Below are 59,546 nucleotides of genomic sequence, written 5' to 3'. Positions count from 1 at the left end.
ATCAGAAAATAAATGTTGTGAGGGTTACACCAGCCCCTCAAGGTAGACATGTTTTTAAACACCGCTAAGATTTTGTAAATATCCTTTGTCTGTTTTTCTTTGTAAACCAGCTGTTAGCAGATTGGTAAAAGTATTGATCTAAGCTCCTATTATTGGAGAGTGTGGGATTCCCTAATTCCTGAGAGACTGAAAAATTTCACAGTAACAGCCTTTAGGTTGCTAAGTATGGAAACAACCACTAAAGATATATGTAGAAAGTGTTTGCAGTCCCCAACCCCAGTATATTTACTGTATACATAGGGGAAATATACTGTTGTAGCCCTTAACAAGAATTTTGTAAAAGTACACTTGTAGTTTCCAGTGGTACTTAAAATAGGGTTCTTAACAGTTTTTAACTATAGAAGCCACCACATAGATCATCAAAGTTATATTATCGAAAGTGTATCAGATTTTATTTTCCATGGGGAAAAGTATGCATTTCATAAAAAAGTATAGAACAAAGATTGCAAGGGTCAGCAACGTTTCAGGTCTGAAGCAAAAGACATCCTTTACAGCAAACCTGTAAGGTAGATATACACTTCATTTATTTTGTAAAACACAAAGAACACAGAACTGAGAGTATGCATAAAGCTAGTTTTGGGCCCCTGAAACACATGTGCTTGGAAATGGCCAAGGAAGAGGAAGGTGTGGTGGTAATTAAGCTCTTGCCTAATTTCCCTGCAAGTGGATAACGCAAAACATTTAAGAAGGATGCAGACAAGCTGGAGAGGGTTCAAAGGAGGGCAACAAAGATGATCAGGGGACTGGAAACAAAGCCCTATGAAGAGAGACTGAAAGAACTGGGCATGTTTAGCCTTGAGAAGAGAAGACTGAGGGGAGATATGATAGCGCTCTTCAAGTCCTTGAAAGGTTGTCACAGAGAAGAAGGCCAGGATCTCTTCTTGATCATCCCAGAGTGCAGGACACGGAATAATGGGCTCAAGTTACAGGAAGCCAGATTCCGGCTGAACATCAGGAAAAACTTCCTGAGTGTCAGAGCAATACGGCAATGGAACCAATTACCTGGGGAGGTGGTGGGCTCTCCCACACTGGAGGCCTTCAAGACGAGGCTGGACAGCCATTTGTCAGGGATGCTCTGACTTGGATTCCTGCATTGAGCAGGGGGTTGGACTCGATGGCCTTGTAGGCCCCTTCCAACCCTACTATTCTATGATTCTATGATTCTAGGTGGAGATTCCCTGGCTGTATCCAATCGCAGCTCCAGAGCTCATGCAATAGGATTTGGAGGTATAAAAGAAAAGTACAAAGGCAGGTACTTCCTTTTTCCCCTGCTTACTTTCCCCACTTCAACTTTACCACCATATCCACCCCCCAGGCACCCATGAATACAGTTGATAGGCTTAAGGCATAGCTACTGGAGATACCTTTGCTTACTGAATGTAGCAAGATCTTCTCTATTTTACATGTATATATAAAAGCCTGCAAACCCTGCCCAACCCTGACTTGCTAATCGGAGTCTCCAAGCACCAGTTGCATTGTTCTACACAATACAATTTCCCCCTACATATAAATAGATGGGCTGCATGCCATCTATTTTTTAATTAAAATGTCACTTTTGTTTCCTATGTACATAACAGCTATTGCAAAATCTTCTGTCTATTGGGAATTAGGGAACTCCACAATCGGATGCTTGGATTACTAAATTTACCATACTGCTAACAGCTAGCTTACAAGCAAAACAGGCAAAGCACATTTAAAATGAGAATTTATTTACATTTTAAAGTCTCCCTACCCCAACTCTTGCTAAGCAGCACCTCTTGATTCTGATTTATTATTATTATTATTATTATTATTATTATTATTAACTTTACAAAATCTTAGCGGTGTTTAAAGCATGTCTACCTTGGGGGGCTGTTGTAATACCCATGACTTTTATTTTTATGGATTTTACAAAATGCTTAATTTTGTCTTCCTTACAGAGTTGTTGTAAAAGGATCCTTTTGCTTCAGATCTGAAATGCTGCAACTTTTGTTTTTCTGCTTTTTATAAAATGTTTACTTTTTCCCAGTGGGAAAATAAAAGGCTGCTACACTTTGAATAATATAACCCTGATGATCTGCGGGGTGGCTTCTACGTCTAAAAATTGGAATTAATGATACAAAGTCACTTTACAGGGGTGAGCGTAGTTTTTTGGGGGCCCTAGCCTCATTTTAAATGTGCATAAAAAGTATGTCTAACATAAAACTTTCTAACAACGCAGGGGAATGTAGTGACTGGATCCTGATATGCTGTGGACTCCTTTGTTTATCTGTGTCTGACTTCTACATCTCAATGTGGGGAGTAATGATACAAAGTCACTTCACAGGGGTGAGCATCGTTTTTGGGAAACCCTAGCACCATTTTAAATGTGTCTAGGGTGAAGGACCAGATTGAGGTAAGCTTATAGTAGGTTTTAAATATAAAAATAAGTGCTCTGCAGAAAGAAGGAAAGGAAGGAAGGAAGGAAGGAAGGAAGGAAGGAAGGAAGGAAGGAGTGCTGCTAAGCAAGACTAATACAAAACTCTCTACCAAAAGTGTGTGTGTGGGGGGGGGAATAGTAGTTGGATCCTGACAGTTCTGTGTAGTCCCTTGCTTGATCTGTGTCTTCTCCATCTCAAAAGTCACTTTAGGGGCTGAGCATAGTTTTTTGGGGAAACCTTAACAGCTTTCGAAATATGTCCAGGGTGATTAGGGGTGTACGAACCTCACTCAATGATCCGCCTGGGGGGTCCGTGGGGGGGGCGATCCATTCCTCCCCCCGGAATCCTCCCTGGCCGGCTCCGCTCTGCAGCGAGTCTGTGGAGCCGCTGGCCGGGCCCATCCGCAGCCGGACTTCCGTCCACTACCCTGCTGGTGTGCAGACGCAAGTGGTGTCCTTTCGTGATAGGCTACGTAAAGATTTACATAGCCTATCATGGCAAAGAGCAGAGACGCAAATGGCATCTGCTACGATGGATGCCATTTGCATCTGCACACCAGCAGCGGATGCAAGGACTCAGCGGACAGACATGGACCGGCCGGCGCCAGGTAGTGTCCGTCCAGGATGAAGTTCACAGGGTGGCAGGGGAGAATGGTCCATTCTGCCACGGACTCCGGGGAGCCAGATTCTAAAGAATCGGGCCTCATTGGAGTCTGTGGCGGAATTCTCCGCCATCCCTAAGGGTGATGGGGCAAGATCGCAGGTAAGCTTGTAGTAAGTTTTAAACATAAAAACAAGTGTTCTGCAGGAAGAAAGAGGGGGAAAGGGTGGGGCGCTGCTAGGCAGTTTCATAGAAAATGCTTTTTTGACTGGGAAACCTCTTTTTCTGTCTCTGTAAGGCTTGCCCCCTAGTAGCTCTGTGAAAACTGCAATTATAACTTTTGTGGCAGTACATCTATATAGATGTAAAGTTCCTTTCTTCTGTAAAGTTTTATTGAACTGCTTATCGCAGATGATCTTCATTGTTTTAACAGGCTGCTTACAGCTTCCTCACATTTTCCAGGAATTCTGTAAAAATGTCTGCAGGTATGTTCTCTGCCACAGCTGCATCTGTTCTTCTTACATTTGCAGGAGCTATAGCAGGCTCTCCCTTTCTAGTTCTTTTTAAAAGTATGAAGGCATTACTTGGCTTACAGCCTTTCTGGGGTTCAATATTCAAGGGTGCCTGGCATCTCCACATTCTCTATGCAGGAAACATGTCTGGACAAGCTAAATGGCTACATTGATAGAATTTGGCTGCACCTCTTCAAACCTCTTCCTACTGGTTCATTGTAATGGGGCGAGTTCTTAGAGGGGTCACATGACCCCTCTGGGCCAATCCAGTGAGGGTTTGGAAATGGCCTTTGGGCCGTTTCTGCACCCATACCTGTTAGGGCTCTAAAACCACATCCAATTGGTCCACAGTGGCATGACAAGTTTATAGAGGGGTCACTTGACCCCACAGGACCCCAGTCCTGACCAGCTGATCGCTCCTTCCGGGGCAAGACGTCTGAAGGTGGGACTTCCGGCTAGAATGGGACATCTGGTCTCCAAAGGGGGCGGGGCACCTGTCACTTTTGAAAAGGGGGCATGGTTTAGAGTTTGATGTGGGGTACCGACTTTCACTACTCATTTTTCCCTCCATTGAGACTAGAGATGTACGAAAGTCTTACCTGGCTCTGCGCCAAGCAATCCGCGCAGGGGAGGAGGTGCTCCGTCCCTCCCCTCAGAGTCCTCCCTGGCCGGCTCCGCTCCATGGAGGCTCCACGGAGCCACCGGCCAGGGCCGGCCGCAGCCGGAGTTCCGGCCACGGCCGGGCTGCTGCAGCCACAAATGGCAGCCATCGTAGCAGCCACCATTTGCGTCCTTGCAGTCAGCCCTGATAGGCTATGTAAGTATTCACGTAGCCTATCACGGCAAAGACAAGGAGCGCAAATGGCAGCCGCTATGTAAATACTTACGTAGCCTATCAGGGCTGACTGCAAGGACACAAATGGTGGCCGCAGCAGCCTGGCAGCGGCCGGCCAGGAGACCAGCCGGAGCCGCCGCCGCATCTGCCATCGGAGCTGCCAGAGCTGCCGCCAGGTAAGCTCCGTCCCGGGGGGATTCCGCAGGGTTGCGGGGGGGGGGAGGCCGTTCCGCCATGGATTCCGGGGGGCGGATTCTAAAGAATCCAGCCTCAGTGGAATCTGTGGCAGAATTCTCTGACATCCCTAATTGAGACCAATGGGAAAGAAAATATCTAAAAAGGAGAAATCGGTGGGTAAAAGTGGGAAGGGAAAATACCAGCTCCCTTCCAACCTGGCTGGCACAACCCAGAAAGGATTAAGTTAGTGGTGGGGAAATCACAACCCCTGGGCCAAATTAGGTTCGCAAGGACTCCTGACTTGGCCCACAGAGGCTGCTGCCAACACCTCAAAGAAGCTGTGTGTGCCCCTTCCCCCTGTTGGGAATGGTGAGCGGTGTGCCCAGCCTGCTTCCTCAGGAGCAGGTGCCTTGAAGTGGCGGTTACTGAAGGCTTTGCACACCCCTCACTTTTCCCAACAGGAAAAGTTAGGGGCGCATGGAGCTGGCTGCCTTGGGAGCTGCTGTTTCGAGGTGTCTAAAGAGCCCTGAAGAGGAAGTTCCTGAAGGAGTTACTTGCTGCAGCAGCAGCAAAGAGGGAGTTGCTCTGTGTGTGTGTGTGGTTGTGTGCACGCGTATGCATGTGGCACATGGTATGAATGGGATGTGTTGTGTGTGTGTGTGAATGGTGTGTACGGGGGGATGTGTGCGCACGCATGCATGTAGTGTATAGTGTATAGAGTAGAATGTATAGTGTGTGTGAATGGTGTGCATGTGAATGGTGTGCATGTGTGTGAGAGTGAGAAGGGGGGAGAGTGGGGCTAGCCATGGCCTTGTCCATTTTGGGCTGTACCCCCCACTTTACATACAGCTCCCCAAATTCCTCCCTGGTGTGCATGTGGCCCTTGAGCCAAAAAAGCTCCCTGCCCTGGCAGTTCTTCCACCACAGACTCTCCTGCTCCCCATATGTTTATCCCCATAGGCTTCAATCCTATACATACTTATGGGAGTAAGACCATGGAACTAAAAGGTCATCTGAGTAGACATGCATAAGATTTCAGTATTCTTGTTTTTGCAACACTAACATTGTGGGAACTGCGTTGCTAGGCCACTGCCCTACAGCAAAACGTGGGTCTTCAGAACTTGACAGACAGGTCTAGATGGACCAATGGGCTGACTCAGTATAAGGAAGCTTCAAATATTCAGTGCAGATCAAAAAATCTGCTTTTGAGAGTGAATTCAAAAGCTTAATAACACACAATTGATGCTTACTACGGCCAGCTTCCTCTCTTTCTAGTGTCTTGAGTGAGTTCAGTTGTATATTTAGCCTTAAAAGAACACATCTACTTTCTCAGGGTTTATGTCAGTGCAAAACAGAAAGCATCGTCCGTGTCCATGCCAGAAAGAAATGCTAATTGGTTGTGGAATTAAATTTGCATGGATTATAAGTGCCAGGGCTTTCGTGATTAGGAGAAGGACGCTTTCAGCATGCTCATCGTGGCCAAAGGTTATTCAAGCAGCAAAAAGAAGAAAGAAAACAAAAGCTGGATTAAAAAAAAAAAACAACTCTTCAGTTGCTGGACAAAAGATCTTTTTCTCTATACCTGTGCTCTCTCCAGAGAGCTTAGCACACTTGATGGCGCTGTGGAATTAATAAATAAAATCCTTGCGTGGAAAGTCCCCATATCCCTCAATCCAGCAAACATATAGCATGCATTGACAGGTAGGAAGATGACCCATTATGGTGCATAAGGGATTTTTTTTTTAAGTGGATGTTTTCCTTCCAGGATGTACCTCGGTTGCAGAGAACTCCAAGTGTACTTTGATAGTGCTCCTGAAATACATGTAAAAGAAAGAAAGAAAGAAAGAAAGGAAGAAAGAAAGAAAGAAAGAAAGGAAGAAAGAAAGACAGACAGACTTCCCCCACCCCACCCCAGCATCACTGTTGCTACTGAACATGCCATGCCGTTAATGTCATTGATTCTATGGGTTGCACTCCCGATAGACAGAGTTCAGAGCTTCGCATCTATTCTATACCCTGCCAGCAAGTCCAAGGCAGAGCAAGAGGAGGATAGAAGCCATTTCATCTCTGTTCTGCCATTTAAAATACAAAAGCATCTAGATGGGCATCTGAGCTCATCTAGCTGACTTACCTTTTGGTGGGTGGGGAGAGGACTGGAGAGGCCGTAAGATATTGTGCAACCCGGCCTCTCCTTTCCCATCCCCCTCCCTGCCCTCCATCATACCCCCTTTTCTCCCTCTCTGACTTCTCTTGTGAAGTCACAGTTTCATGATTGGATCCACAAGAATGGATCTCATCCTCTGTGCTCGAAACTCTGTCTGCGGGTGTGGAAGAGGAGATCCACACCATCCTATAGTGCCCCAGGTGCAGCCTAGGGGCCATAGGATTGCTCTCTCAGGCTCTGTAACATATGCATAGCCATGTAAATGTTTTGTGTTTGGGGTTGTGGGATTTTATCCAGGCAAGTTAGGGTTAATGGCATGTTGGAGTGTGGGTGACAGGTGTGAGGGGTGTGCGGGAGGAGGATTCTAAGGGGTTCAAAGTGGAGAGTCTTGACAGTTTAAGGATCAGAGAGAGTTCAGGAATTCAGCTGATAAACATCTACTGATAGGAGATCAGGTAGTGGTTTTCGAAGGGGTAGGTAGGTAGGATAAGACTAAGAATAATTAAATTATAACCTCTATGTACCTTCTTGTATATAATAACATTGTATTTGTTTTATTGTTTATATAAATTCCACATGTCCGCTTGGTTTGTTAATGCAAATAACAAAATCTATTTTCCTGCTACTATCCCTACGTCAGTTGAAGGAAACCAGTTAACCCAGTGGGTGTTTCCTTGACACAAAGTAAAAGGGTTGAATTTTTGGGCTTCGTTGTGGATAACTGGCCAAAGCTGAGGGAGATGCCCTAGGGGTATCCAGTTTCAAGCATGTGGAAACTGGGGAAAGAATAACCCAGAGATAGGAACGTTACACCACCTTGGTTGTTTTGTTTTACTGAAAGGCAAAACATTGTAAAAAGAAAAAGGGGTTAATAAAGAAAGAATGGTTTGTACATCCCTTCTTAAGCACATATTTCAGAGCAGGATTATCCAACAGGCACAAGGCCTAAGAGAACTCTTCAGTTATGCACTTATGCACACAAAATAGGGGAAAGAATGAGAACTAACTGATTCTATCAGCTTCTAAACATACCCCTGCTTAGGCCAATCCCGATGCAACATTTGGTATTCACAGGATCCTTTTCTGAAGTGCTCCTATGACAGCTTTCATGAATCTGTCCATACCTATGAAAATGCAATCCCAACATTGTTTATTCAAAGGCAAATCTGTGAATTGAACCTAGCAGCAATTCAGTATGTCCTAAAGCTCTATCACAGAAGAGTTTTATGCATGCCCTGTTTTGATGTTATGTCTGAACTGAAATGGTTTTCCGGATCTTTTCAGAAAATGGCCCTTTCTGTTTGCATCCACCATTACTTTATGGGTCATTGTTGTAACTCACCCTGATGATGACAATGACAACAACATTTATATAGCACTTACAGTGTGTGTGGCACTTTACAGAGTCCAAGAAGTCAGGTCCCTGCCTCGAGGAGCTTACAGTCTAAAATTCAACATAGATGTCCATCAGCCTCCAAACTCAGAGAGTGACAGGCATCCTAGGGAGAGCCAGCGGAGCGTGGAGGCGATCTTTGCCTCTGTGTTCCTCCTACTGCATTTTTGCTAGACAGGCTTTTTCACCTGTCTAGCTGGGGATCTGCAGAGTGGGAGGGAAGTATTCTTCATAAGCTGCCCCCCCACTCCCCTATCCCCCTCCACAGAACTGCCCCCTTTCCCTCCTCTCTGAAGTTTCCTTTGCAACCTCGGAGAGGCAGCTGGCATGGTTCTCTCCATGCTGGCTTCAAGGGGGGGGGCTCGGACTCCCGGGTCTGGGGTCGTAGCACTGTCTCTTGCCTCAGATCCAGGAATCTGAAGTATCCTAGGCACCTCGCCCCCCGGTGCTGTCTAGGGGTCATAGAATTGTTCTCTCTGTTAGGCTTCATTTCAGGCCACGTTGCAGTAAGAACAGGGCTTGGGAACTAGGGGGTTATGCCAAAGGCTTCATGTAGAAAGTAGGTTTCATGGAAGGATTTGAATGAAGTAAGAGTGGGGGTACCAGGCAAGTGTTCTTGGAAGGAGTACCAAGCATATGGGGGCAGCAACAGCAGAGTCATTTGAGGGGAGATGACAGGCGGGAGGGTTGTTTTTGCAGCATTTTGGCAGAAACTTTTATTTTATAGCAAGTCTCCTGAAAGCCCATCCCTGAAGTGTGTGTATAAAATTAACTTGGAGCCTGTCCATCCGATGCTGCTCATTTTCAAAATTTTAGCAGGGATAAGGTCATCCTGAAGTAGGGATGCCTTGTATAATCCACTCCATTTGTGTTTTGCGGATGTTCAGGCAGCATTCACTCCGTCATCTGCTCATTAATGGATGTGGATTCCCCCTGCCTCCCGGAAAAGCATGCCAAAAAATCTGTCAGAATTTACAGAACTTTCATTAGTATATAACATTTTGTGTACTTTTCTTAAATCAGTGTAAAATCAATGAGCAGAGCACTGCCACTGCCCCCCAAATTGCTATACTGCAGAGCCTGAAGAGATCAGAGATATATAAAACATTGTTTGTTTGTTTGTTTGTTTGTTTTAAAAAATGGTGCGTATATTGCTGCATTTTTACGCAACTTCCTTAGTTTTGCATCACCAAAATTGCATACAGTTCCAGAACATTTAAAAAACAGCCTGCAAGTGCATGAAACCTGCCTGACTCTGAAAAGCTGGTCCTCTGTTGATTCCACAGGGCAGATTCATAGAAATCCAGTGTCATTTTGATCCTTTGTGGATTTCTCTGACATCCCTATCCTGAAGTGTTTGTTCTGAGGCCCATAAATCCTTCCAGCAGCCCAGTTCTAACTAGATCCCAGCTGAGCATGCAGAGGGCTGTGAATGCTGTGATAGCAAACAGAGGATTCCAGGCTCTGAAAGCCACAGAATGAAATCCTTCAGGAGTTTATAGATGCAGCCATATAATATAAAGCACATCATGTTTTCACTTCCTTAAAGGAAATAGGGGCCCCTTACTTACAACCATACCAAGGCAGCTTTGTATCATCTGGTATTGATTGCTGAGTTTCGCTTCTCCCCCTTCTGGGCTATGACTTCCCTTTTCCTCGAACGCTGACTCTTACCATTTTACCATGTTGCACAGCTGCCACTGCATCAGATCATTGTGTTGTTTTTCCATGAAGCAAAACCCATGTTTGAATTGGCTCCTAAGTTCTCTGGAAATCAGTGGGTGTTAATTACTTCTGAATAAAGTATCGTTTATGATCAGGGTATCCACCTCCCTCTAGCTCAGGGTATGGGGGAAACCTGAGACTTTCCATATGTTGTTGGACTCCATCTCCCATCCACCCTAGCTGTTACAAAAATTGTGTTCTTTTCCCTGGTAGACTTTTCAATTTGTTTACCAAGAATGAGAGGAGGCAGAGATCTGGTCCAACACGATTTTATTCTGCAGAATAAGGCAACCCTTGGGGCTAACGCTCCAACAAAGGTCACAATCAAGTGATGTGATCCAAAAGTTTATATAGGCAAGACCCTTGGGGGCTGTCTTACGCTTGCACCGCACTAATCTCTTTGTCTAGTTGAGAGGGAAACAGAAGACAGGCAGCACCTTTGACATATCTAGGCATGCACAGAGAGGTAGCCTTGTACTCTAGTAAACACATTCTTGGCATTCCTGAGTCTCTGATAAGGCGCTGTGTCTTTGTTTAGCATGGCAGTCTCACACTGAGGTAAAATAGACATAGCCTAGCTTATAAAATCATGGGATAACAGACATTCTACAACTGAAATTTCTATAACACTGCCACCATGGGCAATGGGCAGGGATGATGGGAATTGTAGTCCAATGGCATCAGGAGGACCATATGTTCACCACACCTGTTCTAGCTATGCACTACACCAGTAACATACACATCAACTGTCTGTACTTTCCAGGGAGAACCCTCATTTTCAGGTCCCTCCCTATAGTAGATCACTAGCCATATTTTTGCATTTGAGGTTGGCATCTTGTTTGTATGATTCAATAGCACTGTTGTTCTCTAAGGTTCAGTCCCATTCTTGGGAGTCTCTAGGAATTAAATCTCTGCATGGGAATGCATGCCTCTTGTCTCTAGTTATCGCATGCCTAGCACCCTTGACATGTGGCTCAGAATTTTGCCTTACCAGAGAGGCCAAGGAGCTGTCTGGCTGGTCAAGGATCAAGATACTCAGGATAGCAGGGTGGGTATCCAGCAAGAAATCACAGGGAATACATCAGGACATAGTGGCTGGGTTCACACAACATGACAACTGACAGTCAAGGTTGAGTGCGGGTTGTCGTTGAGCCATGGGTTGTTGCTGAAATGTGGGTTGTTGTGTTGTGTGAACCCAGCAGCGTTAACAATCCAGGGTTTAATCATGAATAATCCACGAAGAGAACCCATGGTTTGTTGTTGGGTTATGAACTGTGGGTTGTTTGTGGTAACAAACCATGGCTTCTTAGTGTGGCTGGGTTCACACAACACAACACATGGCCCAGCAACAACTCACAGTTCAACAACAACCCACACTCAACCTTGACTGTGGGTTGTCATGTTGTGTGAACCCAGTCAGTGACTTCGTCATCATAGAATAGTAGGGTTGGAAGGGGCCTACAAGGCCATCGAGTCCAACCCCCTACTCAATGCAGGAATCCAAGTCAGAGCATCCCTGACAGATGGCTGTCCAGACTCATCTTGAATGCCTCCAGTGTGGGAGAGCCTACCCTAGGTAATTGGTTCCATTGTTGTATTGCTGTAACAGTCAGGAAGTTTTTCCTGATGTTTAGCCGGAATCTGGCTTCCTGTAATTTGAGCCCATTATTCCATGTCCTGCACTCTAGGATGATTGAGAAGAGATCCTGGCCTTCTCTGTGACAGCCTTTCAAGTACTTGAAGAGCGCTATCATATCTCCCCTCAGTCTTCTCTTCTCAAGGCTAAACATGCCCAGTTCTTTCAGTCTCTCTTCGTAGGGTTTTGTTTCCAGTCCCCTGATCATCTTTGTTGCTGTCAGGAGCGCCCTAGTGGCCTCTTTCAGTAGACTCTAATAGCCAACTCAAGACACAGATGAAAGGATTCTTTTCAAGGCTTTAATCCTTTTACAACTTAATGACTCTTTCAGATGCTAATCACCAGCGACTAAGCAAGGAACAGCAGAGTAGCCTATGCTCTGAGTAGGCAGTTGATCCCCGTTTGAAGGAGAGTCACTTGAAGACCCTGAACTTATGGGCTAGGGAGAGATCCTCCCTCTTTCCCTTGGGTCCACAGGACGCGGCCGTTGCTTGTGCACCAAACAGGCGCTACGCCTCCTTTCCATGCCCTCCATCGCTCGTCGCTCCCTGCGTCTGCGTCGAGCAAGCCCCGTTCCCGCACTTTCTCACTGCTAGGATCACTATCTATCTCAGGAATGCTGGCAGGAGGAATCTCTGCCAGCTGCTGTGCCTGTGAGGGATGAGCGGGCTCCTCTCCCATGGATTGCTGATCCTCCTCAGAATCAGAACTGCTCTGGGGTTCTATCGGCTCAGTTTCCACCCTGACATTTGCCCTCCTTTGAACCCTTTCCAGTTTGTCTGCATCCTTCTTAAAGTGTGGTGCCCAGAATTGGACACAGTACTCCAGATGAGGCCCAAGCAGTGCTGAGTAGAGAGGAACTAGTACTTCCCTGGATTTGGAAGCTATGCTTCTATTAATGCAGCCCAAAATGGCATTTGCCCTTTTTGCAGCCACATCACATGGTTGGCTCATATTCAGCTAGTGATCAACAACAATTCCAAAGTCCTTCTTGCTTGTAGTGTTGCTGAGCCACATATCCCCCATCTTGTAACTGTGCATTTGGTTTCTTTTTCCTAGGTGCAGAACTGGGCATTTATCCCTATTAAATGTCATTCTGTTGTTTTCTGCCCAGCGCTCCAGTCTATCAAGATCACTTTGAATTTTGTTTCTGTCTTCCAGGTTATTAGCTATCCCGCCCAATTTTGTGTCATCTGAAAATTTGATCAGCATTCCCTGCACCTCCTCCTCCAAGTCATTAAAAAAAATGTCAAAGAGCACTGGGCCCAGGACTGAGCCCTGCAGTATCCCACTCGTTACCTCTCCCCAGTTTGAGAAGGTCCCACTGATAAGCACTCTTTGAGTCCAATTCTGTAGCCAACTGTGGATCCACCGGATCGTTGTTTCATCTAGCCTACTTTAAGCTAGTTTGCTCATCAGGATATCATGGGGCACTTTGTCGAAAGCTTTGCTGAAGTCGAGGTATATGATTCCCACGGTCCACAAGGGAGATTACTTGATCAAAAAATGAGATCAGATTTTTCTGGCAGGATTTGTTCTTGACAAATCCATGTTGGTTTCGAGTAATCACTGCATTGTTTTCAAGGTGCTTACAGATAGATTGCTTTATCATCTGCTCCAGGATTTTCCCAGGGATTGATGTCAGACTAATTGGTCTATAGTTCCCAGGTTCCTCCTTTTTGCACTTTTTGAAGATAGGGACAACATTAGCCCTCCTCCAGTCATCTGGCACTTCCCCCGTCCTCCATGATTTCTCAAAGAGAATAGACAGCAGTTCTGAGAGTTCTTCTGCCAGTTCCTTTCTTACTCTAGGATGCACTTCATCTGGCCCTGGAGATTTGAACTCATTCAAAGTAATTAGGTGTTCCTTGACCATATGCCTATCGATCTCAAGCTGCAATCCTGCCCCTTCAGCCTGTACTTCGCCTTTGCCAGGGGGGTCATAGACCCTCTTTCGGGGGAAGACTGAGCCAAAGTAGGAATTGAGCACCTCTGCCTTTTCCTTGTCATCTATCATTTTGCCATCCTTATTTAATAGCTGAACAACCACTTCTTTCTTCTGTCTTTTACTATGCAAGTAGCTGAAGAAAGCCTTTTTGTTGCTTTTAGCATCCCTCACTAACCTCAGCTTGTTCTCAGCTTTAGCCTTCCTGACGCCATCCCTGCAATTCTGTGCTACCTGCCTGTACTCTTCCTTTGTTACTTGGCCTTCTTTCCACTTCCTATATGTGTCCTTTTTTGTTTTCAGGTCATCTCTTAAGTTTTTTGTGAAGCTCCATTGGCTTCTTCTGTTGTCTTCCGCCTTCTTCTTGTTGGAATTGTTTGTGATTGTGCCTTGAGAATTTCCTTTTTTAAAAGCTCCCACCCATCTTGGACTCCTTTTCTTGTTGCTTGCCATGGGACCTTACTGATCATTGTTCTGAGTTTATTAAAATCAGCTTTCCTAAAATCTAGGGTGTGCGTTTGACTACACTCGGCTTTTGCTTCCCTTAGAACCAAGAACTCAAGTACAACATGGTCGCATTCCCCCAGAGTTCCTGTAACTGCTACTTTATCCACTAAGTCATCTCTGTTGGTTAGGATCAAGTCAAGAATAGCCGATCCTCTAGTTCCTTGCTCTACCTTCTGTAGGAGGAAGTTATCCGCCACACAAGTCAGGAATTTCCTGGAGGGGCCATGTTTTGCAGAATTTGTCTCCCAACAAATACTGGGGAAATTGAAGTCCCCCATTACTACTACATCATGCTTCCTTGAAACATGGGCTATTTGCTTTTCAAAAGTTTCATCCTTGTCTTCTCCTTGATTGGGTGGCCAGTAGTAGACTCCGACCACCAGGTTCCTTTTATTCTTTGCTCCATTTATTTTGATCCAGATGCTCTCGATGGGGCTACCAAGCTCATCCTCCTGCATTTCTGTGCAGAGATATGTATTTTTCACATACAGTGCAACCCCACCTCCCTTTCTGTTCCTCCTGTTCTTTTTGAACAAGTTATATCCTTCAATTTCTGTATTCCAGTCATGGGAGTCATCCCACCAAGTCTCAGTTATACCTATCAAGTCATAATTTCCCTCTTGTATTAAGAGTTCAAGTTCATTCTGTTTGTTTCCCATACTCTGGGCATTAGTATATAGATATCGAAGACCATGTGCTTCATAGTCTGGCTTTCTTCCTACATGTATCTGAAGACTATTACTGGGTGCTATTAGAGCTGTTGTCTCTGTTTTGGTGCATGAGCCTTCATCCATTGTTACCCCCAACTTTACATCTCCATTCCCCATAGGATTCAGTTTAAAGCCCTCCTGATGAAGTTCTCCATGCTGTGGCCAAACACATTCTTCCCATCCTTTGTGAGGTGCAACCCGTCCCTTGCCAACAGCCCATCTTCCAGGAAGTATAGCGCGTGGTCCCAGAATCCAAATCTCTTGCGTCGGCACCACCTTCGCAGCCAGTCATTCACCCAGAGTATTTTTCTTTCCCTTTCTAACCCTCTTCTAACTACTGGAATGATGGATGAGAAAACTATCTGGGCCTCAAAGTTCTTGAGTTTCCTTCCCAAAGCTTCAAAGTCTGATGTGATTTCTTCGTAGCTCCGCTTGGTGGTATCATTTGTTCCCACATGGATGAGAAGAAAGGGATACCTGTCAGTGGGCTTTATGAGTGCAGGCAACCTTTCAGTCATGTCTCTAATCCGTCCTCCTGGGAGACAACATACCTGGTGAGTCCATGGGTCTTCATGACATATTTGGGTTTCGTGCATGCAGCAAGGAGTCTCCCACTACTACTACTCTTCTCTTCTTGTTGTTGTAAGCCTGGGTTTCATCACCTCTGCTTGACTGATGCTTGCTCTCCTGCGGGGTCCCCTGTAATTCTTCCTCTGCAGGCTGTCCTCCAGTCTCATCCTCAAGTACCTGGAATCGGTTCCACAGCTCCACTGCTTCCACTGGTGCAGAGTGACGTCTGGTTCTTCTTCTCCTAACTGTCACCCTTTTCCAAGGAGTATCCTCTACTCCATTTTTCCTCATGTCAGCATTTCCCACTTCTGCCTCAGCTTGCTGTTGCTCTTCAAGCTTCTGGTCTTTACTTTGCTGCTGTAGATCCCCCATTCTGTCCAAGAATTCTTCGTGTTCTCTTATTCCCCGGAGGGTCGACAGTCACCGCTCCAGTCCTCTTACTTTTTCTTCCAGCAGCATGATCAACTTGCACTTGTTGCAGGTGTAGCCCATGTTGTTCTCAGGCAAGAAAACAAACATTGCACACACCTTGCAGGTCACCACCACTGGAGAGCCTTGTCCTTCCAAAGCCTCTATTCCCTTTTTGAGTCTAGCTTTCTGATTGTTCTAGACTACCCTGTGCCTGCTCCTCTACTCAGTAGAGGTTAAAAGCAGAGTCCCACTGGTGTGGAAGTGTGTGTTACAAGACAAATAAATGAAAAAAAATGTTTGTTAAAAAAGAAGAAAAAATGTTAGGGGCCTCTCCCTTGACCTCCCCTGCTGAACTCCCTTGGCCAACTCCTGTTTGCTCCCCCTGTTCACTCGCTCTGGTCACTCGCTGTCTGGGAGCTTGCTTGCTTCTGTAGTCCCTGGACCAACTGGAGCAGCTTGCTGTGCTGTGCTCTGCTCTGCTCTGCTCTGCTCTGCTCAGCTGGGAGGCGGGAAACAGACTGAAGCTTCCCGCCCAGTCAGCTGCTGGGAGTACTCAGGCCACACACCCCAATTCAGTTGGAGTTCTCAGGAGCACCTGGTGAGCTCACAGCCACTCAGAAGGATAAAGGGCAGCCCCCTGGGCTTCCTGCAGCCCACTTACCTCTTAGCCTCTGTCTCCTTTGTCTCTTCTACCACTGCCACTCCCCTGGCCAACTCCTGTTTGCTCCCCCTGTTTGCTCGCTCTCTGGGAGCTTGCTTGCTTCTGTAGTCCCTGGACCAGCTTGCTCTGAGCTAGGCTTCAGCTGAGCAGCTTTATAGCTGACTCTGCTGTCCCATCCTTTCCTGGGGCCTGATTCGGAACATGTGAGAAGTCTTGCCTGCTCCTCATGAGTAGGGGTCACGAATGGTCAAATTCTGGGTGCCAGATGAGCACTGTCTCCCTGGTTCTGGGTTTCCACTTGGACACACTGCCACCTCTGCTCCTGCAGGAGATTTTGGTGCATCTGGAGTGGGGGAATGAAGCCAGTTGGTATGCATTGTTCCCCTAAAACTGCAGCCTCCTTGAGTAGGGTATCACCCAGGGTGGTGGTCTTGCAGGGAGGTAATTGGTGTCTACTGACTACCCTTGAACTTTGTATGTACTAGAGGTAGCCATAGGGTCCTCCTTTTTCCTCTTCATCCAGTTCTGGGCTGGTCCTGCCAGCAAGGTGGTGGGACATGACACTAGCGCACATGTATCCAAATGCATGCACATGGGCATTAAGGCATCATGAAGTGCACAGTTCGCCATTCCACACACGCACGCTACAGCTGCTGCTACAGTATAACTTGAAGTGCTATTAACATCTTGTAGGACAGACTGGGGCAGACTCCAGGCTTGTGGCTCTATTTCACTTTTTTTTAATAGAACCCCAAGGTCCATCAACCAGAGCCAAGTGCAAAATGGTGGCCCAGAGGGGCAGACTTAGGATGAAGGAACAGGGTGCCTTTGAGAACACGCTCAGCCCAGGAATTTCTTTTCAATAGCAGAACTGAACTCAAAGTCTTTTCACACAAACATCACTCCTGGTTTCTCCTCACCTCCCAAAATCTTTCTTTGTTTCAACATCCTAAGTTGTGCGTAGGGATGTCAGTAGGGATGGCGGAGAATTTCTCCCCGAAACTTCGGGGGGCCGAGCGCCAACGTGTTCGGCCCCCCGAACAAGTTTCGGGGAGAAATCCTCCGCCCCCCCCCGCCCCCCCCCCGGGACGGGACTTACCTTCCCTGAATGTCCCTCCCGGCGGCGGGTCCGGCTGGCGGTTCATCCGGTGTTCGAGTGGGGCGGGAGCGGCAGCCGGTCTTTCGACCGGCTGCCGCCCCCGCCATTGCAATGAAAGAAAAAAAAAAAAACATCCCCTGATAGGCTACGTGACGATTCACGTAGCCTATCACGGCAAGATTTGCAAAGTCAGCCGTGATAGGCTACGTGAATCGTCACGTAGCCTATCACGGGTGACTTTAAAAAAAAAAACGCGTACGCGAATGGCGGCCACCATAGGGAGCCGCCATTCGCGTTCCTTATTTAGTTGCTGTAGTCTACGTCAATGTTTACATAGACTACGGCGAAAATAAGGGCAACGCTATTTGCGTTGCCCTTATTTTCGCCATAGTCTACGTAAACATTGACGTAGACTACAGCAACTAAATAAGGAACGCGAATGGCGGCTCCCTATGGGGGCTGCCATTCGCGTACACGCTTTTTTTTTTTTAAAGTCACCCGTGATAGGCTACGTGACGATTCACGTAGCCTATCACGGCTGACTTTCCAGATCTAGCCGTGATAGGCTACGTGAATCGTCACGTAGCCTATCAGGGGACGTTTTTTTTGTTTTTGTTTTACTTTCGTGTTCGCGGCCGGGCGAGGCAGGAAGCCTCCCCCCCCGGCCTGAACTTCGCGGGGGGAGCAGCGAAGCGCTCCCCCCCACCGCGAAAAAGCTGCGAGAAAAGGTAAGTGACTTTCGTTCACCCCTAGATGTCAGAGAAATCCACAATGGAACCAAATCAGTTCAGATTTTTATGAATCCAGCCCACGGATTCCTCAGTGGACTGGCTTTTCCCCTGTTGGGCAGATTCTGCAGACTTGCAGACCGTTTTTCTAACCTTGAGAATGTTGCACAAAAGTTGTCATAGAAAAATACGCAAAAATAAAAATAAAAAGCTGGTCAAAAATGTGCATTTCCCCCATAGGCTAAATCATGAAAATGTGCATGGGGGGGATTTACACATTTTGTGTGAATTTGCACATTTCCGCACGTGCAAATTTGCATAAATTCAGAAACTTTAAAAAACCATTCCATCAATGGGCGGATGACAGAATGAAAGGCACCTGACAATCTGTGAAATACAGACAGAATTGAGTTTACACAATCCATACATCCCCAGTTGTGAGGAGGAGCTTTTATGTTGTTTGCTATTGTTAAAAAAGGGAGTCAGAAACACCTGCTGATCTACTGCAAAGCACCCAGAGATCTACCAGTACATCCTATCCAGATCTATCTTCTCCCCACCCCTGTTGTAGGACAATTGTGTTTTTTCCTAGTATATTTTTAACCAAAAGAACCAATATCCTCTTGGCTTTAAATGAGTACACGACAAACTATTGTAAATAAGTATAGCACTCAAGAGGCAGAGTAGAGACATCAGCAGTTTGTAACAGGTGGGCGGCAGCTCTTAGGCAGTGAGAAAAGGGACGTTACATGCACATCATATTTTCATGGATCATGGATGAGAAGAAAGGGATACCTGTCAGTGGGCTTTATGAGTGCAGGCAACCTTTCAGTCATGTCTCTAATCCATCCTCCTGGGAGACAACATACCTGGCGAGTCCATGGGTCTTCGCAACATACTTGGGTTTCGATCCCACGCAGCAAGAAGTCCCCCACTACTACTACTCTTATCTTCTTGTTGTTGTAGGCCTTGGTTTCATCACCTCTGCTTGACTCACCTTCAGCCTCTTGCTCGCTCTCATGCAGGTTCCCCTGTAATTCTTCCTCTGCAGGCTGTCCTCCAGTGTCATCCTCAAGTATCTGGAAACAGTTCCATAGTTCCAACGCTTCCACTGGTGTAGAGTGGCTTCTAGTTCTGATCCATAGGAGGACCTCTCCTCTTATTCCATGACTTCTAAGTTTGGTCAGTCTTTGGTGAGGGACTTTGTCAAAAGCCTTTTGGAAGTCCAAGTAGACAATGTCTACTGGATCAATGATCCAACTGCCTCCCTAGCTGGTTTCCTGCTTCTGATATATTTAAAGAATTCTTTATTGTTGGCCTTGATATTGTTAGCAATATGCTCTTCAAAATCCTTTTGGGGGCATCTTTTATTGTCTGCTTGCATTGCCTTTGTGCAAGTTTACGCTCCCTTTTGTTTTCCTCTCTTAGGCATGACTTCCATTTTTCAAAGGAAGCTCTTTTTTCTCTAATAGCTCCCTTAACACTGCTCATTAACCATGTTGGCAACCTCTTGGACTTGGTGCTACCTTTCCCAATCTGTGGTATGCATTTCAGCTGAGCTTCTATTATTGTGGTTTTGAGTAACCTGTAAGCATATTGAAGGGATTTAAATCTCTTGACTCCCCCTTTCAACCAGTTCCCTCATTTTAGAGACATTTCCTCTTTTGAAGTCAAATGTGACTGTGTTGGACTTCCTAGGCAATTTTCCACTCAAATATACAGTTAGGGCCAGAAATATTGGAACAAGGATAACTGTTTTGGCAGTTGGCCTCTGTACACCATCACATTGAAGTTGAAAGGAAACACACCCAGATGGGAGCAAAGTCAGGACTTTCAGCTGTAATTCAAGGGGTTTGACAAAAGCGGGGCACTAACCATTCAGAAAGGACAGTCAGTGGCATACACACACACCCATCGTTGGTGGCTTATAAGTAATGGAACAAACCAACATCATTTCAAACTGAAGGATCACCTTTAATACCTGGATGAAAATCCTTTGCAGTCAATGATTACCTGAAGTCTGGAACCCATGGACATGACCAAATGCTGAGTTTCCTCCCTCAAGATGCTTTGCCAGGCCTTTACTGCAGCTGCCTTCAGCTGCTGCTTGTTTGTGGGTCTTTCTGCCTTCAGTCTTGTCTTCAGTAAGTGAAAAGTATGCTTGATTGGGTTGAGATCAGGTGACTGACTTGGCCATTGAAGACATCCCACTTCTTTGCCTGGAGAAACTCTTGGGTAGCTCTTGCTGTATGTTTTGGGTCATTATCCATCTGCAATATGAAGCGGCGTCCTATCAGTTTGGCAGCATTTGGCTGAATCTGAGCAGAAAGTATAGCCCTATACACTTCAGAACTCATCCTGCTGCTTTTATCAGCAGTCAGGTCATCAATAAACACCAGTGACCCGGCTCCATTGGCAGCCATACATGCCCATGCCATAACACTGGCTCCACCATGTTTGACAGATGATGTGGTATGCTTTGGATCATGAGCTGTTCCTTTCCTTCTCCAAACTTCTCTCCTCCCATCATTCTGGTACAAGTTAATCTTGGTTTCATCAGTCCAAAGAATCTTATTCCAGAACTGGGCAGGCTTTTTTAGGTGTTTGCTGGCAAAGGCTAATCTGGCCTTTCTGTTCTTGAGTGTTCCCAGTGGTTTGCACCTTGTTGTGAAGCCTCTGTATTTACATTCATAAAGCCATCTCTTGACTGTAGATGTTGACAATGACATGCCTACCTCCTCAAGAGTGTTCTTGACCTGGCTAGATGTTGTGAAAGGGTTCTTCTTCACCATGAGCAGAATTCTGCGTTCATCCACTTTAGTTGTCTTCCGTGGTCTTCCAGGCCTTTTGCAGTTGCTGAGCTTGCCAGTTAATTCCTTCTTTTTCAGAATGTTCCAAACTGTTGTGTTGGCTGCTCCTACTGTTTTTGCTATCTCTCTGATGGGTTTATTTTGTTTCCTCAGCCTAATGTTGACCTCCTTCACTCGCATGGACACCTCTTTGGACGTCATGTTGGAAGTTCCAGTGAACAGAAACCAAATGCAAATCAATGTAACACTCAGAACCACCCAGGCCTTTTATCTGCTTGATTGGTCATGGGGTACCCAGGAAACAGGCCACACCTGACCATGCAGCTGCTTGTCAGCCATTCATTCCATTACTTATGAGCCACCAAAGATGGGTATGTGTGTATGCCACTGGCTGTCTTGAGCAGACTAGAACACCCCTTTTAGGTGTTCTAGTCTGCTCAACCCTATGCCCTCTTTGATGTACTGAGCAACACCTCCCTCAATATGCCCTTCCCTCTCCTTCCTGTAGAGTTTATATCCAGAGATGACGGTATCCCACTGGTTCTCTATGTTCCACCAGTTTTCTGTAATGCCTGCTATGTCCAGGTTCTCCTTTGAAACCAAGCACTCAAACTCTCCCATTTGGGCTTGGAGGCTTCTAGCATTTGTATAGAAACACCTATACACAGTGTCCCTCCCCATACGTCTCTGGTGTGTGCATCTTTTGCTATGGCACTCAGACCTCTTTGATTGTAGAATATGATAGCCAATGTACTCATGGCCTATTTCCTCCCCTTCTACATTTGGGCAATCAAAAAGATTTTCATCTTCATCCCCTTGGGATGATTTAACCCAAACCAGATGCTTCTCAGAACTGGATGCTTCCCAGCTCCTGTCAGCTTTCCTGAGGGTTTAATTTAAAAGCTGCTGCGCCACCTTTTTTATGTTTAGCACCAGCAGTCTGGTTGCTTTTTGGTTCAAGTACTGCCCATCCCTCTTGTACAGGCCTGGCTTGTCCCAAAATGTTCCTCAGTGCCTAACAAATCTGAACCCCTCCTCTTGCACCACCATCTCATCCATACATTGAGATTCCTGAGCTTCGCCTGTCTAGCTGGATCTGCACATGAAACAGGTAGCATTTCAGAGGAAGCCACCTGGGTGGTCCTGGATTTCAACCTGCTACCTAGCAACCTAACTTTGGCTTCTAGGACCTCCTGACTACAATTCCCCACATTGTTGGTACCAACAGTGTGGGTGTATTCTGAGAAACTGTATACTCCATATACATTTTTGTATGCATTTCTCCAGCTGTATGCAGTTTTGTACTCATTTCCCTGATTGTACGCATTGTTTAAAACCCCTGTTTGATAAGTCTTTCTGCATTTCAAAAGTGGACACCCGAATAAAGAAATGTGTTTACAGGTTTGCATAATAATAAAAAGGGTGCCTGGTGAAGTTATTCAACAGCATGTTTAAAATGAACAAAAGTAAACTGTTGTTGTTGCTAACAATACTAAAATTACATTGTTGGAAGCTAAAAGTGATTCACAGGACCTGGAATGTTCTTATAGCATCTTGTTACTGCAATATTGTATAATGGAATAATACAATATTCTATTGCCATAATCATAAAAATGAAAAAGAAGTATACACTTCTATCAAATCAAGAACTTAGAATCAAATAATCAATTCAAGAGTTAGGCGGGTATGTACAATCTAATCCAGGGGTGAGCAAATGTGGGGGCTCCTGGGGCAATTTCAGCTCCCTGAAACTGCCCAGGTGCCGCACCCCTGCTGTCATCCTGCATGCACTCATACACACACACACACACACACACTTCCTCTTTCTCCACCTGCACCCCCCCATACACACACACTTATGCACACACACTCATAACTTGAATTACAATTGCTGGACGGAAGGAGAGTCTCTTCCTCCTCCCAGCGATTCTGATCCAAGTTGCTGGGATTGGGGTTTTAACACCATCCCACCTCAACTAAGCAATCTGGATCATGCTGGGAGGAGGAAGAGGCTTTAATGTCCCCCTCCTCCAAGCAATCATGTTCTGCTCCTTCCAGCCCATCCATCAGATGCTTGGTGGGCTGGTGGAGGGCTTGATTCTCCTGGGAAATAAGCATGTGAGGAAGCAAAACCTCCCCAGCAAAACTGGTCTCCTCCCAGCCTGCCAAACAGCTGATTAACAGGCTGGCAGGAGCCCAATTTTGCTACTACACAGGGCCATGGGGAAGAAGCTCCTTGCATGCCCTGTGTTAGCAGGTGGTTGCAAGTGCAGGGGGGTGGGAATGGGGAGGGCAGGGCACCCATGGTGGGCTGCACTGGCGGCCTCTGTGGGCTGCATGTGGCCCATGGGCCATGTGTTGTCCACCCCTGGTCTAATCTGATAACAGTGTCTGTGTGTTCTTAAGGAACCCTCGCCACCAATCTTCATTCATATAATGCATTTTCTTAATCTTTATAGCAGGTCAATTTCTCATTGTTCCAGATTGTTGTATTGCTATTCCTTCCTGTTGAAGCAGCATGGGTAACAAAGATCATGACCCTGTAGTCGTTTGTGCTGAGACAGCGAATCCTTCAGGGTTGTAGACACTGTAATCATCTTGCTGGGTAACATGCAGTTTCCACGGAAAGATGTGCTTCTCGAAAGGCCAGCTCCTGCCCTGCATCACCATGAGGACAACATCCTCATCGGAGAGCAGACGGATCAGATCTCCCTCAACGTCATGGTAATTCAGGGCAATATCGTCGCGCCCAAACTCTCGCCTGGAAGAAAAAAGAGGAAGGCATTAATCCTAGGCCCAGAACCAGCCCAGAAGGATGTGCAAACACACTTCCACAGTGTGTTTTGTTTTGTTTTTCACACACACACAGGTTGAGAGTGTATCCAACGCTACCCTGCTCTGGTCTCTCACCTGTTCCCCTGCTGTCCATACCAGGGGTGGCTTCAATTAGGTATCAGCAACAACTGAAGGACTTTGCAATATTGTTCAAGAAATCTGTTCCATCCGGGGATATTTCCTTTAATTCCAGATTAATGTTAAATGCCAGACCAGAGGAGCAGGAGGGTGCCATTCGCAGACACCCCTGTAAAGACCGAGACAGCTCAACGATGCAGCCATACACTTGTTTCAAGTCCTCCCACGGAGCTGCACCATCTCGGGATGCAAGTTGAGGGATGGCTTGTTCAACAGCAGCCCCATATCAAAGTCTCCCTGCATAAAGAAAGCTTACATGACAAGAGAGAGGCTATCTTCATCCTGATGTGTTAGCTTTCCAGTGTGAGGTGGCAAGCAACTCACCGTCCTGTTGGGAGCCAAAGTCAACATCACCACAGCCCCGATGAAGCGGCAGACTGACTAAGGCTGACTAACCCAATGAAGGAGCAGACTGACTAAAGCAGACCGAAGCCTTCGCAGAGTGTGTGGTCTGACTTCCATTGTCGTGCAGTATCTGGAACTGGGTTAGGCTCCTTGCAGGCCAGGAAACCTGGCTTGTTTGGAAAGAGGCCCTTTCTGGATGGCTGGGCCATTTGGAACTAGATCAGATATATCAGCAGACATTGTAGGGACACAGGAACATGGCCGTCTGCAAAGGAAGTGACTTCACAACTGCCAGACATGAGCTGAGAGCCAGGAATTGAACCAGGGAATCATAACCACATAGGGATGTCCGGTGCACGGGAATCTGGCACGTTCAGGGACCCTCAGATTCCCGTACTGCCCCCATCTTGGCTTGCCCTTGAGAGCCAAGCTGGGGGTCTCCCCCAAAATCTGGGAATTTGGCAGCGGAGGGGTGGGGGGGATCGTTCCCCACCCACCCTTCCTCTGTCATGTTGTGGCAGCCATGGCAGCAGCACTGCACGGTGGTGGAAGGGGTTAGCGTTCCCCCCCCACCCCTCCCCTGCCACACCACCACCACAGTGACCCTGCTCTCTTTGTCCCGGCCACAGCGACCCCGCCCTCTTTGTCCGGCCACAGCGACCCCGCTCTCTTTGTCCCGGCCACAGCGACCCCGCTCTCTTTGTCCTGGCCACAGTGACCCTGCTGCGTGCTGATGTCTTGGATGGGAGGATCCTGGGAGGGAGAAGGAGACATTAGCGCACAGTGGTGGGGGCACTGTGCATGAGTCTCTCCTGCTCTCACCTAGGCCCCAGGACAAAGAAAGAGAGACTTGTGCACAGTGACCCTGCTGTGCACAAATGTCTCCCTCCTGGGTCCCTGTAAACTGCCCAGAGAGCTTCGGCTATGAGGTGGTATAGAAATGTAAATAATAATAATGATAGTTATTATTATTATTTGTGAAAAATTTTGGCAGGCACGTGCTTCCATTTGTACTCCGGGCTTCGAACAGGGCATGCTAACGTATCTTGTGAGCAAAAATAAAATTCTCATACATCCCTACCTGTGCCCTGCCTGGATGTGCAGAACCGACCCAGAGCTTCTGAATACTTGACTGTCTGGAAGATGTTCCAAACTGCAGCTCCAATAGCTCACCACACGGGGCAGCCAGCCACACACACAGAACCAAAGCATTGGCATCCTGGTTCTCGCCCTGGCTGCTTCTGATGAGAGCAGGCTGAGGGGAGAGTTGGAGGCATCATGCTGTGGCCTGGAGGGATGTCGAGGTTCAGCCTTGCCTAGACCAGAAACCTGAGGTCCCCTTGGAGGATGAAAAGGGGGAGCAGGACCCCCCAGCAGTATCCTACAACCCCAATGAACCTTCAGACTCAGATTTGACAGACACAGAACTGGAGGCCTCCATGCCAGTCACCTGGGCTCCTGGCCAGCTCTCAAACACCCTCCCCTCCATCATCTCCACAACTGCAGGAACAGAAGTGTTGGTATGTCAGGCAGGAGTTTCAGTGCCATGGCAAAGTGTCCAGCTAGCTGCACATGAGTCTACTTGCATTCAAGTAATGCATGTAAGCACCTACCAAGATCAGGGCCTGCCTGAGAACCAGAAAAGGTTGGAGCCTCCAGCTTCTATATAAGGACTCACTTTGAACTGCATTGTTACTGAAACAACAGCTCCCTTAGAGCTCCATGGCAAAGCCTTCCTGAACTGGGGAAACAGGCCAGGAGGAGCAATCCCTTTCCCATGATGAAATGAGTGGGCCAGGCAGTTAAGCTTTCATACACGAAGACAGGAGCATAGGGAACGACCTTATACAAAGCAGACCACTGGTCCATCTGACTGGCAATAGCTCTTCATGGTTTCAGGCAGGAATCTTTCCTGCCTTTCTAGCTGGAAACACTGGGAACTGAATGGTTCTCCACATGAATTATAACCACATCAAAAATGGCACGTTTAATTCCGCTGTTAGGCTGCATTTGAGCCAGCACGCCTCTGTTGCAATAAGTAAACTTGCTATCCACAGACAACACACTTTCTCAAGTAGTGTGTAATTGTGACTGGTTTGCAGCACATACACACATCATCCTCTCCTGATCACTGAACTGCTGGTTGATTTTTTAAAAAATACATATTTACTACATTGTATTCTGCTCCCCCACCCCACGCCCCCAGGCGTGGTATACGTAGTCTCTCCCTTCATTTTGTCCCCACAACAACCCTGTGAGTTGGTTAAAAGGTTAGGCTGTGGTATGAAGACTAGCCCAAGGTCACCCAGTGAACTTCATGAGAGTTAGTGTGGCGTAGTAGTTATAGTGTTGGACTGGAACTTGGGAGATCTGGGTTCTAGGCCCCACTCAGCCATGAACTCACTGGGTGACTTTGGGCCAGTCACTGACTCTCAGCCTAGCATATCTCACAGGGTTGTTGTGAGGATAAAATGGAGAGGAGGAGGACCATGTGAGCTGCCTTGGGTTCCTTGCAATAGGAAAAAACATGGCGGGGGGAAGGCCACCAATTCGGATGGCTTTAAAAGGGTGTTAGACAAATTCCTGGAGGAGAAGGCTCCCAATGGCTACTACTCCTGATGGCTATGTGCTACCTCCAGTGCCAGAGGTGGTATACCTATGTACACCAGTTGCTGGGGAATACAAGGGGGAGGGTGCAGTTGCACTCATGTCCCACTTGTGGGTTTCCTGTGGGCAGCTGGTTGGCCACTGTGTGAACACAATGCTAGACTGTAGCAAAATATACATTATAGCGTGTGAAAATTGATAAGAATTTATTGTATTATGTTGATGTGACTATTTCTGTGGGAGTTCTGAGTAACGTCTTCTTGGAAATGAAGGGGAGCTGCCACAAGTGGGTCGGTCAAGTATTGGAAGCAGAAAGCTGCTTAGCTTAGCAGGGATACTGGCATCTAGGTGTTACTGGCATCAATGGCACACCTGGCTACATTGGGACAAAGGGGAATAGTGGTATGGCCAGGTCCAAAACTGAGTATGATGTCATCAACATCATGTGATGGTCAACATCATAAAAGACAAGGGTTTGATTTGTCTGGGAGAACGAGAAACCCGCCATCCATGCTTAGGCTGGCTTTGCCCACCATGCCCTCCATTTTGGTAAATATAAAATTCTGATATTGACTGTTAGTAAAATCTAAGCTCCTCTCAAGCTATGTTAACAATATGCTTGTTACTATTTTCATTATACTTCTAGTCATTACAACTTATGTGTATGCGTATTTAGAGATATTTGTGAACTGCCTTATCATAGCAAAAGCTTGTTATTTTCTTAGACTGTTCAAGGAATACATACTTATTCTTTAATACCAAATTTGTGTTGTCTAGTTTGAGAGAAGTTTCAGGGACCAATACCCATATTTTAATGCTTGAAGCCGAAAACACTCGGTAAAGATTTATAAATCTATCACTGCGTGGGGTCTGTCCTTAAAGCCGTTGTAGTGGACATACTCTTTAGCCACCTCCTCCTCCCACAGTGACCCCGAAGCAGCCGGGATTGCTGTCGTGTGAGGGAGAGAAGAGGCTTTAGCCTCCCTTTCTCCCAGCAGTCCCACTTCCTTTTATGAATATGTGTATGCATGAGTGCATACATACGCGTACATACGTGTTTGTCTGTGGTGTGCATATGCAGATGTTTGTGGCCCCTGACCCACCACCCAGCATTGCATGTTGCCCTCAGGGATGAAAAGGTTTCCCACCCCTGATCTAAAGAGAAGGGGAGGGAACGGTTTTCAGAAGGGGTCTCAGTAAGGGCTGGCAAAACTGGTGGATTGTTTCTAAACATTCAACGTCAAAAGACGTCAAAAGTTGCAGCAGGTAGGTCTCTTCCATGAAGCTTGATGAGCAGGTGCACACATGCTTAATCAGGCTAACCACACACATATATATGCACAGCAATCCTAAACATCCTGATAAAGACAAAGAGGAAAGGGCAAGACAGCCGAGCAGAAGGAAGACCGTTACTCTAAAGCTAGCACTGATGGACACACTTGCCAATTTAGCTGTTTGATGAGGTGCTAAATTTGGCACTAAAAAGGGGAAGTGGAGTGCAAATCAGGACAGCACACGGGGTTAGGGAAGAAGAACTATATAAGCTAATAGGAGTGTGAGTATATCCTATACTTGAGACCTCACTGGAATGGCAAACAAAAGACATCAGCTTTCTGTTAAAAGTTCCACAGGAGAACAACATAATCAGCTTCAGAGAACAGAACACTTCACTTGTTAGGAGAGAAAAAAAATGCAGGGATTCTTTCAGGCATTTCTGTTTAAGGGACCATGGAAACATTTTAGTTCCTAGCAGAGCCAAATCTTTTCAAATACAATTACAGAGATCATTTTGAATCTTAGCAAAATGGACATGAAAGCAAATGCTTTCAGTATATTTTGACTGAGAGTTCATTAGCTCGTGTTTTTACCTTATTAATTCCATTAAATCTTGGAATAATGGGGTACTGCTCAAGTCCTCTTCCACCGATATGTCCCTAAAAGAGAAATGAGCAAGATCAGCTTTGCAGAAATGCTATGGAGGAAATCTGGACGCTAAGAGCCATCTCGCCCTTCCCTTTCTGAACTCGAGTACAAAACTTTTTACTCGGTACCAAAGTTTAAATGGAAAACACACATGCAACATTCGTGTCCATTTTGAATGGCACATGCATTTTAAATGGCTGGGTTTTCACATAATAAAGACAGTGGTGGCAACTGGCCAAAGGCTGGGCCCCAGTTTCTATGTTTATTGAGGGAGTACCACGATGCCTGAATTTAGTCCTGAGCAATTCAGCAAGTGTCTAACCATGAAATTAGACTCCTGGCAGCCTTCCCCCTCTGCAAGGGTGGGGGACCTATTAAAATGGTCCGTCCCCGGAGATTAATGGATTCTGATGGATTCCAGAGGGCTCTGGGGGATTTTCCTGCTGGTATGGCTGGTGCTCCTGTCGAAGCCCAGGTCGCTCTGTGGAATGCAGAGATGACTTGGGCGGTTGACACGATCGCACCCAAGCGCCCTCTCCCTCTGAGCAGAGCCCGGCCAGCTCCTTGGTATACACCTGAGCTGAGGACAATGAAGCAAGAGGGGAGACGGCTAGAACGCAGGTGGAGGAAAATTCGTGCTGAGTCTGACCGAACACAGGTAAGAGCCCACTATCAAGCCTACTCTGTGGCAGTGAGGGTGGAAAAGAGACAGTTCTTTTCCACCAGCATTGCATCTTCTCAGTGTCGTCCAGCGGAGATTTTCCGACTGGTTCACGGCCTGTTACATTCTGGGCCAGGGAAAGAGACGGTGGAACCCTCGATGGCACACTGTGACAAGTTTGCACGGCACTTTGAAGATAAAGTTGCTCAGATTCGTCATGAATTGGACACCACCATTAATGCAGTTCCATTGGTAGAGGTGTTCAGAGCACCGTCTGGTCCAGTTTTATTGGATGAGTTTCAGGTACTGAGGCCTGAGGATGAGGACAAGGTGCTTGGCCAAGTCTGATCAACCACTTGTGTGCTTGACCCTTGCCCTTCATGGCTTATTAAATCAAACAAGGAGGGGATGTCTGGCTGGGTCCAGGAGGTTGTAAATTCCTCCTTGAGAGAGGGAGTGGTGCCTGCCGCTTTAAAAGAGGTGGTAATTAGACCACTCCTGAAAAAGCCTAAACTGGACCCAGAGGATGTTAATAATTATAGGCCAGTGGCCAACATCCCCTTCCTGGGCAAGGTGCTTGAGCGGGTGGTTGTAGGACAGCTCCAGGCACTGTTGAATGAAACGGATTATCTAGATCCATTTCAATTGGGCTTCAGGCCTGGTTTTGGAATGGAAACTCCCTTGGTCGCCCTGTGGGATGACCTCTGCCAGGAGAGGGACAGGGGGAGTGTGACCCTGTTGATTCTTCTGGACCTCTCAGCAGCTTTCGATACCATCGACCATGGTATCCTTCTGGATAGGGTGTCCAGGTTGGGAGTTGGAGGCACTGCACTACAGTGGTTCCGCTCCTACTTGGATGGCCAATTCCAGAAGGTGGTGCTGTGGAATTATTGCTCTGTGCCATGTCAATTGTGCCATGGGGTTCCACAGGGCTCTATTTTATCCCCTATGCTGTTTAACTTCTACATGAAACCACTGGGGGAGGTTATCCGGAGGTGTGGGCTGAGGTGCCATCAATATGCGGATGACACCCAGCTCTACCTCTCTTTCTCATCAAAACCAGGTGAGGCAGTGGCTGTTCTGAATCAGTGCCTGGGCACGGTAATGGACTGGATGAGGGCCAATAAACTGAAACTCAATCCAGACAAGGCGGAGGTACTGTTAGTGGGTGGTTTGTCTGCCCAGCTAGGTGATATTCAACCTGTTCTGGAGGGGGTTGCACTCCCCCTAAAGGATCAGGTTCGTAGTTTGGGGGTGCTCTTGGATCCAGAACTGTCACTTGAGGCACAGGTGAACTCAGTGGCACGGAGCACTTTTTATCAGCTTAGGCTGGTATACCAACTACGCCCTTATCTGGACAGAGATAGCCTAGCTACAGTTATCTATGCTCTGATAACTTCTCGTCTGGATTACTGCAATGCGTTATATGTGGGGCTGCCTTTGAAAACGATCTGGAAACTTCAGCTGGTCCAAAATAGGGCAGCAAGATTGTTAACAGGGACTGGCCTGCGAGCTCATATTACGCCAGTACTTTTCCAGCTGCACTGGCTGCCAGTCCATTTCCAGGCCCGATTCAAAGTGCTGGTATTAACATTTAAAGCCCTTAACAGCTTGGGGCCAGGTTATCTGAAGGATCGCCTCCTCCCATATGTGCCTGCCCAGACCTTAAGATCATCATCAGCGGCCCTTCTCCGTGAGCCCCTGCCAAAGGAAGTGAGGCGGGTGGCTACTAGGAGGAGGGCTTTTTCTGCTGTGGCACCCTGGCTCTGGAATGAGCTCCCTGGTGAGGTTCGCCTGGCACCTACATTGTATTCCTTTCAGCACCAGGTGAAGACCTTTTTATTTTCCCAGGCATTTTAGCATTTTAGCTTTCTAAACTTTTAGCTTTGCTGTTTTAAATCTGTATTTTAAACTCCTGCACTGCTGCTAGGTTTTATTGTGGTTGTATTGTTATACTGTGGTTTTAATGTTCTATATATTTTAAATTGTTTTATTGTTTGGTTTTAATTTTTGTGAACCACCCAGAGAGCTTCGGCTATTGGGCAGTATAGAAATGAAATAAATGAAATAAATAAATAAATAAAGCTGGAAGCCCTTGTGCTGGGCATCAGGTGACTAGGCTGGAGATGAACCTCTTCTGTATATCTATACTGACCAAGAAACAGAGTCCAGGAATGGGCTATGCTGATAACAGCAGGCTTGATTTAGTGGCTGGGATTATCAGAGGTAGGAGTAGGATGTCAGAGAAATCTGCAATGGACTCAAATTAGTTTGGATTTCTATGAATTGAACCTAAGGATTCCGCAGCAGAATAACTTTTTCCAAGTCACGTAGATTCTTCGGATTGGTTTTTCACTGGGGGGGGTGGAGGAGATTTACCCTAATCCGTGCTTGCATTAATATACTAGTCTGCATTAGTTAATAGGCCGTAGTGCTAATGTGCATTAACTAATGCAGATTAGCACATTAGCGCAAGTAGAAAAAAATTCTGGTTTAAAAAAATCCAATTCTGTCAGTGAGTGGACGATGGAACGAAAGACGCCTGACAATCCGCAAAACAGAGATGGAATACATTTAACGAAATCTGTACCTTCCTAGGTAGGAGACAAGTCTAGGCCTCCCCCCAATATTGCATCCAATATTGACTGATTGATTGCACTTTAAAGCCACCCAATAATCCAAGTTCTCTGGGCAGTATACAATACATTAAAAACATACAATGCAAACAATGAATAAAAACAGCACATAATACTCCCATTTACTTTCTCCCGTTCTGTCCCAGAAAGGTTCTCCTGTGGCCTGCCTGGACTTCAGAGCTTTGGCAACCAGGAAAAGAAAGGAAGCTGAACATAAAGCAGACTCATGGCATTACCTGATGGTGCTGGCATTGTCATCATGGTAATAGCAGCGCAGCCAGTTGATAGGGTCTTCTTCCTGTGGGAGGTCTTTAATGATAGCCACAAAAGCACATGGGAAAATGCCAGTGGCATCTCGGACAGTTCCCTGGGACAAGATGAACAGAACACACAATTTTTGAAAAAGGGGCAGCACACCTTTTTTGCTACATGAGATCAGAATGGCAAAATGTCGCTGTCTGCAGGTGTGGCACGTTAATTCTCCTTACAAGTACAGTGGAAAGGTGATCTCTATGAGAGGGAATTAGTGGGCTAAGAAAGGAGCCACAGATGAAGAGAGTAGCAAATCAAGTAAATCCTGGCACTCAGCAGCTAACTATGCAGAATAATGCAGCTGTGTGTAATGTTAGCCCAATAGCCACATCTATGTTGCTGGGAGGGGGGTGATTTGTGGTGGAGCAATGGCATGACAGTGTGGCTGCTTAACACATCCTCTGCCCTTTAGTGGAACTCCCAACCACTTTTGATCCCTGCCATGGTTGAAGACCCATATTCATCCTGCAGCAGTAAAAACAACTTGGGTAGAATGTATTTTTCTATAAAAGAAAGCAAATATTGATGCAAGGAACCCAGTAATTAATGCTGTGCCCTGCTCTGAAGAACAGAAACTGACTAATTAAGGGACATTTGTATAATACCCTTCCTGTCACACTGAATAGAAAACAATAAAATGGGAAGAACCTGCAAGCAGGAAACTTTCAATTAAAGGCATAGTAGCCCTTGAAAGCCTCAATAATTATTTACCAGTCCACACTGGACAGCCCAGTACTACAGTTGCATTTTTTTTGTTCTGTTTTTGCAAACAAAAGTACCAAATCATGTCTGAGAAAAGACAGGAGGACAACACAGAACACTAGGATGCAACAGTACCTGGATTCTTCATAATAAGCGGCTGAATAAAGGATAGCAGTTCTGGAGAAAAGCTAGAGCGGAAACTACTTTGATGTGCAAGTTGCTCAACAGAAACATAGGTGTAGCCATGCCATGAGTGACTAGCCTACTGTACTGTCTTTACTAAGATGAACAAAGCTTGATCCAGAATAGATGTTAGTATTTGTACTAGACTGAGAAATTTAATTCTTTACATATAACATTCCTGCCAAGTTTAATTATGGGCAGAGAAGTAGATTTCTCATAGTAGAGAGGTAGAAATGTACTCAGCATTGGAGGATTTTGTACAGAAGTAATATGTACTGATCTTTTGGCAAAAGGTACCACTTTGGGCTATATATTCAGAGAGCTAGTGGACTATGCAATTTATATTTAACATTGATATTAAAAAGGTAAAGGTAAAGGTGTCCCCAACCAGTCATGTCCGACTCTAGGGTGTGGTGCTCATCCCCGTTTCTAAGCCGAAGAGCCAGCGCTGTCCGAAGGTGCTTCCGTGGTCATGTGGCCGGCATGACTGAACACCGAGGTGCACAGAACGCTGTTACCTTTCCCGCCGAGGCAGTACCTATTTATCTACTTGCAATTTCTTGCTTTTGAACTGCTAGGTTGGCAGGAGCTGGGACTGAAGACGAGAGCTCACTCTGTCACGCAGCACTCGGGTCTCGAACTGCTGACCTGCCGACCTTCCAGTCTGCAGTTCAGCGTCTTAACCACTAAGCCACCGCAGTCCCTAAAACATTGATATTAGCCATCTTGAATTTCAGACTGAGATACTGCCTGGACAAAATTCAAGGGTGTTTTGAGCCAAATCTAGGTATCAGAGCATGACAGACCCACACACAGAATTTGGTGCTACTTCTATCCATCCAGTAATGGCAGTGAAATTAAGCCACCACCTGATTGCAACTCAGACCTGTGATGTATGACCAGAAAAGGGCTTGATATTTACCTCAAACCAGTCCTTGTTGATCCTGCTGAGTAAATAGACCAAGTCTCCCTTCTTGAAGCTCAGTTCCAGTTTAGTGGACCCACTAAAATCAAACAATGCCTAGAAGAAACAATCCAACAGAAGACAAAGTACTAGAGCTGAAGAACTGGCTCGCAGAAGATTAAAAAAACTACATACTGTAGCTCCCATTCTTTGAAGGTATTTGTGCAAGTGTCGAGTAACTTGGATTATCAATCCCAACAATTCATTACACACACACACCTGTACCTGAATCTGTTTTGTCTGTCTGTAGCTGACATCTGTCCCACTACAAAGAACAGGATGTCCTCCACTTGAAAGGCTACCTAGTCCAGATCCAATATAAAGAACCATAAGAAGGAAGAGCAGGGACCTTGACATTGCCCATGAAGAAATAGCACTTGCAGAGTAGACTGAGCACGCACACCAGGTCACAGTCTTCCCCACTGTAGTGAGATGACTGGATTTCTATTTAAATTATAGTACTTGCCAAGAAAACCCCATGGAACGTATCACAAGGCTAAAAGATATGATGCCAGAAGATGAGCCCCTCAGGTCGGAAGGTGTCCAATATGCTACTGGGGAAGAGCAGAGGGTATTTCCAAGTATCGCCAGAAAGAGTGAAGCGGCTGGGCCAAAGCCGAAAGGACACTCAGCTGTGGATGTGTCTGGTGGTGAAAAGAAAATCCGATGCTGTAAAGAACAATATTGTTTAGGAACCTGGAATGTCAGATCAATGAATCAAGGTAAGCTGGAGGGGGTCAAACATGAGATGGCAAGATTGAACATCGACATCTTGGGAATCAGCGAACTAAAATGGACAGGCATGGGCGAATTTAATTCAGGTGACCATCATATCTACTATTGTGGGCAAGAATCCCTTAGAAGAAATGGAGTAGCACTCATAGTCAACAAAAGGGTGGGAAAAGCAGTACTGGGGTACAATCTTAAAAATGATAGAATGATCTCAGTACGAATCCAAGGCAAACCATTCAACATCACAGTAATTCAAGTCTATGCCCCAACCACTGAGGCCGAAGAAGCTGAGGTTGATCGGTTCTATGAAGACCTACAACACCTTCTAGAACTAACACCAAAAAAAGATGTCCTCTTCATCACAGGCGATTGGAATGCTAAAGTAGGAAGTCAAGAAATCACTGGGATAACAGGCAAGCATGGCCTTGGTGTACAAAATGAAGCAGGACAAAAGCTAATAGAGTTTTGCCAAGAGAACATGCTGATCATAGCAAACACTCTTTTCCAACAGCACAAGAGGCGACTCTACACATGGACGTCACCAGATGGTCAATATCGAAATCAGATTGATTATGTCCTTTGCAGCCAAAGATGGAGAAGCTCTATACAGTCAGTAAAAACAAGACCTGGAGCTGACTGTGGCTCAGATCATGAGCTGCTTCTTGCAAAATTTCGGCTTAAATTGAAGAACGTCGGGAAAACCACTAAACGGTTCAGGTATGACCTAAATCATATCCCTGATGAATATACAGTGGAGGTGAGGAATAGATTTCAGGGATTAGACCTGATAGACAGAGGGCCTGAGGAACTATGGACGGAGGTCCGTAACATTGTTCAGGAGGCAGCAACAAAATCCATCCCAAAGAAAAAGAAATGCAAGAAAGCCAAGTGGCTGTCTGATGAGGCTTTACAAGTAGCTGAGGAAAGAAGGGAAGCGAAAAGCAAGGGAGAAAGGGGAAGATATACCCAACTGAATGCAGAGTTCCAGAGAATAGCAAGGAGAGACAAGAAGGCCTTCTTAAATGAACAATGCAAAGAAATCGAGGAAAACAACAGAATGGGAAAGACTAGAGATCTTTTCAAGAAAATTGGAGATCTCAAGGGAACGTTTTGTGCAAAGACGGGCATGATAAAGGACAAAGAAGGCAGGGACCTAACAGAAGCAGATGAGATTAAGAAGAGGTGGCAAGAATACACAGAAGAACTATACAGGAAAGATCTGAATGTCCCTGATAGCCATGATAGTGCGGTCACTGAACTTGAGCCGGACATCCTAGAGAGTGAAGTCAAGTGGGCCTTAGGAAGCATTAGTGACAACAAAGCTAGCAGAGATGACAGTATTCCAGCCGAGCTATTTAAAATCCTAAAAGATGATGCTGTTAAAGTGCTGCATTCAATATGCCAACAAATCTGGAACACTCAACAGTGGCCACAAGACTGGAAAAGGTCAGTTTACATTCCAATTCCAAAGAAGGGCAACGCCAAAGAGTGTTCAAACTGCTGCACCATTGCGCTCATTTCACATGCCAGCAAGGTGATGCTCAAAATCCTACAAGCTAGGCTTCAGCAGTATGCGAACCGAGAACTACCGGAAGTACAAGCTGGGTTTAGAAGAGGCAGAGGAACTAGAGATCAAATCGCCAACATTCGCTGCATCATGGAGAAAGCAAGAGAATTCCAGAAAAACGTCTATTTCTGCTTCATTGACTACGCTAAAGCCTTTGATTGTGTGGATCACAACAAACTGTGGCAAATTCTTAAAGTGATGGGAGTACCAGACCACCTTACCTGTCTCCTGAGAAACCTGTACGAGGGTCAAGAAGCAACAGTAAGAACCAGACATGGAACAACCGATTGGTTCAAAATTGGGAAAGGAGTACGACAAGGCTGCATATTGTCACCCTGCTTATTTAACTTATATGCAGAGTACATCATGAGAAATGCCGGGTTGGATGAATCAGAGGTCAGAATTAAGATTGCTGGGAGAATTATCAACAACCTCCGATATGCAGACGATACCACCCTAATGGCAGAAAGCGAAGAGGATCTAAAGAGCCTCTTGTTGAGGGTGAAAGAGGAGAGTGCAAAAGCTGGTTTGAAACTCAACATTAAAAAAACGAAGATCATGGCATCTGGCCCCATCACTTCCTGGCATATAGAAGGGGAAGAAATGGAAGCAGTGACAGATTTTACTTTCTTGGGCTCCAAGATCACCACAGACGGTGACTGTAGCCATGAAATTAAAAGACGCTTGCTCCTTGGGAGGAAAGCTATGGCCAACCTAGACAGCATAGTAAGAAGCAGAGACATCACCTTGCTGACAAAGGTCCGTCTAATCAAAGCTATGGTTTTCCCAGTAGTAATGTATGGCTGTGAGAGCTGGACTATAAGGAAGGCTGAGCGCCGAAGAATTGATGCTTTCGAACTGTGGTGCTGGAGAAGACTCTTACGAGTCCCCTGGACTGCAAGGAGGTCAAATCAGTCAATCCTAAAGGAAATCAACCCTGAGTGCTCATTGGAAGGACAGATAATGAAGCTGAAGCTCCAATATTTTGGCCACCTAATGCGAAGAGAAAACTCCCTGGAAAAGACCCTGATGCTGGGAAAGACTGAAGGCAAAAGGAGAAGGGGACGGCAGAGGATGAGATGGCTAGATAGCATCACGGATGCAATGAATATGAACTTGAGCACGCTCCGGGAGAGAGCGCAGGACAGGAAGGCCTGGCGTGCTATGGTCCATGGGGTCACGAAGAGTCGGACACGACTGAACGACTGAACAACAACAACAACAACAACAACAACTTATTTCTAAGTTTGTTCCTATACAAATTTACAACATTTAGCATATGCAGACATGTGTTTTCTTTTGTGCTCTTTTTGGTGATGCATCTCCTCTTTCTTTGGCAATGTGTAGGTGGCCACCCTAGCAATGACCCATGCCCAGTTACAGCTATTGGGGGAGTGTTTCCCCATTGCAAAACTATACAGCCCTGTAATAATAATGGCAGCCATAACATGATTCTGGAAGAATGACCAGTAAGTCCACCTTCTAGTTGCACCCCCCATTTGAGACTCTAGCCCACAATACAGTACAGTACAGTAGTTCACAAGTGTCATGAGGGAAACTATAGCCTTGAGGATTAGTAATATCAAAATGGGCACTTTTACATTCCTATATGGGCGTATAACATAATGTGGCAGTCCTAACTCCCATTTATGTCTACATATCTGTAAAAAGAAGCTCTGCCTCCATTTTGTTTATCTATCACATTTGTATTCTTCCTCCAGGAAGCTCCTGGCAACTGATACATGGAGTTATCTCATCCTTATGACAAACCTGTGAAGTCAGGGTGAGAGACAGTATCTACTGAGCTTCATGGTTGAACAGGGATTTACATCCAGGTCTTCATGGTCCTAATTCAAGAAGCTCAATGGCTATTAGGGATGCTTGAGGAATTCATGCACTGCAAATTCTGATCTGATTAAAATACATTTGGAACCGTGTAGTTTTGAGATAAAGAGTTTTTCTACGTGAGGCATTTATTGTGCACTCATAATTCCTTACTCATGGTTGTTTACAGGCTCTTTAGACGATGTCATGATCCTCCAGTTTCACTTCTGTTTCTTCAGAGCACTTTCCCGGTGTTTTTTAGAATGGGGAAAGGGCGCTATTTCTCCCAGTGTATTTGAGCTATTCTGCTAGAGCACAGCTCCACTTAGATGTTATATAGCATGAAAGCAGGAAAGGAAAAGCTCTTTGTGTAGAGCTCAGATCTCAGTGCTCAGCAGATACAGCAATTAACAGCCTTGTGTAGAAAATCCCCAAATGTGTTCAGAAGTGCGTATTTTGTAAGAAAATACATTCAGGAATGTGTATTCAAATGCAATGTTTTTGTTCATGTTTTTGTAAGTCACATTAATGTGGAAATCAGGCGGAAGGGGCTTATGAACGAACACATGTGAATGTGACATGGACTAGAAATAGACTGATCTGTTTATCCTTAGTGGCCACTGTTTACTTCCGCAACATTGCTCAACCCTGTTAAGAGGGAGACATTCCTTCTTCATGCTTCCTTACCTCTCCTCTGTTTCTAATATGCTCTCATAACTGAAGGCAGAAGTCGCTTGACATCTTTGCACAGGCTAGTTAACTCAGACTATGTTGTAACAGTATTCTCTGGCTTTAAAAATATATGGCTGTATGTTCTTCGCATGGTTATGCAGTCTTCTGTACATCAGGCAACATGCTGGATAAGATACCCACCTCAGCCCGTGGAGCTGCCAGTCTGTCAAAGCCAGGTTCCTGGGGAGAAATGCTCTTGCTGTCACAAAGAAGAGGGAGAGCAATATGTTATCAGCTCCACTGAGAACAGGTCAAGAAGCAATGGTGTCAAAAATTACAGACAGATAGACTACAGATGAATGTACTATGTATTTGGGGAAGGCTGGGAAATAAATACTTACACGCGCCGAGTGCGTGGGCGAAGCCTTCGAAGCCCCTGAGGTACCTGCTGACTGTCAAAGTCCGACTGATAGAAAAACAGTCGGACATCTTCGTCTAACAGCACCCAAGCTGGCAGGCTAAGCAGTTTCTGTGTCAAAAGAAACAGGGTATAAACAGGGGAACTTCTCCCTCATGGTATTCTATTCAAGCAGTAGAAGAGATCTCTCAGGGGCATTTCAGACATGCCCTCTCCAGCCCATATACACAGTGTGTGGGAGGGAAGTGGGCCTGCTGGCCATGCTAAGGGTGGTCATGTGTTCTCTTTTATAGTCAGAGGACTGTCCTCAATTCTGAAGGCATCTTCTGTTGTAAGGTCTGTCCAGTCCAAGTCTGGTTTAAGGAGAAAGAACCATCAGAAGGAATTGCTGGGCCTTGAAGTTACCTATCCACAGCACCTGGACAGCAAACTGAGCAAGGCACACAGGTCACAGTCTTCCACACTATGGTGAGAGGTACTGCAGTTGTATTTAAATTATAACAATTATTTCTAAATCTGCACCTATACATAGAAATCAACATATGCAAATTTTATGCAAATCAGCAGGCCCCTTTGTATGTCCTCTTTTTGGGTGATTCACAAATGGCCACCCCAGCCATGCTCCCCAAACACTGACTCATGTTCAGTGTTACTGAGAAATGGCCCTATGCACATACAGCTGTACATTCTTATTGGTGTCATTGTGGCTGCTTGGACTGGAGGAGCAAGGATGTCATCAGCATTAGGGGTGGGGCTAAGAGGTGAGGTCCTGCTTCCCCCTCCCATGATCACTGAATGCATGAGGGGTCTTATAAACACCCCTGCTGTCAGGCATCCTCTCACTCATGGCCAAATTAAGCATTCGTCAAAACACGCATAGCAGAGCTATATATGATTGGATTACCTACTTTAATGTAAGCACGCATATTCCCAATTCGGATCGGGGCCATGGTACTCTGGGAGGGGGATTTAAGCTCCCCCCCTCCCATTTTTATCACGAAATTCCATACACACACACTCCATGGGTATTTTTGTGCCACGTTTGAATGTTGTTAAAGTTGAATGTTGTTAAACTTAAAAATAAATGTTCACTGCAACCTGCATAGATTTTGCATTCACGTTATTGGCCAATATAAGCACAAATGGGTGTAAACCTCATGTGTGAAAATTTCCTTAGCTTGCACTGGTGTGAATGGATTGGCGCAGAATTATTCCATAATAGGTTTTTGTGGCAGTGGCAAACTCTACTTCAACATTAACTTTTACCTTCATGTACATGTTGAGTGCAGGGATTCGGCTTTCTGCAATCTCTCTCTTTGCGCCAACATAAACTTTTCCTGGAAAGCACCAAAGTAAACCAAGAGAAGGGTTTACTGAAGGGGTGTTGACACAGAAAGGAAGCAGAGGAAAATGATACAGCAAGTTGGACTGCTTAAGGGCTTTTTTCTTTCAGCAACACTAGCACAGTATGTTATGTTATAAACTTATACTGCTCCTGTGCCAATTTAACTCTCATGCTTCTCCCAAAGAATCCTGGGAACTATAGTTTGATGGGCATGCTGAGCATGCTCTGTTAGAGAACTGTGGGGACCCCAGTGCTGTGAAAGGAACTGGAGACTTCTAAGGTGCTGGAGCCACTGTTCACTTTAAGTTTGTAGTGTAGATATTCTTTAAAAACAAACATTCAAAATATCTTCAAATAAAAGACATGGTGAGGGAAATCCAGTTTCCTTTAGACAAATGAAATGAAGTTTATGGATAGCTATAGGTTTTGTGTTCGATGGCAGACTTTGAAAGAATTGGGAGTTTAATATAGAGATGACTAATTCCATGGGATTTTAGGAAGCTGGGGATGTTTTATGGGCCTGGTTTGCTAACCCATGGTTTATTTAACCCATAGTTTGTTGCTCTACCCAGAGTTTGTCTGACAGATGATCAAACAAACCATTGTTTGTTTTCTCAATCCCTGGGTTCTTTCTTTCCCTCCTTTGCCTGCTCCCTCCCTGTATCCCAAATGCTTTTGTGGAACTGGCAGGTAGAGCAGCTGCATTTTTTTTTTTACCATTCTTGCCCACTGACTTTGTAGCCTGGTGAAACAACTCATGAACATGGTTCCCATGTAATGACAACCCATGGTTTAAACAACCCAGACTTCACAACCCAACAACAAAACATGGGTTCTCCTTCTGTGTTATTTGTGGTTACCAAACCACAATTTGTTAGTGCAATTGCGTTCACACCCCAAAACTATCCAGAATTCAACAACCCCATACCATGGGTTAGCATTATGCGCAAACCAAGTTATTTTGTAGAACAGGAATTTTCTGTATTTCTTTATAATATTCATATACCGCCTTTTCACAATAACCAAGGCAGTGTACAATTATACAAATAAAAACAGTAAGCCATAAAGACATAAAAAGCAACAAAGCCATATTAGAACTTCAGAACATTCTGATATAAAGTATATGCCTGGCTCTGCCACGCTGCAGGGTGAAGCAACACTCGATGGGCAACTTGCTCAGCACTCGGGTGGGTGTGGGGGTAACTAAAGGCAGGGACTGCTGTCTGGATGGTACAGTGGTATATTTGGGCTCTATTTCAGGCAGAAAATTGTCTTGGGCCAGGACATATTTCCTAATGGCAGAGTCCTGGATAGTATATATCTACAGTTCAGACTTAAACTGGGTTAATATTTGCTCATCTTAGGGAAAAGTGGTTCTGAAAATCTATGAAGCTTAGGTGAGCAAGGCAAGGATCATTTTGGATGGTGGAAGTTGTGCTGAGAAAGGAATTGTTTACTGTCCCATTTGGAAGCGAGTGAGGACCTCAAGCTGAAACTTTTCTTTTTTTTTTTAACTGAATGCACACAGCTACTGAAAGTATGGTTTTAGGGCTGATGCTGATGCTTATTATGCAGCTTTATATCTAGGATCCGAGTGGGGAAAATAGATGAGCAAAGTGCATCTTACCCAGAGGGTAGTATCCCATGCTCCTGTTCGGGCACTGCAGCTCCATAGCAGGAGCCCCTCCCCAAGGAAAGGCACATATCGTGGAGGTCCAGCTTGGAACGAAGCACTCCACACTTCTGGACTGTTGGGCTGGAAGCACTGATTCAACACACCCAATGATCTCCAAAATTAGGACCACCTGTCTATGCCTTTGGTTTATCACATGTGCATCACATTGGCCATTAAGGCACGTGTACAGGGAAGTTCAAAGCGGTAACATGTGGTAAGCATCAGAATTTATAAGGGTAAAAAAGAAAAAAGGTTACGTTAAAAAGCACGGTGCGATTGAGGGAGTGTCCTGGCCTGACACCGTTAGGGGCATCTGAGAGGTATGACCCTCTTGGCTCTTAACAGAAGAGTCCACAGCTTGAGCTACTGTAAAAACGCTGTGCATGCATTATGTAAAAGTAAGTAAAGCAACAGACGAGCAGGGGCAGGGCTGCACTGCAGTAGCCCCGCCCTGAGATCATGTGTGCTATGTAGCTCAACCCCTAGGCATCCACATGTACAGTGTGGATGTCTGCAGAGGGGAAGGTTTTGCATTATACATGTGGATACCTATGGGCAGAGCTACGTGGCACACGGGATGTTGGGGGTGGGTCTACACAGTGTGGCTCCATTCCTGTTCTCATGTTTCATTACCTCCTTTTAGATAATCCCTGCATGGGGCTACTGTTGTAATCCTATTCTCTTCTGCAACCATGATTCTTATATTATTCACTCACTTAGAATGATTCATTACAAGATTATCTAGGGGGGAGCCCAACCCATAGAACCAGAAGGTCCTTGTGGCTTACCTGGCAGGACGGGAAGTGTGCAGGTAAAGCGGCTGTTTTTGTTTTCTGGACCATAACTGTCCTCTAGCTTGGTGTGCAAGTTATAGAACTGGCGGTAACGGCGAAAGATCATGTACCTGCCCCCACCTTTTGTTTTTACCTCAATCACAAATACCTGAAAGAGAAGAAGATACAAGTTGAGTCTCTGACATGAGTTCTGCAGTTAAAGAATCTCAGCCAGCACGGCTAGGAAAGACCTCTGCCTGACACCCGGAGGAACTGTTGTTAGAGTAAACAGTAGTGGGCTAAGGGTGCGATCCTATGCATGTTTAGACAGAAAAAAGTCCTACAACTCCCAGTATTCCCCAGCCAGCATGGGTGGCTGGGGAATGCTGGGAGTTGTAGGATCTTTTTTCTGTCTAAACATGCATAGGATTGTGCCCTTAAGAAATCAGTGATCTGACTTAATATAAGCTCATTATATCCTTAACAGGGACAAAGGATAAAGGAAAATACAAATATGTAAACCCTCTCCCTCTTTGTGCAACTTTCTTAATGATGCTATAGTAAAAGTGGATTTTCCAGTCAACACTGATGATATAATAAAACTGCTTAGCCTGGGTTCAGACATAATGCTAAACCATAATTTAGCCTCAGGTTCATGTGCTCCCCTCCCCTTTCCTTCTCTGGCTTCCAGCTAAAGTCTTCAGAGTGTTTTGCATGTGACCCAAAGAATCGAAGGATAGGACTGTAATAAGTCAGTCATCACAAATTTCAGTGTTTATTGTGAAAACTAGTGCTGTGAAATAACTTATTTCCCTTGTGAAATGTCCTCTTTATGAAATAGTGGATAAATATGCTTGCCCAGAAACCAAACACTTCCTATAGTTCCAGCTTCCCCATCCCTCCAGTAACATATTTATTATTACATTTCTATCCTATCCTGGGGTGTTTTTTTTCCTCTTACAAAGAACCCCAGCTGGTTTACATGGTCTGCCTCCTCCTCTCCATTTTATCCTCACAACAACTCTGTGAGGTAGGTTAGGCTGAGAGCCAGTGACTGGCCCAAAGTCACCCAGTGAACTTCATGGCTAAGTGAGGACTAGAACCCAGATCTCCCCAGTCCAACACTCTTAATCACTACGCCACACTGGCTTTCAACATATATCAATATCCATGAGAAAACTTCTCTTACATAGTAACTTGAGAAACCTCTCTTCTCTTCAATGTCTGCAATATTAGCACAAACAGGTACATCATCTGGAAGCTGGTCAAAATCACTGAAAAACAAGTGAAGAAATAATTACTAAAGGTGATGGCCATTACTGTGGCGGTGATCATGATGCAATAGATGTTTATCCCAGCTATGTTTGAACGAAAAATCAAGGCAGCTTATACATACCAAAAGATGGATAATACATAGAATATAAAAACCTATACCAACTCACCTGGAGTAGGCCCCATTGAAATTGACAGGACTTAATACTGAGCAGTCATGTATAGGATATAGGGATGTCAGAGAAATTTGTTTGGGGTGTAGAGTTCGGTGGGTTTTCCTAGGTTTGGCCCCTGGACTCTGGTTCCTGCTGTGGTGCCTGGCTCAATCTGCAGTGAGTTGGTGTTCAGGTGTTTTGCACATTTTTTCACAGGTTCCACAATTTGTGCAAATTTCTGAGCAATTTGTGCAAAGTCGGCTGTTATTTGCACAAATTTGGCCATAATTGGTGCAAATTGCTCAGAAATTTTTAGCAAATTGTAGAACCTGCGGGAAAAAAATGTGCAAAAAACGATCCTAGAGTTTGGGAAAAGCCTGCAGTTTGGCTCACAAATACAAATTGAGCTGTACACACCGCAGAACTCTGTCAAGTCAAAAAAGAACAAGATTTCCCAGCAATGTACATCCCTAATAGGATTACATTATAAAACAATCGATAATTTTAATTGGAAAGCTTGCCTATATAATCACAGTTTTTGACTTGCTTCTGGAACACTAATACTGTCAAACTCTGATGGCCTTGTTTTGTTTTGAGAGACAGTTCCATAAGACAGGGGCAACAGCTAAGAAGGCCCTACTCCTGACCTTCACAGAAGTTATCAGGTATAGGGCAGGGCCTTGGAGAAGGTCAATGAGGGTGGGTGGATTGGCTTGCACAGAGAGAGGCATTCCCTATATATGCAGTGGTGTAATATATATATATATATATATATATATATACACACACACACACACACACACACACACAGGTTCTGTGGGTGTGGTCTCACAGTAACATTTCCAATTTAATCTCACAAATAAAAGTCAAACTACAAACTACTACAAACTCGAACTAACAAAATTACTGAGAAAATGGCATGATGTCCAGGCCTTTTTGCCAGGATGCAACCCAGGAGGTAGCTTCCTGGAATGTTTGAAGAAAAATGCCTTTGAGCATATGCAGTTTATTTCCTTCTCGGCTAAGCAGCTGCAACCTATCTCTTTCACCATACCCTTAGAATAAAAAATCAGAAGTAGTTGGGGCAGCTTATACCACCACTATCGTTCGTTTGTTAATAAAGGCAGCACCGTTGTCAATGGTAGGCATGGTCAGGTACCTGCCAAGGGCCTACACCCCAGCATGGGCCCATTGGCAAGAGTCCCTTGGACTTGCTCCTCCTCTTCATCACTGTAACCTGCTTGTTTAGCACCTTCTCACTCTGGCCCAGATGGTGGTGGTGAGAATGAGGAGCAGTAAATGCCAACTGAGCAAAAAAATGTGCACAAACACTTTAAATAAAATTAAAGGAATTTGCTAACCTCTTCTGGACTACTAAAGTACAGGAGCCTTACAGGAGGCATGGAAAAGGGCAAGTAACTTGTCCAAAAGACTGAGAAGAAGGCAGAGGTGGGGTCTGAGCCCCAACACATTAAACAACTCCATTGTACCCCCAGTTTTCAGCATCAACAGAAAGCTATTTTCACAACCATTCCAAATGCCAATAAGAAAATGTGTTAATTAAAAAAAAGAAAGTGGGAGGGGTAAGGCACCTCGGCTAGTGCTGAGAAAGGTGTTTGGGGGTGCATTGGTGTCTGCGAGGGCCATGTGGCCTACCCCTGCCCATGAGGCTCCTGCCAATATGTTTCTTGCCTGAGTGTTTGTGGGTGCACGCAGGGGTTTTTTGGTGTCATAAAAAGGCAGCAAATGGTTAGTTATTAATTTATTATTGCCTTTTCACTGCCAAGAAGGAGGAGAGCTGCTTGTGCAATTATCTGCCTCAGTAATAACTTGGTTGGCCTTGGTAGTACGTACCATGACTTTGTGGGGAGGGGTGCCATTTGCTGCTCCACCTCAGGCGGGAAAATGGCTTCAGCTGACCATATGTGTGTTAGAGACAGGAGAGAGACAGAGACAGAGAGAGACAGGGAGAGGATACAATCATCTTGAAGAGCAAACTCAATCCTCAAATGCCTATTCTTATAGCAACTAGAGCTGCACCTCATAAAAATATCCACCAGCCCCTTTGAGGGAGCCTGCATTTGAAATAAAGGCCAGGACAGAAGCATCCAGGAGAAAGTATCTGAGGAACTCACCTCTCACCTCGCAGCTGCCTGGGAAGGGACATTCCTCTAGTTGCTTACAGCACAAGAACCAAAGGGATTACTAGATCTTTTTCTTCTCTACACCTCGGACAGCTTGGCCGGAGGTGGTAGGGGTGGTTTCCAAGCCCACCTCTCTGCCTTGGCTTCTGGTACTGTGAATTCTCGGCAAGGCTTCAGCAATCTCTGCCTTAGCGAATATTTCTTTGTTTTCTGACAATTACGCCTTTTCTTGCTCTTCCCTTCCCCTACCTCATCTGATTGAGGAAGTGCAAGTGAAAGGAGAGGCCTTTTGAAACAGAGAGCAAGGTTGCATGACACACGCCTGTGTCAAAAATGCTCTGCTGTATGCTCTGCCATATGAAGAAAAATAAGACACAAAGCCACACTGCAACTGAAACCAGTTTTCCACCTGTGTAAATATGGGTTTCTGAGGAATGCAGTGCCATGAGATTGAGGCCCTGGAAAGTCCAAAAGGAAGCCACCTTTTTGTCCATTTTGCACAAATGTAAATAGCTCAGCATGTGGCAGGAAATGAACAGATACACAGCCAAACTACACATTTTGTTAAATATGTCTTTGCATTTGAGAGAAGTTTTCCCTCAGGACCTCCGCAGAAGAAAAAAGAGTTACATTAGCCATCCATGCCGGCTCTGAACTCATTATCACTTCCTTTAATCCCCACCCCCATGCATTTTTCTTTAATCTTCCCATTAAATATAAAGTTTTCTGACGTGAAACTGAGAGCATATTTGCTATGCAGAAACATAGCTCAGCAAGTGGATTGGCTTGGAACATCTTCTGGTTGCCTTGCACTCACCACAAACTAGGTGCGATGGGGCAGCTGTTCACATTTAAAGTGGCAGTGGGATCTTTCTTAACAGTAAATTCAGGTGGTAAGCATGCGGGAGAGGAGTGCTGAACCCTTCCCATACTCAGTTGCTTCAGGTACTTTCCCCACTTCCTGGCTGTAATACCAAACAGGAGGCAGGAATGGCGGGGGGGGGGCACCTATATAGAGAAATGGACTGGGGGGAATAAGGGTCAGACTAGACATGATGTTCCAAGCAGCATTAGAAACTACTCCCGGGTTTTTAAAATGTAATAATAGGTACAAAGACCCCAGATTTTCAGTGGCACCAATAGGAACCCCACCCCCCAGCACATAGCAGCAGGGGAGGGATTATAATTGGGACCTCAGCTGAAGATAGAAGGGTTAAATTTCCCCTCCCCACATGCTGCAGTCCTGATGAACCAGGGACAGAGAATGGGGCTTTGGCAGATGGGTCTGTGTACAGAGCAGTGGGGTACGCAGAATGCCAGAGGTCTATCCAACTGTGCTGGCCAAAAGCAGGAAGTGTTGGAGGAAATGTGACCACACTTGCCACTTATAGGCAAAGGGAGTAAGAGACTGTCCCATTTCTGTCCTCTTGCTTCAGCTGCTGGGCAATAGCACTCCTCCTTTGGAGCATGAATACTGAGAGGAAAAGAGAAGGAAGTGGTGGGCACATTGCACTGTGTCAATGTTGTGGGCACATTGCAGCATAGTGTGGCATCTCCCCCCAGAACCTCCTCCTGTTTCTTCATTTCTATGCCTGGGGTCTTGCTTCTTCTCTTGCTTCATTTAATTTGATTGAATGCATGTTCATATTCAATGCTATCAACAAATTTTCTCTTTCTTTCTTTCTGTATTTCATACCTTGCACAATTCCTGGCTATTTCAGAGAAATATTGTAAATCCCTTCATTCTTCCTTTCTGGCATTTTCCAGAGTGTCTGTAAAGATTCACAGTAATGTGCACATTTAACACTTTTTAACTAAAAAAAAACCCAAAACAATAAAAAGAACCCTAGCCCCTAGCACAAAGAAGATTGCATGAATCCAAAGACAAGAAAGCACAGGGAACAAAGAGCATTGTAGGGCCATCAAGAGACTACAAGGAAGAAGAAAACGTATCTGCTGCAACAGATGGGTACTTGTGCATGCATACCCTTAGTGGAAACCCTTAAGGCTCAAGAGAAAGACTTAAGGAATGTTGAGTTGTGCTGGGATCAGTGAAGAGCTTCATCTGTCATAACCAAGTCAATTCAGATTCTGCTTTGGCTGATCAGTGGGAGCAGAGAAGTGCTGTACTTTGAGGCTCTCCAGTCCTTCTTCTGCACCCGTGTTTCCTATTCAGAAGCAGCAATGTACTGATAAATAAGTAATACTCTTATCACCATGTTTGAGTCCTATACTGACTGAAAGGTCAGATTTTCAGAAGAATTACACCAGACACTAAAACTGGTGGTTCCCTTTTATCCAGCCATTGAGGATCAGTGTAGGCAAAGCCAGAAGGAACAAAGAAGAGGCATGGTCCTAAATGAGGACTCTCCCAAGGACCACCTGGCAGGACAAACATGGGCTGTAGGCTGTGTAAAGTCTGCAAAGAAGGCTTCCGGCTGTGTGACTGCAAGGAATCCTGGGTAAAACACTGAAACATTATCTAGTTTATGCCATAATACAATGTTAATCTTTAAGGTATTACAAGACTGCTATTTTTACTGCAATAGACTAACATGGTTACCACCTCTGGAAGTACATTTATCTGAGACACTTACATAGACTGGTGCCACACACTCAACTAAAACTGCAGGAAAACAGCTTCCTTGCCTAACCTAGGTAGCTCAAAGTCACCCAATAAGACCATGACTGACCAAGGCTTTGGATTATAATTATAATTATTATTATTATTATTATTGTTGTTGTTGTTGTTGTTGTTGTTAAGTCACTTTTTCAAAGTGCACTCAGCACTTCACATACATTCACCAAACATTTATTTATTTATTTATTTATTTATTTATTTATTTTATTAATCGCCCATCTGGCCGGTCACCCATTTCACATACATTCACTAATACATGCAACCCTGTAAAGTAGATCAGTATTATTTATTTACATTTATATCCCACTTTTCTTTCATGGAGGAAATACATGTACATTGGGTTCCTAAGCAATCTCCCATCCATCCAGGTCTTGACCAAACCCAGACCTGCTTAACTTGAGACCATGCCCTATCCTCTGTATTACACATGGGGGAATATGTGTAATAGTGGTTCATCTAAGGCCACATACTGAATTCATAGATGAGGTGAGAGTTGAACTGGGGACTTCCCTCTCATAGCTCTTGCTCTTAACCATTACACCACAGCAGCTGTCTGCTAATACGCTCAGCATTCCATTTTCTGTCCACTGGGTTATATACTAGCACAAAAGATTCGGGCGTTCTGGTCCTTGGTATCCCTGCCATGTGCTCTATTTTACAGAGGGCAGTCTGCTATTTAAAGGGCTGTCAGAAGACAGTCCCCTGAGGGGCTGTCCAATCCAAGTCCAGTTTAAAGACAAAGAACCACAAGGAGGAAGAGCAGGTGCCTTACAAAATTACCCATCAACAATTAGCGTCTGAACAGAGACTTGAGCAGGTATGAAGGTCATCTGGTCACAGTCTTCCCCACTGTGGTGAGATGTCTTGTATTTCTCTTTGAATTATAGTGCTTTTTTTTCTTCTAAATTTGCATCTATGCATATGAATTAGCACATGCAAGTATTATTGCAAATGCAGTGCTGGCTCCAGGGTTTGGCGGGCCCTTGGGCAAGACACCCTTCAGTGTGCCCCTTCCCTCAGTGTGTCTCCCTTCTCACTGCCATTGTCACCAGCTGCTTTTCCTCCTCCTCCTCCTCCTCTTCCTCATCATTGCTCCCGCTTGGGAGCCCATTCCTTCTTCATGGGAGTAGCAGTGGTGCCAAAAATCACGACCAGTGTCAGAGGTTGGCATCATCAAACACGTTCCCAGTGGTGCCATCTGGGCAAGACTTTGGAGCAGATGCCCTGGGCTACACTCAGTAGAACGTGCAGGTGGGGTGGGGTTGGGAGTGGAGCAAACACAGCAGGGCTGGCTTACCATTTTGAAATAAGTAAAGCAGCACACACTGCCATCTAAAGAGGCTGGCCCTTGTAAGAACAACAAATCTAGAGTCCAAAATCACTTAGCTGCGCCACTGGTGATGGCTGCTTTGAAAGTCCTGAGGGGTCATCAAGCCCAACTTGTGACTCACTAAGCTCACCCCAGGCCATGTATTTTGTGTAACCTGTATTTTGTGTGACAAGCTTGATAAACCTCCTGTGTGTTTTGGCAACCTCAGGGGGGCCGCTGAAACCCAAGAAGCTGTATCAGTGGAGGCCATCATTCATGACTACATTCAGTTTAGTAGGACACAATGATGATTTCCTAAATGTGCCCCCCAGCAACTTTTGATAAGCCATTAAGGTATTCCCCCTTTCAATGCATGTCAATCAAAATATTTTACTCCCCTACACCCTGTTCCCATCCTAATATGCATGTTCTATCATTCCACAGGTAAAGACAAATGTGAGAGATACAATTGTAGCCAGATAGTAAGATTGCAGCTTATCACCTCCTAGGAAGCACTTGAAATGTGCTGTGAGCTCAGATGTGATTAGCCAGAATGTTATCACTCCTGTGTATGGTGTTACCAGATTTCAATAGTTAATTTTGTTTTTCTCATTGTTCTTAGCATTGTTTTCTTTTGTGGTTTTAAGTTTTGTTATACACTGCCTTGGGAGGGTTTACCTTAAAAGGCAGCTTATAAATCTTTGCATTAAATAAATAAACAAACATTAAGTTATACATATTAAATTTCATGTTCATAGAGTAATAAAGTAAGTTTAGATTTAATAAAAAGTGCTGCTTATATTTCAATTTCTTCCCCATATCTGTAGTGGGGGCAATGTTGTATCACATTTTCAATTCTAAATGCATCTAGCAGTGCTTAGCGATATGATTCTCTCATCATTGTACTTTCTTGGTGAATTTTTTTTCACCAACAGAGGTCCACAGAGGAGAACACAGGAGCATTGTTCCTGAGGCAGCACAGATACATAGCAGAAATAATATCACACATATCCGTTGTCAGATTTATGAAGTTTCATCAGAGTATTTATTTCTGAATCAGATCAGCATTATTTAAGCTTTCTTTGAACTGCTGCACATACAGTTTTCAGCTTAAACTGGTATGATATGCTAAATTATACCAACAAGAGCCAATTTAAGTACAGGACCATATTTATTCAAAGAAAAATAACTCATAAATCTGAAGAACCCTGACATTTTTGTAATGCACGGTCATGTCCCCTCATAGTTCCCTTCTCCCTTTCTCCTTTGGATAAACACAGGCCCAGCTTTTCCAGTCTCTTCTCTTTGTCCAGGTAATGCTACAAAAGAGACACTAAACAAATCCTTCAGCATTTGCTGTGCCCTTTCTACAGGTTAATTGCTTGCCTTCTTGAGCTGTGGGGCTTAAGCCTATTTAAGGAACCAATGCTGTGCTTTTGCTTCCATGCAGGTTAACAAGGGTACATACAGATATTGTTTTGAGCCTTAGAAGCAGCATCTGTCTCTGAATCTATTGTACGCACCATAGATCTTTTGTTCCACTGACTGTTATATTGTGTTTTTTCCAGTCTCTCAGATTACCCATGTATTTTATTTAGCTGTCTCTCTTGAATCCCACTCTTCTTCCAATGAGGGCAGAATAGCATTTTGTCTCTCACACCAACCCTGTGATGTAGGTTGGGGTGGGTATCAATGAATTGCCCAATGCAACCTAGTGGACTTCATAGCTAAATGATGATTTGAACCTGGGGTCTCACATGCAAGCCCAACCCTAACTAGGCTGTCTGGCTCTTCTTCTGACTGTATATTAAACTAGTGCAGTGTAGTGTAGTGGTTGAGCACGTGAGATGTGAGCTGGAGGTTCCGGCTTTGATTTATTTTGCACAAGGTTTGTTTTGCACAGCACACAGATCTTCCTTCAGAGTTTCCTCCTCTGAGCCCTAGGTTGAGTTATCCCAGTGGAATAGATTCATGGATGCCGCATTTTAGCTGCTTGGCTGCTTTTCAGAAACATTGTTGAAGGAAGAGATGCCAGAGCCATGGAACACCACCGGCATACACACTAAAACCAGAGGCTAGTAGGATGCCTATCACATCAATGTTTTCCCTTTTAATGGAAATTAGAGAAAATGTCAAACAACGCAACTGGCAACTAAAGGAAACTAACGAAGGAACCAACCCTATTAGCAGCACATGGGCCCTCTCATACAGGGATGAGAACTTTGTTTCAGTTTGCAAATCATCAGAAGTTGCCCCATTCACAATCCCAAATGCAAGCAGGACCACATTTTTAGGAAAAAAGCTTGCAAATTCCCAAACTTGTGAACACATTCAAAAAATGTGTATTTGGGGGGAAATGTGCACTTTAAAATGCGCACTTTAAAAAATTACACATTTTCATGGTTTAGTTGATGGAGGGAAAGTGCACACTTTTGGAAAATACACATGGAAATGTGCACTTTTCCCATTTGAACAAAAAGGAAAAAGGATAGCAGACAAAAAAATGGGAGTAAGGTGAACTGAGCTTCAAAGTGGAGTTCAGAGAGTCTTGGCAAACTCCACCATCCCTGGTCCTTCCATCCTCATCTTTTAGTGCCTAGAAGGTGCGGTGGGGCAAGTGCTCTGGGCCTCACACAAGAAGGGAACCACATCAACATTGACAAAGACAGGGCTGACTCCAGGTCTGAGAAGGCCCTGACCAAAGCAGTGGGGCCCTTCCTCTGTGTGTAGGCCCTGGTGGGCTTATCTAGCCATGGTGGCAGAATTCAAAAGAACCCTGAGCAGCTGGGCCTAGCCACCCCCTTTATTACCTACTGTGCCCCAGAGCTAGGATGGCCATGTGTCCTACTTTACCGAGGAGAGTCTTCTATTTGAAAGGCTGTCAGAGGGCAGCCCTCCATTTGAAATCAGGTGGCCACTTGTGAATCACCAAGAATGAGGGCATGTGTCACCAGAAAAAGTACAAAAAGGGTGCTGATTTGCATACAAATTGCAGATGCTAATTTATATGTATAGATGCAAAATTAAAAATAATTGTTATAATTTAAATAGCAATACAGTACATGTCACCATAATGTGGAAGACCATGACAAGGTGACCTCTGTGTCTTGCTTGGTCTGCTGTCCAGGTGTTGTTGATAGACAACTTCAGGGCCCAGCTCTTCCCTCTGACAGCTCTTTATCTTTACAGCAGGCATCAACTGGACAGCCCTTCAAGAAGAGGAGGAAGCCTTCAAAATCAAGGACAGTCCTCTGGCAGCTCTTCAAACACAGGACTGTCCCCTGTAAAAGCGGACACATGGCCAGCCTAATTTGAAGGCATTCTCTGTTTGAAGGGCTGACCATTCCAAATCCACTTCAAAGATCAAGAACCATGAAGAGGGAGAGCAAGGAGCGGACTTAAAAGTGCCCATCAGCAGTTAGCACATGGACTGAGGAGGCACATGGGTCACCAGACCTTCACCATTATTCTATTTCTATTCAAGTTACAGTAATTCTTCCTAAACTGGCATCATGGGAAATGTACAAAGTATAGCTCATACGAATTTTATGCACATCTGTGACCTTTCTTGTCCTCCTTTTTGGTGATGCATTGCCCCTCCTCCTTCTGGTGATGCGTAAGTGGCCACCCTGCCCAAAGTAATCCTAGGTTGGGGTAGGGGTCATTGTGGGAAATTGAAAAAGTAGCCAGATCCAGCCATCTGGTGCTGCTCCGGATTCCAGGCCAAAGAGGGGGCAGGGAGTTCAGGGGAGGCTTACGCAGGGGCCATTCCAGGGTGCTGGAGCCCTGGCAGCTGCCAAAGGATGCCAGATGCCAGGGCCTGGCCTGGACGCAGCACACTCCAGCTGAGAAGAAAGTTGGCCAAGACACCCAGTGAATCTGACAGGTGACCAGGACTTAGAACCTCAGATTCCCAGAGCCAAATCCAACGCTCTAGCCCAGGGATGGGCAGACTCCAGGCTTGTGGAATTTCCTTTCTTTTTTATTTGAACCCCAAGATCCATTAATCTGGTATAAGGAACCTCTTTCAGCCCTAGGACCAGTGGAGGCTGGTGGCTCTGATGTCCGTGGGGCTATAAATTTGCTCTGGGTTTTCAGCCAAAACCAGCCAGAACCCTAATGGAGCTATCCAAGGTGCTAAATCCAATCCCCAAAATAGGTTCAGTGCCTTGGATAGTTTTTTTAAAGTTCTGGCTGGTTCTGACTGAAACCCAGAGCAGATTCATAGCCCCACTGAAATCAGGGCCACCAGCCTCCACTGCCTAGGACCAAATTCAAGAAGCCCATGGGGGCTGTATTCCAGTGGTGGGCAGGTCAAAGGCAAAGGAGGTAGTGCCAAAAATACAAAACATACCAGCATATTGTAGCTTAAAGCTCTTACTGCCAATAGCCAAGCCTTAGGAAAGGCATCCTAACCTTTTAGGAGGAGGAAAGAACTGCACAAAACCAGGGGAAACCACCAAATAGTCAGTGGTAGTGGGGGAGTGGGTGGCATCATCTGAGGGAGTTACAGCAGAATACGTACAAACACAAATCTACATCTAAGTTACTCTAGATAAGGGATTCTAACACAAAACTCTTAAAGTGGCCAGTGGACCTACACAAAGACCTAGTCAAAGACAACCAATGAATATCCATAATTTGCAAGTGAGGAACACTGAGGCTATGAGATAAGCAATTAGCACAAAGCCAGCCACGGCAGAAAACCTTGCTGATCTACTGCATATCACCCAGAGATCTACGAGTAGATCCTGATCTACCTTTTGACCATCTCTGCTCTAGCTCTATCATTACATCATACTGGCCAACTAAGAGATGTTCTTGATTTGCATTACCTTGGCTGAACGGCCTCCAACTTGGCTCAAGTTTCTGTTTCTTTAGGAAAGTTTCCAAATTCCAGGCTGGGCAATTTTGGTGTCTGGTCATATTTGCTTTACATCCATTTGGTTTCTTCTGTTGAGGCAAGCAAGCCACCTGCAGACCCTTCCTCTTAATGCTGATCAACCTCTGCAGGAGAATTGTTCTTTTGCCCTGGGTCAGCCACAATAGCCCCAGGATCTGGTTTTGCCACAATAATTTATTGTAGGGAGACGATTTAAAGGTGGAGGAAGGTGTCTTGGAAGTTGAAGGTGGGAAGCTGTACCAATCTGATAGAACTTTTCTACATGAGGCATTTATTTTGTGCTCACCATTTGTGTAAATAACTCATAGTTATCTACAGGTCCTTTAGATGACATGACCCCCTAGTTTCACTTCTGTTTGTAAATAACACTATTGGTAAGGGTTTTTTTAGAGAAGGGAAAGTGCAGTATTATTTAAAGAAAGCAAAAGAAATGCTATTTCCACTTGTGTAGTTGCACTATTCCACTATACCACAGTGCCACCTAGAGGTTATATAGCAGAAAAGCAGGAAAGGAAACACTCTTCATGTAGTGTTCAGACCTCAATTCTGTGATGAAACCAAAGGTAGATACAATGGATTATCAGCCTCATGCAGAAAAGTTCATAGTAAAGGGGGAATAATACCAAAAGAGCTTTTACAGAATGAAGCACTTGAAAAGAGGGGTTAAGGGGGGGCTGGGTGAGAAGGTACAAAAGCCTAAGGGCTTTTAATTAAAAGAAATAGGATTGAGTCAAACTAATCCACCAAGGCATTATCTTTTCTGCAGTTAAGTCCCCCTCCCCTTGAATAAGACTGAGTTACTGATGGAACAAGATATCAGTGTCTAGATACATTCCTGACAAGCTGACAACTTATGTGTCTCTGCTCCGCACTTCGTTTCCCAAAACTTTTATTTAGTTTTGACGATTCCCCGATATGAGCATTCCTGCCTCCAAGCCCTCTTTTCAAAATGCTGCCCAGGAATTAGGCCACAGCAATAGAGTGGGCATGCCATTTACGCACTGCAAAAAGGAGGAGGAGGAGGGGCGGGAAATGCATCATCAAAAAAGAGGCCAAATGAAGACTCCAATTTGAATAACATTTGCATATGGTGGTTACTGTGGATAGATGCAAATTGTAATTGAAATAGAAATACAATACATCTCAACATTGTGAGGAAGACAGTGACCAGATGACCCCATGTGCCTGCTTGGTCTGCTGCCCTGATGCTCACTTTACGGTCTTTGCTTGCTCTCCCTTCTTCTGGTTCTTAATCTTTAAACCAGACTTGGACCAGACCACCCTTTGAATGGAGGACAGCTTTCAAACAGAGAACTGTCCTCCAAAGGTCTGGATGTGCCTGATCTTGTCTGATCTCGGCAGCTAAGCAGGGTCAGCCCTGGTTAGTACTTGGATGGGGAGCTGCCTGGGAATCAGGCTTCCTGCACTGAGCAGGGGGTTGGACTCGATGGCCTTGTAGGCCCCTTCCAACCCTATGAATCTCTGATTCTATGAACAGCCCTTTAAATAGAGGCCTGTCCTCTGTAAAGTAGGACACAAAGGAGGACACACAGCCCTATTGGCTTTGTGAGCAAATAGGGGATTTTCTAAGGCGAGTTTGTCAATTCCTGCAAGAGATTGAGGGAGGGAGGGGAGAACCAAAATGTGAGCTCTTTCATTCATGATGCTGCTTTTGAGGTCACAGCATCTAATTATTCTATCTCCAAATGCTTCTGTCAAGAAGCTAATCAGCTCTGAGTTCTCTCAGGAACTGGAAGGACAAAGCTGTATGGGAAATGGGGCGGGGGGAGAGAGGGAGAGAGGGAGAGAGAGAGAGAGAGAGCAAGGTAGCTGATGAGAAAAAATCCTTCAAGTTCCAGGTCTCCCTCTTTTCTCCTTCTGCGGAATGCAACATTTTCCCCTGGCACCTCCCTTCAAAAAACTGTGCTGCTAATTTTATGCCCAGGACTCTGATGCTGTGTAATTTGAGACTCCTCTAAGAAGCCTGCTAGCCAGGGCACATCAGACACCCACCGTCCTCCTGCACTGCTGAGAAGCAACGGGAGGGGAGGCAGACATGAGGCCAAACTCTACACTCGCCTCCGGATGTTTGGATGACTTCTGGCCTTGCCCAGCAGCATCTGCTCAGTTTTCCTTCTTCCTCCTCCCTCCCTTTCTTTACCCACAAACTCACCAGTCTGTCAAAGATGGTATTGTTTAACCAATTAGGTTATCATCAGCAAGCAAGCCTTCTGATTAACACGAACTTGCCTTTGTCTGCAGGTTCCTTGAGGCTATGCAGTGCTGAAGTGATCTGACAGATCCCCTTTTATGATTCTTTGGATGAGGAAATAAAAAAAGACACCCCCAAGAATCAGCTCTGTCTGGAGACAATCATTTGTGAGAGCTGGACATGGTCTGAAAGAGGTGTTGTTACCCATGACATACACTCCTTGCAGCTTTTCCTTTTTCAAGGAGGGAGCTCAACCAGAACACAAGCATTGCAATTTAATAGCTCATTATCTCCAGTCTTTTAAACAATGGAATAAGGGTCATTTAGTGCAGGAGGCGCCCTGGAGTTTCATGATGTCATCTAAAGAGCCCCCAAACTTCAGTGAGTGAGCAATCTCAACAGCAGGATAAAAGCTCCGTGTGAAGAAGCCCTTTGTTTCCCTGCAAAAGAGGCAGTCGCTTTTCTGCCTTTGGGGGGGGGGGGGGATGTTGAGAATTTCTCTGCAATTTCTCAGGATGCAGGGCTTGAGTGCTTACCTTACTGGAAGGAGATGGCAGAGGGGCTCCTGTGTGCTCTTTCTTTTACCATCCCCTTCTTCTCCCCTTGCAGCTTCTCCAGCTGCTTGAGCTTCTCGAAAAGCCCCCTGGAGCACTTAGCCAGGACTTCCTCCCGTGGGGCTTTCCAATGCCTGCTGAATGCCTGAAACCCAAAAGAGGCATTTTTAAAATTTTGCTGTATTGTTATTCAAAGGAAGAAGTAGAGGAAGTAGAAGAAGAAGTCGTCCTCTCTCAGCTTTCAGGCACTCAGCAGTCTTCATGCATATAAAGCATGTGCTTGGCCACTGAGATGAAGGATCTTCCAAAAAGCTCCTTGTTGTCTTTCAGCATCCAAAGTGGCTCAAATAAAATCACTGTCACATTTTGAAGGGATGAAAAATGATCCCCCATAATTAATAGACTAGAAGGTAGGCTGAAGGAGGTGGCCCATTGAGGGTGTCTTGCTGAAGGGCCCTCATAAACCTGGACCCAGCACTGTTCCGGTGATGTGTTTCAATGGCAGCTAGGACGGCCCAAGAAAGCCGGAGATAATGGCCAGAGATTATTCAACTTTCTTTTCCCCCACCCCCACCCTGCCCCACTAGACATGGGAAGGGGGTGAGTGAGATATGTGTGCATAGCAGGAAGTTAATTAGTACTGGAACTGAGACTGAAAGGTACAGAGGGCTGACTTGCTTTCTGTAGGAAATCCTAGACACAGATAGTCGGGAATGGGATAGAACAGAAGCTGACTGAGAGACCTGGAGAGGAAGATCACCAACAGGAGATACTTAGCTGACATGGCTTGAAATTGTGTGTCTCTGTGTGCATGTTTGTGTAAAAGCCTCAGGAGGACCAAAAAACAGACTGATCCCTTGGCATAAGAACAAAACATGGGAAGTAAGTTTGGATGACATATTGATGCTCTATTGGATATTCTTTCTTGGATATTCTATTGATGTAAGCTTTTGAGTTATACAGCACTCTTCATTCTCAGATGTTGTGAAAGCAAGGTTCGTTATTAATGCATACATTTTCTATCAGATTGGTAATGTTTAGACAGAAAAAGGTCTTACAACTCCCAGCATGGCTGGCTGAGGGATGCTGGGAATTGCAGGCC

At 45.3% G+C, this 59,546-nt stretch overlaps 1 protein-coding gene across 4 annotated transcripts; it reads right to left on the bottom strand.

Annotated features, from left to right (window-relative positions):
- Positions 1-22,372: 22,372 nt before the first annotated feature.
- On the bottom strand, positions 22,373-58,589 carry NCF4 (neutrophil cytosolic factor 4). Of its 4 annotated transcripts, none has more exons than XM_084809825.1 (10): positions 58,427-58,589; positions 44,444-44,528; positions 43,270-43,423; positions 40,728-40,798; positions 39,445-39,572; positions 39,245-39,302; positions 34,207-34,305; positions 32,324-32,454; positions 28,736-28,801; positions 22,373-23,703 (listed from the first exon to the last, which is right to left on the bottom strand). In XM_084809825.1, the coding sequence occupies exons 3-10, from the start codon at positions 43,379-43,381 to the stop codon at positions 23,475-23,477; spliced, it is 894 nt and encodes a 297-aa protein (XP_084665951.1). In that variant the 5' UTR covers positions 43,382-43,423; positions 44,444-44,528; positions 58,427-58,589; the 3' UTR covers positions 22,373-23,474. The 4 variants fall into 4 exon arrangements, with proteins under 4 accessions (XP_084665951.1, XP_084665948.1, XP_084665950.1 ...); XM_084809822.1 differs by lacking the exon at positions 58,427-58,589 and adding an exon at positions 46,817-47,172; XM_084809824.1 differs by lacking the exon at positions 58,427-58,589 and adding an exon at positions 46,817-47,088 and having other exon boundaries at positions 32,324-32,385.
- Between the last annotated feature and the right edge of the window lie 957 nt (positions 58,590-59,546).

The sequence above is a fragment of the Heloderma suspectum genome, chromosome 7 (genome assembly GCF_057233095.1).
Source record: "Heloderma suspectum isolate Gila_16-S chromosome 7, 16-S_ref, whole genome shotgun sequence".
Classification (NCBI taxonomy): domain Eukaryota; kingdom Metazoa; phylum Chordata; class Lepidosauria; order Squamata; family Helodermatidae; genus Heloderma; species Heloderma suspectum.
This window is presented reverse-complemented; position numbering and strand designations above follow the sequence as displayed.

Coding starts and splice junctions, on each gene's coding strand:
- NCF4 (XM_084809822.1), bottom strand. CDS start 46,848: ATGTCCCTTCCCAGGCAGCTGCGAGGTGAGAG. Junction 39,573..40,727: donor CACTCAACATGTACATGAAG/GTAAAAGTTAAT, acceptor CTTTTGACACAG/AAACTGCTTAGCCTGCCAGC. Junction 39,303..39,444: donor CGCCCACGCACTCGGCGCGT/GTAAGTATTTAT, acceptor TCTTTGTGACAG/CAAGAGCATTTCTCCCCAGG.